A 60,948-nucleotide genomic window follows, 5' to 3' on the forward strand; every position below is an offset into this window, starting at 1 on the left:
GTCATTGACTTCAGAAAGAGGGATTGTGAACATGCTCCTATCTACATCAGTGGTGTTGAAGTTGAGAGTGTTGACAGTTTCACATTCCTAGGTGTGAACATCACCAACAGCCTGCCCTGGGCCAACCACATTGATATAATGGCCAAGAAAGCTCACCAGCACTGCTACTTCCGAAGGAGGCTGAAGAACTTTGGCCTGTTCGCCGTCGACCTTTATCAATGCCATAGGAAGTATCTCAGTGGAGGGAGGAGAAGATGGCGGCGCGACGCAGCTCGCAGCAGCCACTCCGGTGAATGATATCTGTTATCTGTCAAGTAGAGTGCCGTGCACAGTCCTGATTTGATGGAGACAGACGTGAGAGCACGGAGGAACATCTGGTGAAACTTCTGAAATGCCCGCTTCACTGCCGCTGCTACTGTGCGATCGAGAATCTCCGGAGGGGAAGGCCCCGAGTCCTCGGCTTCTCTTGTTGCTCGGCTGCCGGGGCGGAGTCGAAGCGCTCGGCAGAGGATGGCGCTCAGTGCTCAGTGTCAGAGGGCTGGTTGGAGGCTCGAAGTTTTCGGACGGACTCAGAGTCGGCTGCAGTCGGGTGCTTCCAATGCATCGGTGAGTTTGTGGCGCTTGGAGGTTCGTGGCAGGGAGAGTTTCTCCCTTCTACCGTCTGCGTGAGATGATAGGGCTATTGGGACTTGAGACTTTTTTTTACCGTGTTCATGGTCTGCTCTTTATCAAATTATGGTATTGCTTTGCACTGTTGTAACTATATGTTATAATTATGTAGTTTTGTCAGTTTTAGTCTTTGGTTTGTCTTGTGTTTCTTGTGATATCTCTCTGGAAGAACATTGTATCATTTTTAATGCATGCATTTCTAAATGACAATAAATGAGGACTGAGTGTCCTCATAATCTAATCTAATCATTCAGAGCCATTTGTGGACACAGCTCAGCACACCACAGGAACTATTCTCCTCCTCCTCCTCCATGGACTCTGTCTACACTTCTCGCTGCCTCAGTAAAGCAGCCAGGGTGATCAAAGACCCCACCCAACCCAGACATTCCCTCTTCTCTCTTCTTCCATCGGCCTGAAGATACAAAAGCCTGAAAGCACGTACTACCAGGCTCGAGGACAGCTTCTACCCTACTGTTATAAGACCATTAAATAAAAAGATAGATGGATACTTTATTGATCCCAAAGAAGTCCCAGGTTGATCCCAAATGGTTATCTAGTATGATAAGATGGACCTCATTATGATCTTGCACTTTATCGTTTACCTGCTCAGCACTTTCTCTGTAGCTTTATTCTGCATTAGTATTGTTTTACTTTTTCTAGCTTAATGCAATCTGATCTGTATGAGCAGTACATGAGACAAGCTTTTCGCTGTGTGTCAGTACAGGTAGTAGTGATGTTCCAATTCCAACATCACATCTGCTGCCCTCGTCTTCCTTGGTGTAAGAGCTGAGATGTTTGCCACGGCTGACTGTGGTGTATTTAGAGTCATGAATCTACACAGAAACTAGTCCAAAAAAGTTCAAATTAAATTTATTATCAAAGTATATGCATTCCATGTTAAGTTTCATGAACTTGCAGGCATTTACAGGGAAGAAAATAAATAGAATGAATTTACGAAGAACCTAAAAAGACAAAGACTGCCAATCAAAGTGTAAAAGAGGACAAACTGAGCAAATATAAAAAATAAATAAACATATAAACAACTAGATAAATAAATACATAAATAAATAGAGAGAGATAGCGAGACAAATAGATGGATAAATGAATAAATAAAAATAAAGACACATTGATAGATAGATAGTATTGAGAACATGAGTTGTAAAGTTCTTAAAAGTGAGCCCATAGGATGAACTGAATTGAATTGACTTTATTTCTTGCATCCTTCACAGACATGGGGAGTAAAAATCTTTACATTTCGTCTCCATCCGAACGTGCAAATTATAGAAATTTGCAATCAATAGTATGTACAACAGGACGTTCAATATAACATAGAAATACAATTGGATCAGTGTGAATTAATCAGTCTGATGGCCTGTTGGAAGAAGCTGTCCCGGAGCCTGTTGGTCCTGCCTTTCATGCTGCGGTACCATTTCCCGGATGGTACTAGCTGGAACAGTTTATAGTTGGGATGACTCGGGTCTCCAATGATCCTTCGGGCCCCTTTTACACACTTGTCTCTGTAAATGTCCTGAATAGTGGGAGGTTCACATCTACAGATGCGCTGGGCTGTCCGCACCACTCTCTGCAGAGTCCTGTGATTGAGGGAAGTACAGTTCCCATACCAGGCAGTGATGCAGTCAGTCAGGATGCGCTCAGTCGGTGGATGGATGGGCGAGGGGGAATGAAATGAGAAACTGGGAGGTGATAGGTGGAAGAGGTAAAGGGCTGAAGAAGAAGGAATCTGACGGAAGAGCAGAGTGGAACACGGGAGAAAGGGAAGGAGGAGGGACACCGAAGTGAATTGATAAGCAGCTGAGGAGAAGAGAAGGGTAAGAGGGGAGCCAGGATGGGCAATGTGAAAAGAGCGAAGGAGTAATTACCGAAAGTAAGAGAAATCAATGTTCATGCCATCAGGCTGAAGGCCACCCAGTTAGGACATGAGGTGTTACTCCTCCTTCTGCCTGAGTGTGGCCTCTTCATGGCAGACACAGACTGACATGTCAGAATGGGAATAGGGAGTGGAATTTGTTACATACATCATGGATGTCTTGTGACTGTCTTATGACCATGATGTAATTGAGTGTCTTATGAGCATGAGGTAATAGACTTGCGGAGGCCACATGACGTAATTTTCCCGCCATTGAGGTCACATGATGACCTGTTCTCAACAGGTATATAAAAGGGACTCCTGATGTGACGCAGTTAGTTTTCAGTTTAGTTTTGTGTTAGATATTCCATTTTGCTGCATATTCGGCTTATGATGCAGTTTTTTTTGTTTTAAAGTGGAGTTCTACTTTCTATTGTAAGTAGTATTGGAGAGTGAAGACCTTACCAAAGTACGGGAATTCACCGAGTCCAGTAAAACTGATATCGTTTGGTGATTTTGGAGCGGATCGACCTTTATTGAATCTTCGTTCAAGAAAAAGTGACCTGCAACTGAGATATCCCCTGCTAAAGTAGGAAGGATAGTGCAGTGTCTATTCTCCAGAGGAAAAGGTCAGTTCCTTTAAACTGTTTTATTTCCGTCGTTGTGAATCCTGTGAATCGTTGTGAAGGTAGGTTCTGGCTGGGATCAGTAGTAACGTGATGCCTTCGAGGAATTCTTTACTTCGGGAAAGTCTCTCCTAATTGACTGTATAAATCTCTTGGACTTTCAAATTTACCATTCTAAGAACTGTGTTCGAATTTACCACTTTAAGAACTGTTTTCGCATTTACCCTTTTAAGAACTGTTCCAGAGTTGCCATATAGCAGTTACCTTCCGGTTAAGTTAGTCATTTAAATACATTTAGAGCAGAATTTAATAAATGTTTGTTTGTTTTTATAAAACCCGACTCGATTCTATATTCGTTGTTGCCAGTCAAGTGACAAATTAAAATGGTTGGTTACCAAGGAATCCTGCCTATGGCAGCTGGGGTGAAGGTGCTCAATAAAGCCCCCAGTCTACATTGAGTCTCACTGATGTAGAGAAGGCTATACTGGGAGCACTGGATATAGTAGATGACCCCTACAGACTCACAGCTGAAGTGCTGCCTCACATGGAAGGATTGTTTGGGGCCCTGAATGGTGGTGAGGGAGGAGTATTAAGAGGTCTGAAAGGTTGTGGAATCTGTTCAGATCAGTGGTGAATGAAGTTACCCACGCTGGTTCAGGAGCCTAACAACACACACAACATGCTGGAGGAGCTCAGCAGGTCAGGCAGCAATGAACAGATGTCAACATTTCGGGCCATGACCCTTCTTCAGGACTAAGTCACTTTGCAGTAAAGTGGACTTTTTCGTTCTAATCGTGTTCTTTCTTGTAAAAATCATGCATATCTGATGCTCAGTGCCTGTGATGCTGCTGCAGTTAAGTTTTTCACTGCAGCTGTGCACGCATGGCAATAAACTTGACTTTGACCTTGCAGATGGTGGAAGGGTCTTCAGAGAGGCAGGAGGTGAGTCACTTACTACGGGGTACCCAGTCTCTCACCTGCCCTTACAGGCCTCTGCTCCTGCTAAGCTGGCTTCTTCCCCTCTTCCACCAGGTTTCTGAACTGCCCATGAACCCATGAACACCACCTCAATATCTCTGCTCGCTTTTCGCACGACGTATTTTTTTAATATCTATTTACTATGATGATTTACGGCGGGGGGGCGCCACCGCAGGGTAGTGGTTTGCGAGACGCCATTACAGCTCTGGGCATTTGAATTGAGTTCAATTCCGGTGCCATCTGCAAGAAATTTGCACCTTCTCCCTATGACCATGTGGGTTTCCTCCAGGTGCTCTGGTTTCCTCCCACAGTCCAGAGACATACCAGTTAGTAGGTTAATTAGTCATTGTAAAAATTGTCCTGAGGTTAGGCTCGTGTTAACTAGGCGGGCTGCTGGATGGCACAGTTTGCTGGGCCAGAGGGCGTGCTTCGCACTGCATCTCCAAATAAATAAATAAACAAACAAGCAATATATTTTATGTATTGCACTGCACTGCCGCCACAAAGCAACAAAGTTCACGACATATGTTAGTGATAATGAACCTGATTCTGATTCTGAGAAGTAGGGAAACCATATAATCAGGATTTATGTACACAGCCAAAGTAATCAAACGGTTCAAAAGACTGAAGAATAGATTGCTTTGTGCAGTGTTCGCATTCTGGGAACGCTTTGCATACCTGACTGTGGCAGACTCCTACAGCACAATGCATTTCCCTTGGGCAGTGTCTGCAACTACACGACGTTTGACTGATATAGATATTGTTTGGTAAAATCGAGTAACCTTTGGGCTGTATAAGTCATCCAGGAAATAATTTGCACTTATCTGCAAGAGAGTAGTGAACTCAGCCCAAAACGTCACAAGCACATCCTTCCCCACCGTCAGTGGGGTCTACAGGAGACGATGCCTTAAGAAACTCAACATCTGCCATCTGGGCCATGTCATCTTCTCACAGCTATTGTTGGACGAGAAGTACAAAGGCCTGAAGTCCCATTCCAGTAGGTTCAAGAACATCTGCTTCCCTTAAACCATTCGCTTCCTGAACAAATTAGCACAACCCTAGCTACTACAGTTTGGCAACACGATGACCGCTTTGCACTAAAAGGTTCTGATTGTATTTGTTTGTGTGAAAATTGTGTATAATTTATTTTATTGTATGTTTTTCTTGCAAATGCTGCTTATTCAATGTGCTGCCTGTGATTCTGCTGCAAGTTTTCATTGCATTAGGGAACTGAATTGAATTGACTTTATTTCTTATATCCTTCACACACGAGGAGTAAAAATCCTTACATTACATTTTCACCTGAATGTTCAATTTATAGTAATTTGTAATAAATCGTATGTACAACAGGACAGTCAATATAGCTTAGAAATACAGTTGTGTCAGTGTGAATTAATCAGTCTGATGGCCTGGTGGAAGAAGCTGTCCCGGAGACTGTTGGTCCTGGCTTTTCTGCTGCGGTATTGTTTCCCGGATGGTAGCAGATGGAACAGTTTGTGGTTGGGGTGACTCGGGTCCCCAGTGGTCCTTCGGGCCCTTTTTATGCACCTGTCTCTGGGAAGTTCACATCTACAGATGCGCTGGGCTGTCCGCACCACTCTCTGCAGAGTCCTGCGATTGAGGGAAGTACAGTTCCCATACCAGGCAGCGAGGATGCTCTCAATTGTGTCCATGTAGAAAGTCCTTATGAGTATGTGGATGTACGTGTGGATCACAGAGTTACTTAAACCGTAGAGATTAGGGTTGTGCAGGTTGATTCAGGGACCTGGTGATTGTAGGAATGCAGCTGTTCTTGTGGAGTGGGACTTCAGGCTTCTGTACCTCCTGCCCAATGGTAGACGAGAAGAAAGCATGGCCTGGATTTAAAGAACATAGAACACAGAACAGTACAGCATAGTGTAGGCCCTTTGGCCCACAGTGTTGTGCTGACCTTTTAACTTATTCTAAGGTCAATCCAACACTTACCCCCCCCCCCATCCCTCCAAAACCCTCCACTTTTCTTTCACCTACGTGCCTCTCTAAGTCTCTTAAATATCCCTAGTGTATCTGCCTCTGTCAGCATCCCTGGCATGACATTCCTTGTGCCCACCACTCTCTGTGGAAATAAACTACCCCTGACCCCATACCTACCCCCACACGCTCCTCCAATCAATTTAAAATTGTACTCCCCATATATTAGCCATTTCTGCCCTGTGAAGATGTCTCTGGCTGTCCACTCTATCTGTGCCTCTTATCCTCTTGTACTCCTCTATCTAGTCACCTCTCATCCTCCTTCACACCAGAGAGAAGTGCCCTATCCTCACAAGGCATGCTCTCGAATCCAGGCAGCATTCTGGTAAATCTCCTCTAGGGTATATACCCTCCAACCTGATGGCATAATATTGATTTCTCTCTCTGGTGAACAATTCCGCCCCCCCCCCCTCCACCTCTATTCCCCACGCTGACCCACTTCTTCTCACCTGCCCATGACTTTCCCTGGATCCTCTCTTCCTGCTCCTTCTCCCATTGTCCACTCTCCTCTCCTGTCAAATTCTTTCTTCTCCAGCCCTTGACCTTTCCCACCTGCCTAGCTTCACCTATCACCTTCCAGCTAACCTCTTTCCCCTCTCCCCACCTTGTTATTTGGGCATCTTCCCCCTTCCTCTCAGTCCTGAAGAATGGTCTTGCCCAAAACATCGACTGGTTGCTCTTTTCCGTAGATACTGCCTGACATGCTGAATTTCTCCAGCTTTCTGTGTGTATTGTTCAACATTTTTCCTATAACGAGGTGACCAGAACTGAACACAAAATTCCAAGTGTAGTCTAACTAGAGTTTTATGGAACAGCAGTATTACCTCATTGCATTGATCTTATTTCCCCGACTAATGAAGGTCGACACACCATATGCCTTCTTAATCACCCCATCAACTTGAAACTGTGGGAAATAATGAACAACATTGTCAATGTGCAAATTGACCTACGGTTTCCACTGGGGACAAATCTCCAAAACCTGCTCTGTGATTGAATCTTTGCTTTTTATTTAAGCACCTGACTTTCCACCTGCCACTTAATAACTTGCTGAGTTAGCTCATTAATTAGCTGATAAACTTAGTTCAGAGAGTCCAATGATTAAGACGTGAATGTCCTTTACTGACTTGATAGAGCTTAGACCAAAGCCAATTAACACCAATAACAGCAACACCAGAATAGCAATGTTTTAATCTATTAAATCTGATTCCCATATGTTGTAAACACTTTCTACTTACTGTTAAACACGAGATGCTGGAAATCCAGAGCAACACATTCAAGATGCTGCAGGAACTCAGCAGGTCAGGCGCCATCAATGGAGGGGAATAAACAGTTGACATTTTGGGCCGAGAAGAGTCTATATAGAAGGTGCCTGACTTGTTCTTTCCTTCTGTATTTGTTTTCTCAATCTCCTCATGCTCTGAAATCTTTTTTTCCATCTGATCTGGGATCAGGAGACACGGCCTCAGAACAGGATGTCCCTTTAGAACAGAGACGAGGAGGAATTCCTTTTGCCACAGGGAGGTGAATCTGTGGAATTTATTGCCGCAGGTGGATGTGGAGGCCAAGTGAGTGGGTACATTTAAAGCAGAGGTTGATAAATTCTTGATTAGTCTGGGCGTCAAAGGTTATGGGGAGAAGACAAGAGAATGGAGTTGAGAAGGAAAATAGATTAGCCATGATGGGATGGCAGAGCAGACTCAATGGGCCGAATGGCCTAATTCTGCTCCCATGTCTTATTTGGCTTATAGTTGTATTTCCCTCTCTGCATCTGACTCGATCAAAGGCAGTGACAGATCAGCACTGAGAGGGATTTTGAAAATCTCGTTGAGTGCTGCCACAAGTACATCTCTGAAGACTTTGAAGAGGTTAAGAGGCCAGAGTGGGGAATAGAACCAGACGGAAGAGAGAGGGGTAAAATCACAGGAGGGAGAAATCGATGTTCATGCCGTCAGGTTGCACAGAATATGAAGTGTTGCTCCTCCAGCCTGAGAGTGGCCTCACTGAGGCAGAAGAGGAGGCCGTGCACCGATGTGCCTGGAACAGGAATGGGGCTTGGAATTAAAATGGCTGGCCACTGGGAAATTCCGCTTTGTGTAGATGGAGCGGAGGTGCTCAACGAAGCTGTCCCCCAGTTTAAGTCGGGTCTCGCCATTGTAGAGGAGGCCACATCGGGAACACGGGTTACAATAGACTACCCCAACAGGTTTGCTGGTGAAATGATGCCTCACCTGGAAGGACTGTTTGGGGTCTTACATGGAGGTGAGGGAGGAGATGACCTTTCTGTCACTTGCAGGAATACGTGCCAGGAGGGAGAGTATGGGGAGGGACGAATGGACAAGAAAATCAAAGAGGGAGCAAGTCCTGCGGAAAACAGGACGTGGCGAGGTAAAGACACATTTGGTGGTAGGATCCCATTGAAGCTGGCAGAAGTTGGAGGAACTCTATCCTTGTTAAGGCAGTGGGAAGATGGGGTGAGCACGGATGACAAGGAAATGGAGGAGATGCGGGTGAGCGCAACAATAACGGAGGAGGGAAGGAACCCCATTCTTTGAAGGAGAGGAAAGCCACATCCTAGGAACAGATATGGCAGAGACAAAACAACTGAGAAAAGGAAACAGCATTTTTACAGGAGAAAGGGTAGGAAGAGGTATAGTCAAGATAGCCGTGGGAATCAGTAGGCTTATAAAAGATGCCTCCCGAGATGGACAGCTTGCCTCCAGAGATGGAGACAGGAGAGAGAGGTGTCAGTAATGGACGGAGTGAATTTAAGGGAAGGTGGGAAGTTGGAGACAAAGTTGCTGAAAAGAGGGTTGTCCCTGTGAGGAGAGGTACGTACTGGGATGTGATTACCTCCTCCATACTTCAGAGTCCCTGTACCCAAAGCAGTGATCTCAGGAATGATCTGAATGGGAACTGTCCCCTGAGGCTGGTAGTACAGAGGCAGGAAGTGAATAAGGTTCTGATACCCCTGACATTTCCCCAGATGTGTGTTCAGGTCACAGGAAGGAAACCATTATTTCCTGTTGACTGCAGTGATCACCATGGAAACCACTAACTAAACCAGAAACTTTTGAATTTGTGGTAGATGCAGAAATATCATAGGTTTCCTGTTCAATCGCATCACATCCTGAGTAAAACTGATATGTGTCCATGTGACCAAACACCTCACTTTTAGTAAAACCAGAATTTAAGGCCTCCTTCTCTAGCTGGACTTTGGAGATGGTTACAGCAGCTGTAGTCAATTCCTTCCAACAAAGTATAAAGGACAAATTCGTAGATGTAAGATATTCTTCAGATGCCGGATATCTTGAGCAACACACATAAAATGCTGGAGGAACCCAGCAAGTCAGGCAGCATCAAGGAGAAGAATAAACAGTTGATATTTCAGACTGAGATGGTGACTATTCACTCCCCTCCATAAATCAAAGTTCAGAGTTAACTTATTTCAAAGTATGCATACATCAGCAGATACTACCATGAGATTATTTTCTTGCAGGCATTCACAGTAGAACAAAGAAATACAATAGAATTAATTTACACACTAACAAAGACTGACAAACAACCAATGTGCAAAAGACAATTGTGCAAATACAAAAGAAATCTTTACCTCCATACCCCCACACCCCCCACCACTTTGCAAAAGTCTTAGGCACCCTTGCTAAATACATGAGCCTAAGACTTTTGCACAGTACTGTAGATAAATAAATAATATTGAGAACATGAGTGTGGAGCTCGTGAAAGTGAGTCCATAGGTTGTGGAATCAGTCCATAGTTGAGGTGAGTGAAGTTACCTACGCCGGTTCAGGAGCCTGACTGTCCCTGAACCTGGTGGTGTGGGACCTAAAGCTTCCGTACCTCCTGCCTAATGTTGGCTTTGAGAAGAAACGATGGACTTGATGGTGGGGGTCTTTGATGATGGATGCTGTTTCCTTGTGGCAGTGCTCCTTGTAGGTGGGCTCAATGATCTCCGTGCTGTAATTGTTATATGGTTATATGATACAGTGGACGAGGCTATATCCAGCACTTATTGAAGTCTTTTCCATTCTTGGGCATGGTGCCTGCCTTGCTGAGTTCCTCTGGCATGTTGTGTGTTTTGCATAAAGAACAAACTTGCAATATTCTTAGAAACTTGACAAATTCTCAAGACACTTCTAGGCATATCATGCCAAATTGCAATTGTGCAAGAGAGGAAGGATTGCATTTTTCAGTGTCACCTTTTACAACCTCCGGACATCCTATGGCTAACTACAGCTTAATGAAGTAGTTTTTAAAATATTGTCACTGTTGTCAAGAAGGAAATATTACTGAGAAATTTGTGCATCTCCAAGTTCCCAGAAAGATCAATGTGGTAAGACCAGCTAACTCACTTTAGTAGTGCTGAGGAAGGGCTAAACACTGGATAGCGGGAAAACCACATTGCCTTTCCCTGAGTTTTGCCAAGGTCTCTTTTGACAGTCATCTGACTGGAGGTCACAGGACAAGAGTGAAAAGTGAAATATTCAAGGGGGATTGGAGGAGAAACTAACTTCTTCACTCAGATGTTGGTGCAAATGAGGAACAAGCTGCCAGTGGAACCATAAGACTACAAGTGCAACAGTGAACACTGGCAACGACTGAACCCAGGACAGAGGATTGGCAGACTCCCATGTAGAGACGGCAACAAGGGATTATAGCAACACACTCAAAATATGCTGGTGAAGGCAGCAGGCCGGGCAGCATCTCTAGGAAGAGGTACAGTCGACATTTTGGGCCGAGACCCTTCGTCAGAACTAACTGAAAGAAGAGATAGTAAGAGATTTGAAAGTGGGAGGGGGAGGGGGAGATCGGAAATGATAGGAGAAGACAAGAGGGGGAGGGATGGAGCCAAGAGCTGGACAGGTGATTGGCAAAAGGGATACGAGGCTGGAGAAGGGAAAGGATCATGGGATGGGAGGCCTAGGGAGAAAGAAAGGGGGAGGGGAGCCCAGAGGGTGGGCAAGGAGTTATAGTGAGAGGGACAGAGGGAGAAAAAAGAGATGGAAAAAAGGAAGAGAAAAAAAAATAAAAATAAATAAATAAGGGATGGAGTATGAAGGGGAGGAGGGGCATTAATGGAAGTTAGAGGTCAATGTTCATGCCATCAGGTTGGAGGCTACCCAGACGGAATATAAGGTGTTGTTCCTGCAACCTGAGTGTGGCTTCATCTTGACAGTAGAGGAGGCCGTGGATAGACATGTCAGAATGGGAATGGGATGTGGAATTAAAATGTGTGGCCACTGGGAGATCCTGTGGCCACTGGAATATATATAGGAATACCAACAGAGCATGCACGCGAGAGAAATAGAACATAGAACGTAGAAGGTTTGCAGCAAGGGAGCAGGAGTCTTTCTCCACCCAAGGACCCCATGATGAGTGCTAAACAGGAGTCCATATTAAATAATCATAGAATGCAGAGAACCCGTGCCAATCACAATTAACGTGAGAAGGTTAAACAGAAAGTGCAAGGGCTTAACGAACGAGATAAGGTGACACCTAGTAAATATAACTGCTTGAGAAAACTAGTAGCCCAACAGTCTACAGCTCACCGTAGAGGCCCACAGGGTTCATGACAATGAGACTATGAGACATAGGAGCAATATTCGGCCACTCGTCCCATCTAGTCCGTTCTGCCATTCGATCGTGACTGATTTATTTTCCCATCAACCCGATTCTGCTGCCTCCTCCCCATAATCTTTGGCGCTCTTAATATCTTTCATTGATTCTATTATGGTTCTTGGATTTATTGAGTATGCCCACAAGAAAATGAATCTCAGGATTGACATTTGTGTACTTTGATCTTTTGAACATTTTGAGTGGTGAGTGGAACATTTCCCAGACATATGAGCAAAGTGTGAGAGTGACAGTGTAGGAGAGGGACTGTACATTTTATTCAGACCATGCCTGACTCTCCCTGAAAACATTTAAGTCCACTCCCCTCCGCTTCTTAGTAAATTTCAATACTGCTTGCTATTGGCCAGAGATGTGGCTGTGAGCTTCAATATTTTTGTAATTGGCAACAGACTAAGATGCGATACATAATGCCCAGCACCACACAGGACGTGCCCTCTTCTCACTACCACCATCGGGGAGGAAGTACAGGAGCCTGAAGACACATACTCAAAATTTTAGGAACAGCATCTTCACCTCCACCAGCAGTTTTCTGAACAGACAATGAACCCATGAGCACTACCTCAGAATCCGGCATATGTTGCAAGATATATTGTTTTGCGGAACCAGTACATTTGAATGCACAATAAAAGCACTAAAATTGCAGCACCGGGGCCCATATACAAACTTGACTCGTTAGCTAACTCCGCTAACAGCCACGTGAGTCAGCAGTGAGAAGGCCCTCTTTCATAAGCAACACACGTCCAGGGTCTGTATGATTTGGGGTTCAACCAAACTGGAACGTCGGGATGTTCCAATGAGAAGACATTGATTGTAGCGAATGCTGTGTAAATACTGCTCCATGCAAAGCTAGCGTCCTCCAGAAAATTAACAGATTGTACAGTGGCATGAAATTATAAAGAAACATATTTACCAAATTTACAGATACAGAAAAAAAGAAAAAAAGAAAAGAGCCCCTTACAGTTAAACCAGTCCAATGTGCACATAAACATTGGAGCTCATCTCTGGAGTGGATCACTTTACTCATGTGTGAAAATCACAGTCTGCATGAAGGCTTTTACAGAAAACTGCTAAAATTAAAATACCTCACAGCGTATCAGTAGAAATATTATCTAGGGCATCACATCAAACTCCTGAGGCTGTCATGCTTTCTTTGTGATTGCATCAATATGTTGGGCCCAGGATAGATCTTCAGAGATGTCGACACCCGGGATCTTGAAATTGCTCACCCTTCCCACCGCTGATCCCTTAATGACAACTGATATGTGTTACCATGACTTCCCTTCCTAAAGTCTTACTGACGTTGAGTGCAAGGTTTTGTTTGTTGCAACAGCACGCAACCAGCTGATCTATCTCACTCCCGTACACCTCCTCGCCACCATCTGATATTCCGCCAACAGTAGCCGTATCATCGGCAAACTTATAGGTGGCGTTTGAGCTGTGCCTCATGTTCGTGAGTGTAGAGAGGGTCGAGAAGTGGGCTAAGCATCTGTTCTTGAGTTTTGCCATTGTTGATTGTCAGCAAGGAAATGTAATTTCCAAGTTGCACTGACTGTGGTCTCCTGATAAGGAAGTTAAAAATCCTGTTGCAGGGGGAGGTACAGAGGTCCAGATTTTTGAACTTGTCGATTATAACTGAGGTATGATGGTGTTGAATGCTGAGCTGTAATCAATAAACAGCAGCCTAACATAGAGCCAGGTGAACCAAGGCCAGGAAATTGCACCCGCTCTAGACCTATTGTGACCATAGACAAACTGCAGCAGGTCCAGATCCTTGCTAGGGCAGGAGTTGATTCTGGCCATGACCAACCTCTCAAAGCACCTCATCACAGCTGAGGTGAGTGTCACTGCACAATAATTGCTGAGACACTTGCACTGTTCTTCCTGGGCAATAGTACAATTGTCGCCCTTTTGAAGCAGGTGGGAACCACCGACTGCAGCAGTGAGAGATTGACCATGTCCTTGAAAACTCCAGCCAGTTGCTTGGAGCTACCAGCTGCACCATCAGGGCCTGACACCTTGCAGGGGTCCACCATCTTGAAAGATGCACTAGCGTCAGCATCCGAGATGGAGATCACAGAGTCAGCAGGTGCTGCAGAGATTCGCACAGGTGGTAGTTTTCTTCTCCAAGCATGCATAAAAGGCATTGAGCCCATCTGGGGGGTGAAGCATCATGATGTAAGAAGTATTGGCCTATAGACCCTGCCAGGTCTGGTGTACATCTGGTCCCATCTCTAAGCTCAATCAGAGTTGTTTTCTCACTCTTAACATAGCCTTCCTTAGGTCAGACCTGGTCCTCTTATATAGTTCTGGATCATCGGAACTGAATTCCACAGATATAGCCCTCAGTAGACTATGAATTTCTTGGTTCATTAATGGCTTTTGGTTTGGGTACGTCCAGTATATTCTCGTCCACACACTCATCCGCACACGTCTTTATGAAGTCGGAGACAACTGTGGCGTACTCATTCAGATTCAAATGTGAATTCCTGAGGATCGTCCAGTCCACTGACCCAGAGCAGAACCTCACTATTTTGGTCTCATTTTGCACCATTTATCTACTTATTTTTCTTATTTTAATTTATAAGATATTTTATGTATTGCTCGATACTGCTGCCGCAAAGCAATAAATTTCATGATGTATGTCAGTGATCATAAACCTGTTTCTGATTCTGAAGGTATGCAGTGTTCTTTGTTGTAAAAACTACTGCCTTGTGTAGAAAGGCTGTGGCTTCTAACCCAACCCTAAAGACTAAGCACAAGTATCAAGCCAGTCGATCCAAGTGAAATATTGTGGGAGTGCTGCATTGTTGGAGAGGTGCCGTTGTATAGATGTTAAGCCAATGCCTGGTCTCTCAGATGGGTGTGTGAAATGTCAATAGACAATAGACAGTAGGTGCAGGAGTAGGTCATTCGGCCCTTCGAGCCAGCACCACCATACACTGTGATCATGGCTGATCATCCACAATCAGTATCCAGTTCCTGCCTTATCCCCATAACCTTTGATTCCGCCATCTTTAAGAGCTCTATCCATCTCTTTCTTGAAAGCATCCAGAGACTTGGCCTCCACAGCCTTCTGGGGCAGAGCATTCCACATATCCACCACTCTCTGGGTGAAAAAGTATTTCCTCAACTCCGTTCTAAATGGCCTACCCCTAATTCTTAAACTGTGGCCTCTGGTTCTGGGACTCACCCATCAGTGGGAACATGTTTCCTGCCTCCAGCGTGTCCAATCCCTTAATAATCTTGTGTCCTGTGGTGTAAACAGAACAGGGACACTCACTTAGACAATCCTTCTCTATCCTTTGACCAGCCTCACCAAAGCAGACCACGTGGTTACTATCATTGTGTTATTAAAAGCTCAATCAAAAGCCAGAGGAAGAATATTATAGAGTCATAGACTACTTCAGCCTGTTTACAAGGCATTGTTCAGACCACACTTGGCGTATTGTGAGCAGTTTTTTGCCCCTATCTAAGAAAGGATGTGCTGGCATTGGAGAGAGTCCAGAGGAGGTTCACGAGAATTATTCTGGGGAATGAAAGGGTTATCATGCCAGGAGCATTTGATGCTCTGGGCCTGTACTCGCTGGAGTTTACAAGAATGAGGGTGAGGGGGAGTTCATTGAATCGTGTTGAAATTGAAAGGGCTAGATAGAGTGGATAGAGAGAGGATGTTTCCTACAGTGGGGGAGTTTAGGATCAGATGGCACAACCTCAGAATACAAGGACGTCCATTTAGAACAGAGATTAGGAGGAGTTTCTCTATTCAGAGGGTGGTGAATCTGTGCAATTCATTGTCACAGATGACCTTGGAGGCCAAGTCATTAAGTATATTTAAAACAGAGATTGATAGGCTCTTGATTTATAAGGGTGTCGAAGGTTATAGAGGAAAGACAGGAGAACGGGGTTGAGAGGCATAATAATTCAGCCATGATGGAATGGTGCAGCAGACTTGATGGAATGAATGGCCTCATTCCGCTCCTATGCCTTATGGTCTTAAGGCCAACTCATCCATGCTGACAATGGTGCTAGCATAGCTAGAACCTTTTGCCCATATTTGTCCCAGATCCCTCTGAAGTCTTCCTATTCACGTCCTTATCCAAATGTCTTTTAAATGCTGTTATTGGACCTGCATCTGGAATTTGAGGCCTAGTGTTCAGGGTTCCTTATCATTAGTGAGTCCGGTATTAGAGGCCTAGTGTGCAGGTTCCAAGTCATCAGAGAGTCTGGTGTTTGAGGCCTTGTATTAAGGTTCCCGCTCATCAAAGCAGATATCCCACCTCTCCCGGAAGTTCCAGGAGTCTCCCGCATATTAATAGCGGCTCCCTGATGCCCGCAAATTATATACAATATCACGGAAATCAATTTTTTTGAGAGCGAGCGAGCGAGAGAAAGCAAGAGCACGCAAGCGAGAGAGCAAGAGAGAAAGCAAGCGAGAGAGCGAGCACGAGAGCAACCACGAGAGAGAGAGAGAGAGAGAGCGTACACGAGCGAGAGCGCGCTATAGCAGACTGTTCCAAAAAAAGAAAATATAAAACGTACATCTCCCCAGACTACACTAAAGTGTACCTCTGCCTAATAGGGGTCAAAAATAATGACAGTGTTGCTCGCTGCACTGTTTGCAACAGTGACTTTTCTATTGCCCATGGTGGGTTAAGACTGTAAAAGGCGTGTTGAGGTGAGTTTAACAGGTGTCATTTGTTCATTAGCATAGCTAACGTTATTTAAACTAGCTGGCTAGCTGCTAAGGAGCTACTCTATTGCAAACATCCCACCTCTCTTGGAAGTTCCGGGAGTCTCCCGCAAATTGATGATGCTCCCTCCCTGAAATGAGTTTTTTCAGGGTGGGATGTCTGTCAAAGGGTCCGGTATTTGAGGCCTAGTGTTCAGGGTTTGGTCATCAGAGAGTCCGGTGTTCAAGGCCTAGTGTTGTAGTCTTCATTTGTCCAATTGTTGTTGTCGATGAAGCCTGGAATCGACACTGAAGATTGAAGCCTGAAGGCCAACCATAATTCTGGAAGTCATGGCCAAAGACTGGAGTTCTAGGTCTACTGTGAGTCCACTGAGAGCTCGAAGCCCAGTGTATGTGAATCTGTGAGTCCTCTGGAGCCTGGAGGTAGCCTGTCCTAGTATTTTCGCATGCGTGGGTGGGAGGGATGGACAATTTTTTTTTGTTGTTGCTCTGTTGTGTTGTCTTCTCTGTTGTTTTGCCAAACATTGTGGGCATGCTTTGTTGATGCAGGAATGTGCGGGCTATTAGGTTGTGTTTAGGGTTGCCAACTTTCTCACTCCCAATTAAGGGTCAAAAGTAGCAGTCAAATACAGGACACATGTTGTAACATGAGCATTATTACTAAGTTAATACTAACTAGGATAATGGGGGGTTTATTTCCGTTCTTTTTACTTCCGGTGGGCTTTTGTATATAGTGTGCCTGCCATGCTGTACAGGTTGTGAAAAGCCTCTGTATATACATAACGGTTTTGAAGTTCGAGATAAAGTTGTTTCTTGGGCATGAAGTTGTCAGGTGTGACTTTTTCAAAGTAGAAGTTACCACATATTTTTGGCGATGAGGTGAACTGGTTTTGTGAACGTATCGGCCCATTTTTTGAACGGGAGCTTCGCGTTTCAGGTGGCTACATTTGGAACTATCGGTGAATTTCTGGAAGGAAGCGAGGACTGGCCGGAGAATGAGGAAAGGCTGGGACACTTTTTCTGTGCTAATGGAATTACTGAGGAGGCTAAGAAGTGCTCTATTCTCCTGAGTGTGTGTGGGGTGAAGACTTACAAGCTAATAAGGAATTTAGCCGCACCACGGAAACCGGGGGGACATTCCATATAACGAACTGGTCAAGCTCGTGGGGAACCACTACAATCCGAAACCTTCTGTGATGGTCCAATAGTGTAAGTTTCACAGCCGTTTCAGGAAGCCAAGTCAGTCTGTGGCCAATTTTGTGGCCGAACTTCGGCAGTTGTCGGAGCATTGTGATTTCGGAGCGGTGTTGGAAGACATGCTCCGTGATAGATTAGTATGCGGCATTAATAATGACGACATACAACACCATCTGTTAGGGGAAACCTCACCGTTGACTTTCAAGAAAGCCTTAGAGATTGCCTAGGGCATGGAGATGGCTGCTGATAATGTCAAGGATATCCAGAAAGGACATAGGGGGGTCACAGTCAGCGTCAGTGCACCAAGTCAGGAGGGAGACTGGTAAACAGGCAAAGCGGGTGGAATGTTTCCGGTGTGGAGGGATGCACTATGCAAATGATTGCAAATTCAAAGACACTGTCTGCCATGCTTGTAGCAAAAAGGGACATTTAGCTAAAAAGTGCAGAAGTTCAAAGGGTAAGATTAAGCCTGGGTAGGGGAAAGCTCTACAGACTCAGGCAGCCACACACCATCTAGAAGAATCAGATGAAGAGGCAGGTTGTGCCTACAACATGTTTGCAGTGGAAACAGATGAGGAACCACCTGAACCATATTATGCCACAGTCACTGTCAGGGGAAAGGACATTAAGTTTGAGATTGATTCAGGGGCTACTGCATTGGTCATTAGTGAGGAGACCTACAGGAGAACAAGGGGGTCCAACCTGCCTCCCATTAGACCGTCAAAACTCAAACTTAGGACCTATACGGGGCAGCCCATACCTCATTTAGGGGTGTTATATGTGGACACCTCAGTCAGGGGTCAGAAGGCTGAAGCCAGGCTAGTGATAGCTAAGGGCAGGGTGCCCAGTCTTTTGGGTCGCAATTGGCTTTGCAAAATCCGGCTAAACTGGCATGAAATTAAGTATGCACACACGATGGAGGACATTCTGCAGCAGTACAGTGATGTTTTCAGGGACGAGCTAGGAACACTGCAGGGCATGATAGTGAAACTCCATGTCGACCCTGAGGCTACACCACATTGTTTTAAGCCCATGAAAGGCAAAGTCGAGGAGGAGCTGGAAAGTTTGCAGAGGCTGGGCATTATTGAGCCCATCCAGTTTTTAAGGTGGGCGGCTTCCATTGTTCCAGTTTTCAACGTGCGCATACGTGACGTGCGCATGCATGTACGTGCCAATTTTTTTCTACAAATCAGTTTTGGCTTAATCTTCCCGATTCTGATACACTGGAACATACATTATTTCTACTTTATATAGGCTGTGTATTTATCATATCATTCCTGCTTTTACTATATGTTAGTGTTATTTTAGGTTTTATGTGTTATTGGTATGATCTGGTAGGTTTTTTTTGGGTTTGGGAACGCTCAAAAATTTTTCCCATATAAATTAATGGTAATTGCTTCTGCGCTTTACGCCATTTTGGCTTACGAACGGTTTCATAGGAACACTCTACCTTAGTGGGGAAAATACGGGACAAGGGCGGTCCCGTATGGGACAAACCAATTTAGCCAAATATACGGGATGTCCGGGCTAATATGGGACAGTTGGCAACCCTAGTTGTGTTGATTGTTAATGCAAATGACATGGTTCTGTATCTGTTTCGATGAACACATGATAAGTAACAATGAGTCTGAGTCTGTGTCAGCTGCTTCCTCTGGCCACTCATTTCATACACTCACCACCCTCTGCCTGAAGATGTTGTTCCTCAGATCCTTTTCAAATGTTCCCCTCTCTCCTCTTGAAACCATGCCCTCTAGTTTTCAGTTCCCCAAGAAAAGGGCAATGTGCTCTCACCCTCTCTATACCCCTCAGGATTTTCTACGTCTCCATTATGTCATTCCAAGGAATAAAGTCTTTGCCTGCCCAACTTCTCCCGATAACCCAGGCCCTCGAGACCTGTCAGCATCATTGTAAATCTTCCCTGCACTCTTTTCAGTTTAACCACATCCTTCAAGTAACAAGATGACCAAATCTTTCGCACTACTCCAAGTACGGTCTCACCAACGCGTTGTACAGCTGCAACACAATGTTCTAACTCCTACATGGAAGAAGACTCATAAAGTCATAGAAAAGTACAGCACAGAAACAGGCCCTTTGGCCCATCTAGTCCATGTTGAAACTATTTAAACAGCCTACTGCCATCGACCTGCACCTTAACCTTAGCCCTCCATGCCCCTACCATCCATACACCTAAGCAAATTTCTCCTAAACTTTGAAATCAAACTTGCTTGCACCACTTGTGCTGGCAGCTCATTCCACACTCTTACGACCCTTTGAGTGAAGAAATTTCCGCTCATGTTCCCTTTAACTTTTCACCTTTCACCCTTAACCCTCTAGCTGTAGTCCCACCCAACTTCAATGAAAAAGACCTGCTTGCATTTACCCTATCTATACCCCGCATAATTTTGTATACCTATATCAAATCTCCCCTCAGTCTTCTACCTTCTAAGGAATAAAGTCCTAAACTATTCAATCTTCCCTTTTAATGGCTAATTTAAGGGGCATAATTTTAAGGTGATTGGAGGAAATATAGGGGGGACGTTTTTTACACAGATAATGCTGGGTGCGTGGAACACCCTGCCAGGGGTGTTGGTAGAGGCAGATACATTATGGGTTTTAAGAAACTCTTAGATAGGCATGTGGATGATAGAGAATTGGAGGGCGACGTGGAAAGGGTTAGATTGACCTTGGAATAGGTTAAAGGGTCAACATGATATCATGGACCGAAGGGCCTGTAATGTGAAGTTCTGTTCTATGTTCTATACTCATTGGCCTGACTGATGATGGTCATAGAACATAGAATAGTACAGCACAATACAGACCCTTCGGCCCACAATGTTGTGCCGACCCTCAAACCCTGCCATTGTGCCAAATGCCTTCCTCACTACATTCAGTGGATTACTTAGCCGTCCTCTATATGTCTGTCTGTTTCACAACACTCCCCTGGGCACGACCTCTGACTATATAATCCTACCCTGGTCTGACTTCCCAAAGCACAACAATGCTTTTATCCTAATTGAAAGCCATTTGCCAATTCTTGGCCGAATTACGTCGGGTTAGAACGGTCTGAAGTCCAACAGTCTCATAGAAAACAGAGAGGTGGAATAAATGGGTCCTTGGAAAGAAGTAACTAGTGGGATAGTTGTTGGCCTGTTCTCTGTTGACATTAATGATGTGGGGGAAGGAACAGTGTGTAACGTTTCCAGGTTTGCTGATGAAACAAAAATAGGTTGAGGGTCATGTTGTGATAAGGACTCATGTGATTCTGCAATGGGCTGGTGCAGCAGTCTAAAAACTGGCAAGTGGAGTTTAGTGTGGGGGTGGGGTATGAGGTCATGGTTTCCAGTGGCGATTGTCTATTTTATCCGACGATGACACAACCTGTGCAGGAGAGTTCTTAAAGTGGAAAAGCCGTTGCACTGGGGAAGTTCCACTCTCTCAACCTCAGAAGTCCAGGTCCAGTGGTACGAACAAGAATCACAAACTGGGGTTTTCCTTGGCTACAGTGGATGGCTGTAACATCTGTGCTTTATCATGCCCTTGGCTCTCCATGGAGCGTTGCAGTACATACCACCTTCCTGGCCATTGGATCTCACTGTAGATCTCATCCCCCCCAGACCACCAGAGCTGGTTTCGCATGCCGGGACAGGCATATGAGGCCCACCAGCTACCCTCACCTGGTTTAGATAGTAAGAGATTTGAAAGTGTCCTCTACCTTCTTCAGCCTCGTATCCCTTTTGCCAATCACCTGTCCAGCTCTTGGCTCCATCCCTCCCCCTCCTGTCTTCTCCTATCATTTCGGATCTCCCCCTCCCCCTCCCACTTTCAAATCTCTTACTAGCTCTTCTTTCAGTTAGTCCTGACGAAGGGACTCAGCCCGGAACGTCGACTGTAACCGCTTCCTATGGATGCTGCCTGGCCCGCTGCGTTCACCAGCATTTTTTTATGCATGTTGCCTGAATTTCCAGCATCTGCAGATTTCCTCGTGTTTGCGTTTTGTAGACCCGTAACATTACTTTGTGGCTCTTGAATTCAATCCCCTGACTAATGAAGGCCAACACACCATATGTCTTCTTAATAACCCTACCAACCAGTGCGACAGCTTTGAGGGATTTATGGACGTGGACCCCAAGGTCCCTGTGTTCCTCCACTCTGCTATAGCTCCTGCCATGAACCCTGTAGTCTACCTTCAAGTTCAACCACTGAAGGTAAATCACTTCATACACTTCCTGGTTAACTCTCTACCACCTCCATTTCTGCTCCTATTTTAATGTGTTCCTGTATCTATGGGATCATGCTGTGCCCAGTTTGACTGCCACCTGGCAGCCATTGCTCTTCAGAGGATCGTTCCCGCCTGCTTTGTGATATCTTATTTACTTCGCAGAACAGGTCCGGCCCTTCCGACCTAACGAGCCACACCGCCCAGCAGCCCGGACCAATCACAGGATGATTTACAATGATCAGTTAACCTACCAGCCGTTACGTCTTTGGAGTGTGGGAGGAAACCGGAGCATCCGGAGGAGACCCACGCACTTTGTGGGGAGGACGTACAAGCTCCTCACTGGCAGCACCAGAGTTGACCTTTGATCCCGGGAAAGGCCCGAGCTGTAACAGCGCCACGCGAACTGCTACGCTACCGCGGCGTGTTGAAAGAGATGAGAGCGAGGCAACAGAAGTGCAACTCTTGGTCATCGGCGCCTGGCAGTAGGTTATTGAAAGTAAACATTTGTACATTTCTCATGTCCTGCGAGGGTAAGTACAATGTTTTCTATTAAAGTTAGTCACCCTGGCTGAAGCAGTTTCACCATTACTGTATCTGTGACTGAATTAGGAAACTGGCCTAACATGGAGAAACCGCGGACAGGCAGTATGGCGGGGGTGGGGGGGGGGATGCAGGGAAAGCTGAAATCTTAGTGTGTTCTCTGACTAAACATGGTCACCAGGGACTGGTGCTTGGAGTCCTGACTCATGACCGAATACATTCTGTCAGTAGCAGAAGCTGTATAGGCTGACACTTCTGTAAAGCAGACTCTGGGCTCTGATCCCCATGGTGGAAAGGTTTGGTAAACTTCTTCTTCAGTTCTAACCCGAAGCCGGGGAGCCAGGGTCCGACATCGTTTCTACACCTTGGTATGATTTCCGTGGACTCTGGCTGAACTTGTGCTTGGGATAGTTGGGAGAGTGCCAGTCTGGCGTGGATCCTGTCCTCTCCTGCCACTTAGTCTGGGCAAGAACAAAAGGCCACGAAGAGGAACTTAAACAAACACACACTTGTACACAGGAATGCACACAAAATGTCCTTAACATTTTAAAGGAATACGGGAGGGGGGGGTGCTCTCTCTATCTGCCCCCCCCCGACTACCTCTTCCTCTCCCCCCTCACGCTCCTACCCCATCCGCTCCCTTGTTTCTTCATTTAGCTCAGCCGCAGTTTTGGGCAAAGGCCAAATAATACTGGATAAATAAAAACAGAAGGTGATGAGAACACTGAGCAAGACAGGCAGTGGCTGCGGGAGGAGAAGCTGGGTTAAAGTTTCACATCGAAGACCGGGAAGGACCTCACTTTTAGCTGAGCAGAGTGCATAGAAAAGTACTGCACCTGTACGGTGTCGGTAAATACGGGGAGAGGCCCTGAAAGAGTGGACAGCCTGTGCCTGTTTAATACGAGGGGGCACAATTTTAAAGTGACTGGGGCGGGGGGATGTCAGAGGTAAGTATTTTACACAAAATGCTGGGTGCATGAAACATGCTGCCCAGGAGGGTGGGAGAGGCAGGTACGTTAGGGGATTTAAGAAACCCTTAGATAGGCTCATGGATGATAGAAAAATGGAAGGCTGTGTGAGAAGGAAGCGTTAGATTAGCCTTGGGGGTCATTTAAAAGAGTTGTCGGTTAAGGTTGTGTACTGTGCTGTACCGTTCTATAAAAACTCAATGCATAGGAGCAGGGTCAGGCCATTCGGCTCCTTTACTCCATGGGTGAGTGAGTGATTAACCCTCTCAATCCCATCCTCCTGCCCTCTTCCCGTAATCTTTGATACCCTTAGGTATGGGGCCGAAAACTGCCCAGAATACTCCAAGTGCGATCTGACCAATGCCTTATAAAGTTTCAGCGTTACATCCTTGCTTTATACTCTAGCCCTCTCAAAATGAACTTGCATTTTCCTTCCTTACACCAGCTAAACTTGCATGTTAACCTTTAGGGAACCCTGCACAAGGACTTTTTGCACCTCTGATTTCTGAATTTGCTCCCCATTTAGAAAATAGTCTACGCCTTTATTCCTTCTACCAAAATGCTCGACCATACACATCCCTACACTGTATTCCATCTGCCACTTCTTGGTCCATTCTCCTAACCTGTCTAGGTCTTTCTGCTTCCTCAACATTACCAGCCCCTTCACCCATCTTTGTATCATCCGCTGTCTAGGTCACAAAGCCCTCAATTCTGTTTTAGTATGTTTGTGGTCTTCTGCTGCTGTAGCCCTTCCACTTCAAGGTTCAATGTGTTGTGTGTTCTTCTGCACACCGCTATTGTAATATGCACTTATTTGAGTTACTGTCACCATCCTGTCAGTTTGAATCAATCAGAATAGACTCCTCTGACCTCTCTCATTAACAAGGACTTTTTTAACCCACAGAACCACTGCTCACTGGCTGTTTTTTTTGTTTTTTGCACCACTCCCTGTAAACTCTAGAGACTGTTGTGTGTGAAAATCCCAGGAGATCAGCAGTTTCTGAGATACTCAAACCACCCCATCTGGCACCAACAATCATTCCATGGTCAAAGTCACTTAGGTCACATTTCTTTTCCCATTTTGACGTTTGGTCTGAACAACAACTGAACCTCTTGACCATGCCTGCATGTTTTATATGTGGAATTGCCGCCACATGTTTGGCTGATTAGATGTTTGCATTAATGAGCAGGTATACGGGTGTACCTAATAAGGCGGCCACTGAGTGCATGTTCCAACCCAGTTGGGCACTTCTCAGAGCCACCAGCGATGGTGGATTTGATTCAAGAGCAGCAGGTTATGTGTAGGGTTTGTGGTGCTATAATTAGTTGCAAGTATTGCAGAGATGTAACCAGCCATCTCTTCACGCCGTGTGGAATGAAAGCAGTAAATATGGTCTAAATACCAACTTGGTGGAAAATGCCTTCAGGCTGACGTGAGTTGATTCACTGACTGTCCCATGTAAGGAAGTCAACCCTTGACCTGGGACTTCAATTAATCTTTATTGCAACACTGCCGGGCTATAAAACACACTGTTCTTATCACAGGTTTGTAGTTGCAACCCTGTTCCCGTAAACCCATGTTGTGTACACTTTCCCTGCAGTCTGCAAGAGGCTGGTTGGAGTTTCTTGCATTTCCCAAGTCGCCAATTATTTCCCAAGCCAGACACCTGCAACTTAACTGCGTTCAGAGAGGATATAGTGTCCTCAGGAGAAGATCAGTGCAGATTTACAAAACAATGCTTACATTCCGAGGGTTAAACACCAAGGAGAGATTACACCAATTAAACTCACATTATCAGGACTATAGAAGATTATGTGGTGATTTGATTTGAATGTTCAAGGTATCAGCAGGGATTGTGGTAAATAATGGGAAATTATTTCCATTGCTTGGTTAGTACAGAATTTTGATTTTTAAAAAATTAGAGATGACCTTTCAGAAGTTTGGAAGCACCCCTAGAGAGTACAGAACATGTGGAAGGGTAGTTGTTTATGACCTATGGTGTAGTGTCATTACTAATGAATGCAGAGTTTAGCACATGGAACATTGTACAATACAATACGGGAACAGGCCCGCCGGCCCACAATGTTGTGCCAAAATAATAAAGCTAAAGACATTTGTAATGCCCTGGTTAAGAGTTATACTGATACGCTATGAGGTATTTTATTTTTAAAAGCAGTGTGTCCTACTAGTAAGAGTGTTTTGACTCCAGCTGAAGATAAGGAGCCATGTTGTCCAATTTAGGACTGTTGTGTCAGCCAGTCTGGGTACCTGTTGTAACTTTCTGCCCGGTGGGTTGCAAGAGAAGATTCTCGATAGCTGGGCGGGATGAGATTTCTGAAGGGCAGTAGTCTGGTTTGGGGTGTTTCAGTGGGAGGTGCAGAGCAGGGCACAAGGGAAGATGCTGCAGAATGCCGTTCGAAGGAGAGACCCCGTTGTAAGAAGTGCTTTGTGCAGGCGAATGGTTCCAAGGAGGAAGGGCCAATACTCCTGAGAGAGCCAATTCGTTCGAGATGGTCTTCGAGGGAAGTTCGATCTGTGACTAGTGTCCTTCATGCAGAACGTGGGTTCAGCGCATCAGTAAAGTGATACACTCAACTACTTCAGAAATGAGCTCCAACGTTTATGTGCACATTGGACTGGTTTAACTGTAATGGGCCCTTTTATCTTTCTTTTCTTTTCCTGTTAACTGTTTGATAAAGTTGAAAATTGGTAAATATATTCTCTTATAGTTTTATGCTGGTGTATTATCTGTCATTTCCTGGTGACCGATAATTGTGTATGGGCAGTATTTACACAGCATTTGCTACAATCAGTTTGCTTAATCGAAACATCCTAACTTCCCCCCAATCACACTGATCTTCACTGCATAGGCGATGATAAAGTCACCTCGCAGGGGAAGAAGCAATGGAGAGAAGAAATAACAAAGAATTTTGATACAAAAGGAAAGAGCAAACATACAGCTAGACAATGGATGAAGGGTCTCGGCTCAAATATCGATAGTTTATTCCTCTCCGTAGATGCTGCCTGACCTGCTGAGCTCCTCCAGCGTTTTGTGCGTGTTATACTAGAAGATGGATGCTTCTTCCAAAATGTAGGATTGTGCCAGGGACCTTGAGATGTCCTCTCAGGGCCCATCCCAGCAGACCCATCTCAACAATGCACAAGGTCTCAACAAATACACAAAATGGTGGAGCAGGTCAGGCAGCATCTAGAGTGGAATTCATAGACAATGTTTCAGATTGAGACCCTTCATCAGGACTGGAAAGGAATGGGGCAGAAACCAGATTAAGAAGGTGGGGAGAAAGGAACGAGTGCAAACCGGCAGGTAGTAGGCGAGGGGCTGCGAGGGGGAAGGTGGGTTGGTGAGGGAGGGGGAACGAAGTGAGAAGCTAGGAGGTGATAGGTGGAAGAGGTAAAGGGCTGAAGAAGAAGGAATCTGATAGGAGAGGAGAGTGGACCATGGGAGAAAGTGAAGGAGGAGGGGCACCAGAGGGAGGTGATGAATAGAGAAGAGGTAAGAGAGCAGCCAGAAAGGGGAATGGAAAAAGAGGGGCGGGGCAGAAATTACCCAAAGTTGGAGGAATTGTTTTAAGATGGTGCTGGCTTCAGTGACTTCTGGCTGGTGGCTAACGAAACAACTAAATATTTTGTTAATCACTCTTTTTACGGCAAACGATCATTGCAAGTTATAGTCTGTAACTTACCTTTAGACTTGAACTGAGGCCAGGCCAGGCAGTGGGCCCATCACCGAGAGCGAAGAAGACCTGAGGTTCGATCGATTTAAGTGCTGAGACGAAGGTCAAATCGAGGCAGAGAGGTTCGAGCACCAGAGCGTACCAATTTGACTGAACTCAGTGTTTGAACGGATGTTTAAGCACCGTGCCAAATGGGAAAGGTCGGGTCGAGGCTGAATCAAGGTGGCAAGGTCCAGGGCCTAGAACATATCGGGGTGATTGAAAAGGTTAAAGTTGGCGGGTGAGCAGAGTGAAGGTGCTTGACAAAGTGGTCCCCCATTCTACATCGAGTCTCACCGGTGTAGAGGAGGCCGCCATGGGAGATACAGTAGACAACCTGCGATGGGCTTGCAGTGAAGTGTCACCTCATCTGGAAGGACTGTTTGGGATCTGAAATGGTGGTGCGGGAGGAGGTGTAGGGCAGGTGTAGTACATTTTAACGGCAGTTTCAAGGGATTTTCCAGAACTCATCAAATCCTCATTACAAAAGAAGGATTGTAAACAAGTCAGAAAATACCAGCTGTTAATCCCTCACAGTAATATACTCAAGGGACTAAATTAAATTTAGTAATATAATCCACTTGACCTAAAAACATAAGCCAACCATTTGTAAGTATGTGTAAAATCCAAACAGTTGTGAAATGAAATCTGTAAGGTATTTGAATTCAGTGTATTAGTACATTTATATGTGATGAGATATCACAGGGCTGAGGGAAATAAATGAGTATAGATAGTCCATTCCTCCAAATGGACCACCATCTTGTCATGGGGTTTTAAGGCTTGCTTGCCTCAATGACCCAGAGGGCTTTGTCGGCAGGAGTCAGGGCCCTGTGCTTTGGCCCTTGGTAGGGTCACCCATGGCCTCTACAGGTCAAAGGGTAGAGGCTAGAATAAGAGTGGTCCATCAGTCTACCAGGTTTGGGGGTTCAGCTCAGGGCTAACAGCCCTGACTGGTCAAACAAAGCTGTTACGGAAACAGCAATGAAGAATACAGACAGAGATGGAGGACGTTCATTGTTGCCCTAACCGCCAATGGTGTAATGGGCAGTAAATATGATAGTGGATAGGGTTGTTTCCAGGTTGGCAAATTGTTATTAACCTCAGGGAGTTGCTGATGATCCACTGCTGGTTATAAACTACATTTGATTCAGATTGTTCCCTTTGACCCGCGCTCATTTTTATCAATGTGATATAGAACCCATCCTATCTGGTAAGGTATGGCAAGTGCTCTGCACGTGACTGCAAGAAACTGCAGAGTTGTTAATACAGCTCAGCACATGATAGAAACTAGCCTCCTCTCCATGGACTCTGTCTACACCTCTCACGGCCTTGGCAAAGCAGTCAGGGGAGGCACGGTAGCATAGTGGTTAACACATTGCTTTACACTATAAGTGACTGGTTCAATTCCCGTCGCTGCCTGTAAGGAGTTTGTACGTTCTCCCCGTGACTGCATGGGTTTCCTCCGGGTGCTCCGGTTTCCTCCCACAGTCCCAGGACGTACCAGTTGGTAGGTTAATTGGTCAATGTAAACTGTCCTGTCATTAGGCTAGGGTTAAATCAGTGGGGCGTAATGCAGCACAGCTTAAAAGACTGGAAAGGTATCTCAAAAAAAAATCAAAGTCTCCACCCACCGCAGACATTCTCTTTCCTTCCCCCTCGCCTCTGGCAGAAGACGCAATAGCCTGACAGTAGATACCACCAGTCTGGAGGACAATTTCCGTCCCACCGTTATAATATCCCCAGTAGGATAAGACAGAATCGTGACCTCCTGATCTACCACGTACTGACATGGACCAAACACAGGCAAGTGCGATCAGCTTGATGGGAATCTTTGCTGGCATGAACAGTTGGGCCAAAGGGCCTGTTTCTAGACCGTAAAGACATAGGAGCAGAATTAGGCCATTCGGCCCATCGAGTCTGCTCCGCCATTCCATCATGGCTAATTTAATATCCCTCTCAATGCCATTCTCCTGACTTCTCCCCATAACCTTTGATACCCTTACTAATAAAGAACCTATCAACCTTTGCCTCAAATACATCCAATGACTTGGCCTTCACAGCCATCTGTGGCAATGAATTCCACAGATTCACCACCCTCTGGCTAAAGAAATTCTTCCTCAACTCGGCTCTGAAAGGATCTCCCTCTATTTTGAGGCTGTGCTGTTGGGTCCTAGACTCCCCTACTACAGGAAACATCCTCTCCACATCCACTCTATCTAGGCCTTTCAATATTCGGTAGGTTTCAATGAGATCCTGCCTGTACGTTCCTCCAAATGGCACTGACTACAGGCCCAGAGCCATCAAATGCTCCTCTTACGTTAACCCTTTTATTCCTGGGCTTCTGGGTTAATCTGGCACGACCTCAGTGCACCGATGCGGTGAAATGACCTGTATGGGTGTCATGGATAATAAACCAGTTTGCAAATTTTAAATGGATCTATGCAAGTTTGCTACTCATTCAGAGATAGGTTGGAAGGTGAAAAGGCAATTAGTGTGGTAGAATGGTGTGGTGGTTAGAACTGCAGCCCAGGTTTGATCTTGACCTCAGCACATTCACTGCGTGGATTTTCCTTGGGTGCTCTGGTCTCCTCACTCTCTCCTCTTCCCCCACCCCCACCCCACTGGGGCAGAGCCGACATGGGAGCGTAGTGGTTAGCACAACACTCTACAGCGTGTGCGACCCAGGTACAATTCCCACCACTCCCTGTGACCGCATGGGTTTCCTCCGGGTGCTCTGGTTTCCTCCCACAGTCTAAACATGGACGGAATGGTAGGTTAATTGGTCATTGTAGATTGTCCCGTGAGTAGGCTAGGGTTAAACTGGGGCTTGCTGGATGTCATGGCTTGAAGGGCCAGAAGGGCCTATTCCCTGCTGTATCTCAATCAATAAACAAACAAATAAACAAGTAAATTAGTGAAGCTTGAAAGCACATACCACTAGCTTCAAGGACAACTGTTGTCAGACTCGAATAGTCCTCTCGCGTACTCAGGGTGATCTCCCAGTCTACCTCGTTGTGTCCAATGCTCTCTTCATTTATTGACCAGCACTGCACGTTCTCTGTAGCACTCCACTGTACAGGGCATTTAGTTCCTCGTTTGCTGTATTGATGTACTTCTGCATGGTATAATCTGGATGGATGTCTCACAAGCAGCGGGTTTTACACTATGTTGGTTCACATGACAATAATGAACTAAGGCAAATATCACAAACAGATGCTGACTGCCTACTGTAAATGACCCCTGAGAAAGGTAGGTGGCAAGGGAGTCGGGTCACACGTGAAGAGCAAGTGAGCAAGAATGGATTGGATGGAAATGAGATTGATGGGATGGTCTAAGTGCTGGTATGGATTACATGACCTCCTCAGAGTGTAGAACATTAGAGCACAGGACAAGCCCTGTGGCTCATGAGGTGCACTAACCTCTTAACCAACTCTAAGATCAATCCAACACTTCCCTTCTACATAGCCCACTAGGCAAGGTCATTTGATTCCAAACAATTGGTTTATCGATCATTAGAGAATGTCTCTCTGGTGCTTCCTGCTCCCTTCCCCTCTCTCCTCCCCTTTTCCCAACCATGATTCCCCTCTCCCTGTCCCTTTCCCACTCTCAGTCCACAGTAGAGACCCATATCAGAATTAGGTTCATCATCACTCACGTATGTCATGACATTTGGGTTTCTTTTGTGGCAGTAGTGCCTTGCAATACATAAAATTACTACTGTACTGTGCAAAAGTCTTAGGCACGCTAGCTATATACATATAGGTTGCATATACTGTATCTGCCTCTCCCACCATCCGTAGCAGGGCATTCCATACACTCCTGTGTAAAAAAACATCTCTGCTATTCCTCCCTCCCCAATACTTCCCTCCAATCACCTTAAAATTATATCCACTCGATTTATACTTCTTGTACATCCCTGTCGAGTCACCCCCTCATCCTCCTTCGCTCCAAAGAGAAAAGCCCTAGCTCGTTCAACCTCTTCTCATAAGACATCATCTCTCATCCAGGCAGCATCCTGGTAAAGTCTCCTCTGCACCCTCTCGAAAGCTTCCACATCCTTCCTATAATGAGGTGACCAGAACTCAACACAATCCTCCAACTCCGGGCTCTGCGGGAAAAAGAGACTGAGGTTAAGATGTGAGGAAGGCGTGAAGAACCTGCAAGGGCATGTAGGCAAGTTAAGTGAGCCAGGAGGTAGATTTTCATAGATTATTTGGTTGGCATGGTAGGTTAGCAGCTAACCTAACAATATTACAGCATTAGCGACCCAGGTTCGATTTTGCTGCTGTATGTAAGAAATTTGTACATTACCCATGTGAGCACGTGGGTTTCCTCCAGGTGCCCTGGTTTCCTCCCACGTGGTAAAGATGTGCGGGTCAGTCACATGGATGTAACTAGGGGGGCAGGTTTAATATCACCAGTGTATGTTGTGAAATATGTTAGCTTTGCAGCAGCAGTACAATGTAATACATAATAACAGAGGAAAAAAACTGTGAATTACAGTCAAGAGAAAATCTGCAGATGCTGGAAATCCAAGCAACACACAGAATGCTGGAGGAACTCAACAGACCAGGCAGCGTCTATGGAAAAGAGTAGAGTTGATGTTTCGGGCCGAGACCCTTCATCAGGACTGAGGCAGGTCTCAGTCATCAGTCCTGACAAAGGGTTTTGGCTGTACCCTTTCCATAGAAGCTGCCTGGCCTGCTGAGTTCCTTCAGCATTCTGTGATTCTGCGTGTGTTGCATGAATTACAGTAAGTATATATATGTATTAAGTAGTTAAATTAAATAAGTAGTGCTAAAAATGAGAGTTGAGAGTTAAAGGGCAAAAGCTTAGGGGTAACATGAGGGGGAACTTCTTTACTCAGAGAGTGGTAGCTGTGTGGAACGAGCTTCCAGCAGAAGTTGTTGGCAGGTTCGATGTTGTTGTTTAAAGTTAAATTGGATAGATATATGTACAGGAAAGGAATGGAGGGTTATGGCTGAGTGCAGGTTGGTGGGCCTAGGTGAGAGTAAGAGGTTGGCATGGACTAGAAGGGCTGAGATGGCCTGTTTCCGTGCTGTAATTGTTATATGGTTATATGGTTATAAAATATAAATTTAAAAAACCCTTTTTGAAGTACACTTTCAGTTCTTTGGTCTCACTGATGCTGAGTGGAAGGTTGTTGCTGCAGCACCACTGAACCAGCTGAGCTATCTCGCTACTGTACGCCCCCTCATCACCATCTGGAACTCTGCCAACAATAGTTGTGGCATCAGCAAACACAGATGGCATTTGAGCTGTGCCCAGCCACACAGTTATAGGTGTAAAGAGAGTAGAGCAGGGAGAGGTGGGCTAAGGACACATCCGTCGCTGAGGTGCACCGGTGTTTATGATGCTCTCCAGTAACTAGCAATGAATAGTTATGTGTTTTTCACTCATTTTTTCTCATGAATGGAACATTGCTGCCAAATGCGCATGTTGAATTAATACAGATAGAACTTCTTTTAAACTGACTTTATAGATTTTGACAGGTAATATTTTAAAGCTTTTAATAGTATACTGTGGCTAAGTTGTTAACCGCATCAATAAATGCATGTCTTGAACATTCAAATTAATAAAGATCACTATAATGTTTAGTATTATGAATGATGTAAATTTGTAGTGTTTGTATTATATCAAGCCCAAGAGTACAGTCCTCCAAGAGAACCACAACCTTGTCGTAGGGTTTGGAGGCTTGTGTGCCTCATGACCCAGCGAGCAAAGTTGGCTGGAGTCAGGGCTTTATGCTTTGGCTCTTGGTAGGGTCACCCATGCCAAACAGGTCAAAGGGTAGAGGCCAGACCAAGAGTGGTCCACCGGTCCTCCAGGTTCGGGGGTTCAGCTCAAGGCTAACAGCCCTGACTGGTTTAAACAACAATTATTATGGAAAGAGCAATGAAGAACCCTTCTACACCTGAGTGTGGCAGCATGGCTCAGTTTCTGCCTGGGATTTACATGACTGACAGCAGTGAAAACCGAGCTACTGACATGAAGGAATCCCTGAACACCGGCAGAGATGGGGGACATTCATTGTTGCCCTAAATGCTAGGCCGTAAGTAAGAGTACCGTACAGAGCAGCGGTCAGATAATAAGGCTGTAGGATATAGGAGCAGAATTAGGCCATTTGGCCCATCGAGTGAGTTCTGCCATTCAAACATGGCTGATTTTCTCAATACCGTTCTTTTGCCTTCGCCCTGTAATCCTTAACCTCCTTACCAATCAAGAAGCTATCCGTCTCCACCTTAAAGATGAAATAAAGAAAATGAATCTCAGGGTTGTATATGGTGATATATGTGTACTTTGATAATGAATTCACTTTAAACTTTGAAATATACCCAAAAACTTGGGCTCCATGGCCTCCTGTGGCAATGTCAGGTAGTATTGTAGGGGAAACGTGCACAATTCACACGACATAGAGTTGGGGTTCACTTTAAGAGGCTGGTCTGACGTGATGATGTAATTATGTAAAATACTTTTACCATGCTTTGTGTTCAGTGTTGGGAGTACAATAAATGAGTTGTTACGGTTTTTCTTAAACATAAAATGCCTCCCCTGTTTTTATTTGTGAAAACCTATCGATGTTCTAGGCCAGGGGTCGGCAACCTTTTTGCCTGTGTGGGCCAGATCGCGTTTTAATGAGCGGACGGTGGGCCAGATAAATGCCATAAAAAACTTGAAATATCCATTTAAATAAATCTAGTTATGTTTTGCCTCAAATTAATGAATAACGCATGCTAGAAAATCATTTGTCCTTAAGGTTACCTACCCCTGCTCTAGGCCAATGTGACCACTGCAGTCGCTTTGAAATTGCCGGAGTTTTGGGAGCAAAATACCACTGCTTGGTTCCTACAGACCGAGGCACAATTTGTGCTGTGCAAAATCACTGCCGACAACATCAAATATTTCTATGTTGTAGCGTCGCTCGGAAACTCCACGGCTGTGAGAGTGGTGAGTCTACCAGGACACCCACCTGAACACAATAAATACCGATTGTTGAAAACTCACCTTTTGGACTTCTGGACTATCGGAATCTGAATGCGCCAAGCGGTCGCTCTCCTTGCCCGGTTCCAACGATGCGAAGTCTTCAGAGCTCATGGGCTACATGCTGTCTCTCCTGGGAAATCAACTTTATTGTTTTATTTTTGAAGAACTCTTCACGCAGCAAATGTCTGATCAAGTCGCATAGCCCTCGCTAATGCACCCGTGAAAGACTACAGGGAGTTTGCTAGGATGGCTGATAGTCTACACTCAGCCAGGCAGCGATGAATCATTCCTCATCTTTTCTCTCCCTCAATAAGCCCAGTCAGCAAGGCCCCCAACATGAGGATGCCTGCGGCTATGATACAGACGGATGCTGGGCCTATTTTTACCACACTTGCTTTGGTACGAACATTGGAAAGTGCCAACTGCCTTGCAGTTTCGAAAGTGCCAGCACATCGGAGGTCGGTGAACGCTGTGGGTTCCAGCTGCCAGGGCGACGCATCCCGTGTGACACAGGTGCTCAAATGAGCGTGCTGCCAGCATCGCCAATTGACGAGAAGGCAAAGAGCAACGAACCCTCGCTGGAGGCTGCCAACAGCAGCAGGATCCACACTTACGGGACACGATGGGCGACCCTCTGTTTCAGTGGGCAACGTTGCACATGGGACTTTGTCCTGGCTAATGTGGCTAGACCGCTGCTCAGTGCATTTTTTTGTGTGCCCAAGGACTACCGGCTTGTGGATGCCAAGGACTTTGGGTCATTACCCTGCTCCTGCAGTAGGTTCCCCACAGCCACTCTATCAAGTGCATGCACCATCACATGTGAGTTTACTCGTCTGCTGGGCGAATTCCCAAACCTCACCAAGCCCACATTCTCCACCACAGTCACAAAACTTGGGGTCGAGCGGCACATTTCTACAACTGGCCCGCCAGTCCATGCCCGAGCACATAGACTGGACCCAGAAAAGATGGCAACCGCGAGGGCTGAGTGTGCCAACATGGGAAGTCTTGGCATTGTATGCTGTTCAAAAAGCCCCTGGGCTTTGCCCCTCCATATGGTCCCTAAGTCTGAAGGTGGTCGCCGCCAATGTGGTGATTACCGATGCCTTAATGAGGCCACCACCTTTGATCGTTACCCAGTCCCACACATCCATCCTTGGCACGTTTAGCTGGAAAGTTAATTATTTCCAAAGATCTAGTTAGGTGCCTGTGTGTTCAGGGGACATTCCCAAAACGACTGCGATAGATAGCCCTGTTTGGCCTTTTTGATTTTCTGCGCATGCCATTTGGGCTGAAAAATGCAGCATAGACTTTCCAGCAGCTGATGGACTCTGAATTAAAAGACTTAGAATTTCGTTTTGTTTCCCTGGATGGCATACTTGTTGCCAGTACGTCCAAATCTGAACACGTGTCCCATCTCCGCACACTTTTCGAGCCCTTAAGCCAACACGGGTTGATTATTAACCCTGCTAAATGCCAATTTGAGTTGATTTTCTCAGCCATTGCATCTCTGCAGGAGGTGCGAAACCCCTCCAATCAAAAGTAGCTGCTATTATGGATTTCCCACCATTCTGCTCTACTATAAAGCTTGCTGGAGTTTTTAGGTATGTTGAATTTCTATCTCAGCTTCATTTCATGAGCTGCTTCCCTTGTATAGGGCACTTAAAGGCAATACCCCTAATCACATGCTCGACGACTAGCAGATACAACCAAGGCATTTGATGATACCAAATAAGCTCTTTCCAACACAACCCTACGGGCGCATCCGCTCCCCAACGCACCTGTAGCCATTACTACAGACGCTTCAGACTACGCTCTGGGTGCTGTGCACGAACTGTTGGTCGGAGACCTATGGCAGCCACTCGACTTCTTCAGCTGGCAGATTTGTCTCCCCGTTCGACCATGAGCTCCTCAGTCGATATCTGGCTGTCCACCATTTTTGTTTTCTTCTAGAGGGTCGCCATTTCACGACGTTCGTTGACCACAAACCACTCATGCATGTGATGGCCAAAATATCAGACCAGCAGGGAAAAATAATCACGTGGCTGATTGCCTCTTACGGCCAGACGTGGAGACCATACACATAGGGTAGACAACCAAGCTACTGATCCAGTGGTTCAGGCTTAACGAACAGCAGATACGGGCCTGCGGTTGGTTGACATTAAGTCTGGGGAAGCTGGGGTTTCTCTCCTGTGCGATGTCCCGGTCAGCCACACCCCACAGTGCCCGCAAGCCGGAGGTGGATTGTTTTTGATTACGTATATGGCCTCTGGCACCCTGGCACACAGAAAGCCATTGCACTAAGGTTTGAGTGGCAGGGCGTTAGAAAGGACGTGCGTGATTGGAGTGCAGCCTGTGTGGGAGTGCCAGCAGGCAGAAATTAACCATTATGCTCAGGCGCCGTTGGCTTCTTATGAGGTCCCTGAGTGACAGTCTGACCACATCAATGTGGACCTTGTGGGTCCCTTTCCCCCCTCCCGCGGTTTCACACACCTCCTCATGGTAGACCGTACCATCAGGTGGCCAGAGGTTGTCCCTCTAGCATCGACGATGGCTGCAGACACAGCTCGGGCGTTCATCAGCGCCTGGGTTTCCCCATTTTGGCGCCCCATCTGATATTTCCTCTGACCATGGTCTCCATTTTGTATCATACCGCTGGGCTGCGAGGGCCCAGAGCTTTGGCTTTAGGCTGCACCACACCGCAGCGTATCACCCACAGTCCAATGGCCTATGCGAATGGTTTCACCGTACCTTAAAGACTACTCTGAGGGTTTGTCTGACTGATGAGTGTTGGCATGACCATCTCCTGTGGGTCCTGTTGGAGCTCAGAATAGCTCCAAAGGAGAACCTGCAGTCATCCTCAGCTGAATTGGTGTACGGGCAGTCATTATGAGTGCTAGGAGATTTTATTCCTGATGCCAAGACCACCTAGTTGGGATCTCAGCAGTGTTCCACCTTCCTCAGTAAATTCAATTCCTTTGCAACCTATTCCTACCTCATCATGACGTACAGCACTCTTTTATCATAGATAAGAGGGGTAAACCTGAATGTACTGCAGTAGATCGCCTTAAAATCAGCCCACCAAAATTTGGAGGATCCCGCTACCATGCCCCTGCTATCGTGACATGCCCATGAGCGTGTCAACACACCTGTGGATGAGCTAGAGGCACCCGCTTCTCCTCTACCAATAGGACCTGAGCTGGGTGGCCCGTCTGAGCTTTGGACAGGCTCACAATGCTGGTTTTACTAAATTCTGCGGGGGCTTCTGTACGGTAACATAATTGGTGGAAGTGTACATAATTCACAACCACTGACATTGAGATGGGGTTCGCTTTAAGAGGCTGGTCTGACATAACGATATAGTAATGTAAAGTACTTTTACCGTGCTTTGTGTTCAGTGCTGGGAGTACAATAAATGAGTTATTACAGTTTTCTTAAACGTAAAACGCCTCTGCTGCTTCTATTTGTGAAAACCCACAGTATTTGTGGAGAAAGGAGAACTCCTTTAGGAGTATAACAAACTCTTGCACTTTATTTGTCTACCTACACTGCACTGTCTCTGTAAACGCAAAAGATTTTCAAAGGTTCATTTATTATCGAAGTATACGACTGAAATTCTTCTTCTCTTCCTGGTAGCCATAAAAACCAAGAAAGAAAAGTAAGGCAGCGTGATCATCAACCCCCAAATCTCTCATCCAGCACAAAAGAAACAAACAAAACGGAACAGGCACATCGACCCCACAAACGGTGGGCTACATCTCAAATACCGATGAGTCCAAAGGTGGTCTCACCAGTGACGTACACAATGCAACATAATATGCCCATTCCTATACTCAGTGCCCTGACTGATGAAGGCCTGTGTGCTAAATGCCTTTCTCACCACCCCGTCTACTTGTGATGTTGTCTCAACAAACTACGCACTTCCACTGCTCGTTCCATTACATTCTCTGATGCCTTACCATTCGTACTGTAAGTCCCTCGTTGATTTGACTTTCCAAAATGCATCATCACCTCATACTTTTCTGGATTGAAACCCATTTGCCACGCCTTGGCTCACTTCCTTAACTGATCAAGATATCCTTATCTATTCTAGCCTTCTTTACTATCTTCCTTTTCTTTTCAAATCGTTTTTATTATTATTTCCAAAATTAACACTACATCGAAGTAAGCAACGTCTCAAGAAAAAAAAACATTATTTTAAAGATTGTAAAATTTTGGTGATTAAAAAAACCCCTACTAAGCAAGAAAAAGTGGGGGGGAAAAAGAAACCCCATTAGGTGTTCAACCCCGGAGCCATGCGTCATAAAAAAAAGCTTCTAAAGATAAACATCAAACCACAAGCAAGAAAAAAAAGTACCAAAAATTTACAATTAGATCGTGGAGGAAATCTATCAATTAACTCAAATGATAATAACGAGCAAATGAACCCCATATTTTCTCAAAATCAAACATAGGTTCAAAGGTTCGACTTCTAATTTTCTCCAAACTAAGACATAGCATCACTTGAGAGAACCATTGTGACAAAGTGGGAGCCGATGTATCTTTCCACTTCAACAAAATGGTCTTCCTACCTTCTTTACTATCAACAGCACCTCCCAATTTTGTGTCATCTGAAAGTTTACTGATTGAGCTTTGTGAATTCACATTCAAAACATTTAAATAAATTGTGAATAACAAGGGTCCCCAACATTGACTACTAGTCTCCATTCAGAGAAAAAGCCTTTAACCATCACCCTCCAAGTCAATTTTGAATTCACCTAACTAGCTCTGAATTCCATGGGACCTACCCATTCAGATCAAACAACCATATGGGACCTTATTGGAGTTCTCACTAAAATCCAGATAGACAACATCTGTTGCCCTTGCCCTTACCTACTTTTTTTTTGATACCTCTTTAAAAAACTACAAAAAGTTTGTCAAGAATGCCCTTTCACACACAGAGCCATGCTGACTCATCCCGATCGGACTCTGTCTATCCAACTGGTGGTAGATCCTGTCCTTCAGAATTCCCACCAGAATTCTGATGGAAGAATTCCCTGCTTCTGATGTTAGGCTGACTGGCCTATAGTTCCCTGGTTTGTCCTATCTATCCTTTTTAAAAAACAGAATAACTTTAGCCACCTTCCAGTTCTCAGGAACATCACCAGTGGCTAACCATGAAAAAAGTATCTCCATAAGGACCTCTACAGTTCACCTCTAGCCCTCCTTCCATAAGGGACTGAGGATTTCTCCGCCTTTTTGTGTTGTAAGGTTGAGAAGATCTCTTCCTAGGTAATATGAATGTTCTCCAAAACATCAAACGTCTTTGTTTCCCTTATCCCTTCACCGTGACTTTCTCATAAAGCTCTTTATGCTGGCTATCTCCCCTCTCCATTCTCAGTCCTGATGTAGGATCTTGATCTGAAACGCCAACCATCCCTTTGCATCTGCAAATTCTGCACTGACTTCTTCCAGCGGTTTTCCGGCATCTGCAGACACTTTCGTGTCTACATAGAAATTACGATAATTGCCTCGGCCTGAAACGTCGACTGTTTATTCATTTCTATATATGCTGTCTGATCTGCTGAGTTCCTCCAGCATTTTGTGCGTGTAGCTCTCGATTTGTAGCATCTGCAGAACCTCTTGTGTTGTCAATAGATCCAAATGTGACAACGAGTGCTTAGGGTCTGGAATGCAAATTAAGGGATATTAGTGGAGGCAGGTTCGTTTATTGCATCCATAAGACCATAGACCATAAGACAAAGGAGCAGGAGTAGGCCATTCGGCCCATCAAGTCTGCTCCGCCATTTTATCATGAGCTGATCCATTCTCCCATTTAGTCCCACTCCCCTGCCTTTTCACCATAACCTTTGATGCCCTGGCTACTCAGATACCTATCACTCTCTGCCTTAAATACACCCAATGACTTGGCCTCCACTGCTGCCTGTGGCAACAAATTCCATAGATTCACCACCCTCTGGCTAAAAAAATTTCTTTGCATTTCTGTTCTGAATGGGTGCCCTTCAATCCTTAAATCATGCCCTCTTGTACTAGACTCCCCCATCGTGGGAAACAACTTTGCCACATCCACTCTGTCCATGCCTTTCAACATTCAAAATGTTTCTATGAGGTCTCCCCTCATTCTTCTAAACTCCAAGGAATACAGTCCAAGAGCAGACAAATGTTCCTCAAATGTTAACCCTCTCATTCCCAGAATCATTCTAGTGAATCTTCTCTGTACCCTCTCCAACGTCAGCACATCCTTTCTTAAATAAAGAGACGAAACTGCCCACAGTTCTCCAAGTGAGGTCTCACCAGCGCCTTATAGAGCCTCAACATCACATCCCTGCTCCTATACTCTATTCCTCTAGAAATGAATGCCAACATTGCATTCACCTTCTTCACTACTGACTCAACCTGGAGGTTAACCTTAAGGGTATCCTGTACAAAGACTCCCAAGTCCCGTTGCATCTCAGAACTTAGAATTCTTTCCCCATTTAAATAATAGTCTGCCCGTTTATTACCTGCCAAAGTGCATAAACATACACTTTCCAACATTGTACTTCATTTGCCACTTCTTTGCCCATTCTTCCAATCTATCCAAGCCTCTCTGCAGACTCTCCGTTTCCTCAGCACTACCGGCCTCTCCACCTATCTTCGTATCGTCAACAAACTTAGCCACAAAGCCATCTATTCCATAATCCAAATCGTTGATGTACAATGTAAAAAGAAGTGGCCCCAACACGGACCCCTGTGGAACACCACTGGTAACCGGCAGCCAACCAGAATAGGATCCCTTTACTCCCACTCTCTGTTTCCTGTCAATCAGCCAATGCTCTATACACGTATGTAACTTTCCTGTAATTCCATGGGCTCTTATCTTGTTAAGTAGCGTCATGTGTGGCACCTTGTCAAAGGCCTTCTGAAAATCCAAATATACAACATCCACTGCATCTCCCTTGTCTAGTCTACTGGTAATTTCCTCAAAAAATTGTAATAGGTTTGTCAGACAGGATTTTCCTTTAAGGAATCCATGCTGAGTTCTGCCTATCTTGTCATATGCCTCCAGGTACTCTGTAACCTCATCCTTGACAATGGACTCCAACAACTTCCCAACCACCGATGTCAAGCTAACAGGTCTATAATTTCCTTTTTGCTTCCTTGTCCCCTTCTTAAATAGCGGAGTGACATTTGCAATCTTCCAGTCCTCCGGAACCATGCCAGAATCTATCGACTTTTGAAAGATCATCGCTAATGCCTCCGCAATCTCCACAGCTACTTCCTTCAGAACACGCGGGTGCATTCCATCTGGTCTGGGAGATTTATCTACCCTTAGACTATACATCCAGAGATAAATTGTATCATTCTCTGAGAAGAAAAGGAATTTAAAAAATCCTAGAGTACGATGAAGTTGGGAATTCACTCCAGAGGAGCTAGTATAGTCCGGAGGGGCTGCATCGTTCCCTTTCACCGGCCGAAATAGCTCAGTTGGGAGAGCGTTAGACTGAAGATCTAAAGGTCCCTGGTTCAATCCCGGGTTTCGGCAGCGCGGGTGTGCATTTTATTGGAGGGCACATTATTAATCCTTTCTTGCCCTCTCGAATAGCTTGTTTCGCCTACTCTCGACTCCTCCTCCAAACTACATTTATTATCAAAGTATGTATGCAGTATACGACTCCAGATTGATCGCCAGCTGACCATTTCCCTCCACTGAAACTGCCCGATCCGCTACCAGTTCGTTTTCTCTCCACGTACTCCAGCCTCTCCTGTATAATGTGTTGCCTTCTCCTTTACATTTTATGTTTATTTGCGTCCGGTTTATGAACTCAGTAAAATATTCTGCACTTGAGATATTTCGATTGGGAAAGGAGAGGAAAGCGGGACGATTATCTTCAAGGGGTAGCAGGGGCAACGTGGATAGAATGGCCTCTACCTGTAGTTTGGGGCTGTGTTGCAGTACAGGTGGCATTTTATCAGGATAGGCAATTACATGAGGAAAAACCGAAAAAAACTAAGATTGCCAACGCATTCGAACAGGCTAGATACTCTACGACAAATTTCAAACACATATTTGTCATCAGCCGAAATAGCTCAGTTGGGAGAGCGTTAGACTGAAGATCTAAAGGTCCCTGGTTCAATCCCGGGTTTCGGCACTATGGGTGGATGCTCCTTTTATTTCACTACGTTATTTTTTTTGGTGAGAACAATTCATACTTCTGTTCCAGTTACATTTTCCATCCGTTTCCTGTTCCGATTTAAATTTCAGATAATAACATTGATGGGTTAAAACAGGTGGTGGGTGGGAGGGCGATACGTCTCCACCAAAGGAGGTGGAACGTGTTCTTCCCTCCGATTGTCTGCAGGTCACCCACGGGCAAGATGTAGCACCTGCCTAGCCCCCCTCACCCCTCTGATCTGGGCCACGTGAAGCCGTGGGATCAGCCGGGGTATGGTCATACGAGCAGCCGGTGCATATCACAAGCCCTGGTCATGAGAACACTGATGCCAGGCAGACAATCTCTGTCAACTAAAACACTCGGAAACTTCTATAGATGTACCTTGGAGACTGCATCACTGTCTGGTATGGGGGGTGGGTGCGACAGCACAGGACCGAAAGAAGGTACAGAAAGTTGTAAAATTAGTCAGCTCCTTTCTTGGGTACTAGCCTCCGGAGTACCTAAAACATCTTCAAGGAGCGTGCCTTAGAAAGGCGACTTTCATGACCCTCATCACCCAGGACATGCCGTCTTGGATGCTGTCCAAGTTACATGCCATCTTGGTTAATATCTCCCATCCACTACATAATGTACTGGGTGGGCACAGGAGTACATTCAGCCAGAGACTCATTCCACCCAGATGCGACACAGAGCGTCATAGGAAGTCATTCCTGCCTGTGGCCATTAAACTTCCCTTGGAGGGTCAGACACCCTGAGCCAATAGGCTGGTCCTGGACTTATTTCCTGGCATAATTTACTTTTTACTATTTAACTATTTATGGTTTATTACTATTTATTATTTATGGTGCAACTGTAACGAAAACCAATTTCCCCCGGGATCAATAAAGTATGACTATGACTATGTCTTCTCATCAGGGAGGAGGTACAGAAGCCTGAAGGCACACACTCAGCGATTCAGGAACAGCTTCTTCCCCTCTGCCATAAGATTCCTAAATGGACACTTTGAATCCGTGAACACTCTGTAAAAAGGATATTATTTCTGTTTTTGCACTATTTTAATCTATTCAACATAGATATACTTACTGTAATTGATTTTCTTTTTTTCTTTTTTTCTTTCTGTGTTATGTATTGCATTGAACTGCTGATGCTAATTTAACAAATTTCACGACACAAGCCAGTGATTCTGCTGCACATGATTTATTAGCGAATGTAATGAACAGCAACAAAATATCTGCCGAAACCCGGGATTGAACCAGGGACCTTTAGATCTTCAGTCTAACGCTCTCCCAACTGAGCTATTTCGGCACCCCACTAGAAGTGCGCTTTCGGTTTGTGGAACAAACTTCTGAGTCAACATTGTGTTAATTTAATTATTTTATATGGAAATATATTTCTTCGAAGTATCTTCAACATGTTCGGTGACAAACCTAGCTCCTAGCTTAGAAACCAGTAAATCAAAAATATGCATTGACCTCTCCCACGCCTTTGGGCGATACGTATCGTTGTCATTCCAGTGACAAACAACGATATTAAATCCTATTTTAAAATGTACCTGGGGATATTTTTTTAAGTCTCCAAAATATTTTTAAAATATTCATTTCAAAACCATTCTTTGCTCAAAAATCTAAAGCACTTATCCAATAATCCAATATCTAGGGGTGTGGCTTTACCAGGATACTGACTGGTTTAGAGGGCATTTGTTATCATGAGAGGCTGGGTAAATTTGGGTTGTTTTCTCCGGAGCAGCGGAGGCTGAGGGGAGATCTGATAGAAGTTTATAAGATTATGAGAGACAGAGATATTGTAGACAGGGAGTATCTGTTCCCCAGGGTTGAAATGTCGGAATACCAGAGGGCATGCATTGAAGGTGAGAGGGGGTAGGTTCAAGGGGGATGTGAGGGGTAAGAGTCATTGATGCCTGGAATGTGCTGCCTGGTATAGTGGTAGACGCAAATACATTAGAAGCTTTTAAAAGACGTTTAGATAGGCACATGAACAGAATATGGGGAAGATGGAGCGATATGGACTTTGTGTAGTATGGGTTTTGAAAATTTACTTCTTAGCGGGTCGGCACAACATAATGGGCCGAATAGACTGTGCTGTACTGTTCTATGTTCTGGTTCCGGGAAAGAAGACTACCCTTTAGAGACCGGCATTGTTAAGAGGCGGTTTTTGTTTGATATTAAGCTACTACTTCCGAATCAGCATTAGCTTTAGTTTGTAAATTCTAGTTAACAATCCTGTTGGCCTAGCGTTTATTATTTTTTCTTTATTTCGGCATAGTTCTAATTGAAAATCAGTGGACTGTTGATGCACTTCAGTGTCACTCTCTGGTACTTGGGCCGTAACCGCACAGCCTTGTCAGTTTTGCGATGCAGTATAGATAACTCTGAATACATAAGTGAGCGTAAGGAAGTCAGGCAGTGAAACACATGAAATGCAAAGATTAGTTTGGGGAAAAAAGATACATTTTCTATTAATATAAAGTAGGGCTACTAGTTTAATGAGATCTTTTCTGTGTAGGGCATGATAAAGTACTGAGAAATAAAGTCACCTCACGGGGAAAGAAGCAACGCAGAGAGGAAACAACAGAGTTTTGATACAGCGAATTCACAACTAGAAGATGCATGAAGGGTCTCGGCGTGGTTTAGCACAACATTGTGGGCCGAAGGGCCTGTTCCTGCTCTGTACTGTTCAATGTTAATCTTAGACCCCGATTTCAAACAAATAGTTTTACTATTAATTTGCAAAACATATTAATGTAATACATATATTGTCAATCGTAAAGACCAGAATGAAAATGATTATATTTCAAAGGAATATATTTACATATTTTGGATTTGAAAAAAAGCATGAAGATAAATAAGAACACACAATATGCTGGAGCGATTCAGCAGGTCAATCAGCATCTATGGAGAGGAATAAACAGCCTCTTGCATTTATGACATAAAAGTGAAAGAAGTTGCATATGTATATATTTTTTAAAATACACATATGTGCATTTTGGTTTTGAATGATCCTGGGGAAGCGAAAGCAGGGCTTCCTATTTTACTTTGACTACAGCAAAATGCTTAAAACTAAAGTCAAGTATTTGGCGCAAATTTTAAGCAAAACAAACGAACAGGCACAATTAATCTACTAAATAACTCCAAATACAGGGCTGCGTAAAATTAAATTTGCGTCCCTGGGTGGGCTCGAACCACCAACCTTTCGGTTAACAGCCGAACGCGCTAACCGATTGCGCCACAGAGACCTGTAAACTAATTCTTCCGCCTATCTATTTGTTGCAGACGATGCCAAGCACAATGTGCCAGTAAAATACAGTATATATTTTTCAACTTGGCAACCCACTAATAAGCACCTGTTTTTTAAAACTTCTTTTTTCTGGCTGGAAATACATCCATCTCTTTAAATAATAAATGTAGGAAACTCAGTAACACCAAACGCAATTTATATTATAAAGTGAATTCCACTGAATTTTTAAAAAAATACTTTATTTTCAAAATTTTCAAAAAAAACAATGAAATCCACAAAAAAAATACCAGCACGTATAAAAAAGAAATAAGCAAAAAAAAAAGACATAACATTAGAGGGATGCCTATTGTACAAAGTGCTCAAAAATACTAAACATTAAATCTCAAATGAGGGCTGTGAGAAATCAGCTGGGGGGAAATTGCTCATCTGCCCCCGGCCTCGTCCAGGTAGGCAAGAAATGGATCCCAGATAGCCAAAAATTTTTTAATTGTATTGGTTCTCAAGAACCTAAGTTTCTCCATTTGTGTGACTGAGATCATATCAGCTATCCATCTCCGAAAGGAAGGGGGAGAAGGCGATTTCCATTCCCTCAAGATAAGTCTTTTGGCAACAATCATCCCCAGCATCAGAGACTGTTGTATGACTGCAGAGAAACAAATAGTAGATTGCGAGCAGCAAAATATAGCGAGACCAGCTTCCAAGGGGGAAGGATCTTTTATAGGCCTTTTAGTACCAGTCGAATATTTTGGACCAAAATCCAGTCAGTAATGGGCAAAACCAAAAGGTGTGTGAAAACGTGGCTTCCGTCCCTTGGCGAGACAGAAGGGTAAATCCTGCGCGATCTAAGTTTAGAGTAATGGAGATGGTGGACAACTTTAAACTGGATCAGTTGGTGCCTGCTGTTAACAGAGCAAGCCTGTATCATAGACAAACACTTATCCCAGACAGCTTCAAATAATTCAATGCCCAACTCCTCTCTCCAGGCGACTCCAATCTTCACAGTAGATGCTACAGTGCAATTATCAAACAAATGTACAAACTTAGAAAAGAGACACCTGGAGTCAGGAGGGGTGAATTCCACAGAATTAACCTGCATCTAGGACACCTTCAAGGACCGATGCCCCCAAAAGGTGCCATCCATCGCAAAAGGATCCCCACCACCTAGGACATGCCCTCTTCTCCTTGTTACCATCAGGGAAGGCACACATCAAATGATTCAGGAACAACTTCTTCGCTTCTATCGTCCGATTTCCAAATGGACATTGAAGCCATGAACGCTACCTATTTTTTTTTATTTCTATTTTTGCACTACTTATTTAATTCAACTATTTTACTTGCTATAATTAGAGGTTTTTTTCTGTGTTGTTATGCATTGCATTGTATTGCTGCCATAAAGACAAATTTCACGACACACACAAAGTGCTGGAGGAACTCAGCAGGCCAGGCAGCGTTTATAGAAGAGAGTACAGTCGACGTTTTGGGCTGAAACCCTTCCGCAGGACCTGGTTGGAGGGTTTCTCCAGCATTTTTGTGTGTGTTGCTCGGATTTACAGCATCTGTTGATTTTCTCTTGTTTGTTTCACGATATATGCGGGTTATATTAAACCTGATTCTGATTCTGAGAATAAATTGCGCGATTCCTGCCTCTGCAGCGCTTTACCTTTCCCACCCACCAGGTTTCACCTATCACCTTAGCCATCCTATTTCCACTCTCCCTATTCTGGCGTTTTTCCCCTTCCTTTCCAGTCCTGATGAAGGGTCTCGGCCCGAAACGTCGACTGTTTATTCATTTCCGTAGATGCTGCCTGACCTGGAGCAGATGATTTCTCCCACACTACTCCACAAACTTGTCCGCCAGTCCTTTGTACTCGGACTCCTGCCCATCTCTGATACACCCAAGCTCCGCAGAGTCATCAGAGATGTCTGCAGGTGATGAGACTCAGAGTTGTACTGAAAGTCTGGGGTGTACAGTGTGAACAGAAACAGAGACAGGACAGTCCCTTGTGGGGCTCCAGTAACACCACCACCATCTCAGACAGAGAACTACCCAGCTGTACAAACTGGGGTCTATCTGTCAGGTAGTCAGTAATCCAGGAGATAGTGGATTTGTCTACGCCCATTGTTTGCAGCTTCATGCTCAGAAGAAGAGGCTGGATTGTATTGAATGCACTAGAGAAATAAAAAATTATGATGCTCACAATACCACCAGTATCATCCCGGTGGGAGTGAGCTCTCTGCAATACGTAGATGATGGCATCATCCACTCCCACATGAGGTTGGTAGGCAAACTGTAGAGGGTCCAATGAAGATTCCACCTGTGGTCCAAGGTAAGTCAGGACCAGCCTCTCCAGCACGTTCATCACATGAGATGTGAGGGCAATTGGTCTGTAGTCATTAAATTTAGATGGAGTCACCTTCTTGGGTACAGGAACCAAGCAGGAAGTCTTCCAGAGCACCGGTATCCTTTCCTGACTCAGACTCAGATTGTAAAGGTGCTGCAAAACACCAGAGAGCTGACTTACACAGGCCTTCAGCACCCTGGGGCTCATACCATCCAGTCCAGCAGCCTTGCCATGATGTGGTCTCTCTAGCTGTCTCTGAACTTGACCTGCAGTCACAGTCAGGCAGGGGAGGGCGGTCATCCCCTTGGAGGCAGGACACTCCAAAGTTGGGTGGTTTGGTACACAAGGCAGACCACAGTACGTGTGCTTGCAACACTGTTTGTCTGACAGAGTGATCAGTAGCACTGGGGCTCCACAGGGGACTGTCTTGTCTTCATTCCTCTTCACCAGTTACACCGTGGACTTCAACTACTGCACAGAGTCTTGTCATCTTCAGAAGTTTTCGGATGACTCTGCCATAGTTGGATGCATCAGCAAGGGAGATGAGGCTGAGTGCAGGGCTACGGTAGGAAACTTTGTCACATGGTGTGAGCAGAATTATCTGCAGCTTAATGTGAAAAAGGCTAAAGAGCTGGTGGTAGACCTGAGGAGAGCTAAGGTACCAGTGACCCCTGTTTCCATCCAGGGGGTCAGTGTGGACATGGTGGAGGATTACAAATACCTGAGGATACGAATTGACAATAAACTGGACTGGTCAAAGAACACTGAGGCTGTCTACAAGAAGGGTCAGAGCCGTCTCTATTTCCTGAGGAGACTGAGGTCCTTTAACATCTGCCGGACAATGCTGAGGATGTTCTACGAGTCTGTGGTGGCCAGTGCTATCATGTTTGCTGTTGTGTGCTGGGGCAGCAGGCTGAGGGTAGCAGACACCAACAGAATCAACAAACTCATTCGGAAGGCCAGTGATGTTGTGGGAATGGAACTGGACTCTCTGACGGTGGTGTCTGAAAAGAGGATGCTGTCCAAGTTACATGCCATCTTGGACAATGTCTCCCGTCCACTACATAATGTACTGGTTGGGTACAGGAGTACATTCAGCCAGAGACTCATTCCACCAAGATGCAACACAGAGCGTCATAGGAAGTCATTCATGCCTGTGGCCATCAAACTTTACAACTCCTCCCTTGGAGGGTCAGACACCCTGAGCCAATAGGCTGGTCCTGGACTTACTTCCTAGCATAATTTACATATTATTATTTAACTATTTATGGTTTTATTACTATTTAATTATTTATGGTGCAACTGTAACGAAAATCAATTTCCCCCGGGATCAATAAAGTATGACTATGACTATGACTATGAAGACCTCACAAGAGGGGAGGGAGGGGTGGAGGGAGAAGGCTGGAGGCAGTGAGGGTGTGTGATTTGGGCAAGTGCGGGAGGGGACAGCAGGAGGTCCCATGCTGAACCTGTTGAAAAACAAGTTCAATTCATTGGCCCTATCCAGGCAGCTCTCGATCTTCCTACCCCTAACCTTGAAGCCAGTGATCTGCTTCATGCCCGACCACATGCCCCTTATGCTATCTTGCTGGAGCTTGTACTCCAGCTTCCCCTTGTAGGATTCTTTGCACTCCCTCAGCTTTACCCTCAGTTCATTCTGTAGCCGCCTCAGTACTTGTCCATCTCCAGACCTGAAGGCTTTCTTCCTCGTATTCAAAAGTCCTTTCAGGTCACTGGTGATCCAGGGCTTGTTGTTGGTGAAGCAGTGTAGTGTCCTGGTTGGCAAGATGGTGTCTCACAGAGTTTGATGTAGTCTGTGATACAATCAGTCATTTTGTTAATGTTCCTCCCTGTGTGGCTCACATAACACATCCCAATCTGTTTTACAGAAGCATTCCTGCAGTGCCTGAGTCCACCTCTTTACAATCCTTGTCCTTGTTGGCAGGACCAGGTTGTGATCAGACCTGGCTTGTGGGGGAAGGCCACAGGCACTGTATGTGTCCTTTACATTCACATACAGAAAGTCTAGTGATCTATTGTCCCACGTAGGGCAGCAGACATATTGATTAAAAAGTTGGTGTGGCACACTCCCCAGCACGTTCTTAGCTTGTGTTGGTTGTTAACACAAATGACACATTCTGCTGTATGTTTTGATGTACAAATCGGAGCATAATTAGGCCATTTGGCCCATCGAGCTTGTCTGGCATTTGATCGTGGCTGAACCATTTTCCCTCTCAACCCTACTCTCCTGCTTTCTCCCCTTAACCGTTCACACCCTGACTTATCAAGAAACTACCAAGCTCCGCTTTAAATACACTGAATGACTTGGCCTCTACAGCCGTCTGTGGCAAGGAATTCCAAAGATTCACCACCCTCGGGCTAAAGAAATTCCTCTTCATCTTCATTCTAAATGGGTGCCCTTGATTCAGAGGCTGAACTCTCTAAGTCCTAGACTCCCATACTACAGAAAACATCCTTTCCACACGCACTTTATCTAGCCCTCTAGTCCTAGACTCCCATGCTATAGAAAACATCTTCACATGCAATCTATCTAGGCCTTTCAACAGTAGTTAGGTTTTAATGAGAATACCCCCCTCCCCATTCTTCTAAATTCCAGTGATAATAAATAAACGTGATACATAAGTAAAGTGAATGTAACTTTATTTGACTTTTTTAGCAAACGAAAAGGTCAAAAGCCTTATATCTTAAGTGAAGACATTGGAACTATATTCTTATATGGTTTCTCTTTCACTACTCTGTCTCCCTTCAGTCCAGCTCTCAATTTCTCCCTCTGTCTTTCCCCATCTCTACACGATATTAGTTACTAATGTAGTTGACATTAAGGCATTTTAATGGATAAGTAATTAGGTTGGCAAGCACTTAATATCTATCCCTAATTCCCACGAGAAGATGGCAGCGAAGGAGCTATCTTTCACCACTCCGGTTGACGTTGCGAAGGTATTCCCACAATGCTCTTGTACAGGATTTACACCCTGCTGCAGTTGAATAAATGGAAGTGCTGTATACTTCCAAACCATGGAATGGGGAATTGTAGGTAACGATGTTTCAATGCGCCTGTTGTACTTGTCCTTCTGGGTACTTACTACTGTTGTGCTGTAAGCGTTTCACATGCAGTGAAGGTCCTCCATCTTCTGGTGGTGCTCAGAGCTTCCTTCGTCATGTCAGTAACTTCCTATCTGTTTCCAAAGCAGGCAGTCATGCAAGCTCCAGGTGGAGAGTCAGGAATACCTTTGCACTCAGATGTAGAAGGATTGTTCATTGCTGTTTCTGTAACAATTTTGTTTTACTGGTCAGGGTTGCTAGCCCTGAGCTGAACCCCCCGACCCTGGAGGAGTGGTGGACCACTTTTACCCTACCCTTTGACCTGTTAGGCAAAGGTGACCCTACCAAGAGCCAAAGCATAAAGCCCTGACTCCAGCCAACGAAGCTCTCTGGGTCATTGAGGCACGCAATCTGCGACAAGGTTGTGTTCCTCTTGGGGGATCCGTCTGGGTAGAGATCATGGATCTGGCAGTCCTGATGCAGGTTTCCACCAGAAGTGTCAACAGCTCCTCTCCCTCCACAGGTGCTGCCCGACCCATTGAGTTCCTCTGGCAGTTTGTTCTTCTGTGTGGATCTGGGATGTGTTATCCCAATCGGCTGGGCATGTGATCTTTTTGTACAGCAACTATGGTGAAGAGAGTGTAACCATAGGTTGGTGGATGTGGTTTAGAGGAATTTATTCAGGATGGTATCTTACTAATCCTTCAGTTTTTCTGTGTGTTCCCTTCCCATAGTTTTTACTGACTCTCTCTGGTTCTTCCCTATTCTATAAGGTTATCAGAGATGCTACAGAGAGACAGCCCCAGTCCAAAGTCGAGTCTCAGTCCAGCCATCAGTTGAGGCAGGGCTTACATTCCATAATGGATTACAAGCTGAAGCAGCATCGCTGACAACATCATATTCCTTCCTGATGAGCTTAACAAGATTCAAGATTAAGCTTTATTTATCACGTGTACATCAAAACATGCAGAGAGATGCATAATCTGTGTTGACGACCAACACACCCAAGGATGTGCTGGGGGCACCCTGCAGGTGCCACCACACGTCCCCGCACCAACATAGCATGCCCATAGTGTCCAGGGCACATTCTACACACGTTGTGAACAGAAAGGAAAGTGTACACCACCACTTCTCACAATCGGCATTGTTATAGTTTTACCTTGTGCGAATGTAATGCACTGTGTAATGATTTGATCTGTATGAACAATATGCAAAACAAGCTTTTCACTGTATCTTAGCACATGTGACAAGAATAACCCAATAGATTAGATTATGAGAACACTCAGTCCTCCTTTATTGTCATTTAGAAATGCATACATGCATTAAGAAATGATACAATGTTTCTCCGGAGTGATATCACAGAAAACAAGACAGACCAAAGACTAACACTGACAGAACCACATAATTATAACGTATAGTTACAGCAGTGCAAAGCAATACCATAATTTGATAAAGAACAGACCACAGGCACAGTAAAAAAAAAGTCTCAAAGTCCTGAGTCCCCAATAGCAGGCGGCAAAAGGGAGAAACTCCCTGCCATAAATCTCCAGGCACCGTCAACTTGCCGATACCTTGGAAGCAGCCGACCACAGCCGACCCTGAGTCCATCCGTCAGAAAACTCCGAGCTTCCGAGCAGCCCCTCTGATACAGCCTCCCGAGCGCCATCCTCTGCTGAGCGCCTTCGACCTCCCCCCGGCCGCTGAAACACGCAAAGCCGAGGATTTCAGGGCCTTCAGCTCTGGAGATTCCGGTAACCATTCTGGTTACCAATACTTTTCTTAAACACAGTAGATTCTGCAGATGCTGGAAATCCAGAGCCGCACACAAAACGCTGAAGGAACTCAGCAGGTCAGGCAGCATGTATGGAGGGGAATAAACAATCGACGTTCCGAGCCGTGACACTTCATCGGGGGAGCCGGATTTTAAGCTGGCAGGTGATAGGTGAAACTAAGTGATGGGGGTGAGCTGATGAATCAAGAAGCTGGGAGGCGATAGGTGCAAGATGTAAAGGACTGAAGAAGAAGGAATCTGATAGGAGAGGGGAGTGGATCATGGGAGAAGGAGAAGGAGGAGGGAAACCAGTGGGAAGTTGCGGGTAGGCGAGGAGAAGATAAAGAATAAGAAAGGAGCCGGAATGTGGAATGGAAGACGAGAGAAGGGGATAGGGGCTAGAGCTTTTTTTCCTATTGATGACTATGTTCTCCATTCTGTACATATCTCCTGGCCCTTTCCCCTTTTCCTTCCATGCCTGCCTACAGTTCATTTGACAGTTTCCCTTTTCTCTATCAAATGAGTTACCTCAACCCAGAACACAATTCAGAATCATGTTAAGTGACTGCTCAGATGGCGCTTTGCCTTGAAGCTTATGAGAAACATTAACATTCGCTCTTTTAAAAGGGTTGAAATTTAATTTTGATACTATAATTAACCTTAATCCATGTCAGAAAGGTGCATCGGCTATGATTTATAATATTATTATGAAACTTAGGAAAGCTCCATTTGATAAGATTAGGGTAGATTGGGAACAGGAATTGGGGTCTATCGTTTCTGTGGATGACTGGGGCAGATTTTACAATTAGTCAATACTTCCTCTATCTGTGTTAAACATTCCCTAATTCAATTTAAAGTTGTTCATAGAGCACATATGTCCAAAGATAAATTAGCTCGCTTTTATTCTCATATTAATCCTTTTTGTGATAGATGTCCGGGGCAGATAGCCTCTTTAACTCATATGTTTTGGTCTTGTCCTACTCTGGAAACTTTTTGGAGAGACATTTTTAATATTATCTCCAAGGTATTGAATATAGATATCTCTCCTCACCCTATTACTGCTATCTTCGGACTACCTAAAATTTCCAGTAATCTTTCTCCTTCAGTCCGTAGAATGATTGCATTTCTTACTTTAATGGCGAAAAGATGTATCTTACAACATTGGAAAGAGCCTAATGCTCCAACTACCTTTTTTTGGTTTTCTCAGATGATATTATGCTTGAATTTGGGTAAAATTAGAAGCAATCTTTATGATTCCTCATTTAAATTTGAACAGACCTGGAGATCTTTTATTCAATATTTTCATTTAATGTAATATATACCCTTCTTGTTTTTTTTTTACTGTTTTTAATGGAGGTCGGGATTGAGGACGTGATTTTAAGTTTTTTAACTCTGTTTGGTTTCAAGTTAGCCCATTGCTTTGCTTTGCTTTTAGTTAGTTGCACGGTGGGTTTTTTTGGGTTTTTATTTTTCCTTTTCTCTATTGATATATATATAAAAATTAGTATACTATTATGTTACCTTGGTACGTTATGTTTAAATTATATTGTTTGTATCTTTTTTTTGTATTAATATCTCCTGTAAGTTTATTATATTCTAACAGTGTATTAGTGCCTATATGGCTTACCTTTTTGTATACTTATTCAATAAAAAGATTTAAAAAGAAAGAAATTTAATTTTGAATCCAGTCTTTATAACTTAAAAGTGTATTTGGACAAATCCAGATTTCTGATCTGCCGCAGATACTACAGTTGGCAACTTAATGCTTTTTCTATTACTGCAAATAGCATTGGAAAGGAGATGAAAGATTCTGCTGTACAGTATCAGTGCTAAACTTAACCAGTTAATTGCCCACACTTTTCCCCCTGATCTCAAGACAAACTTTGGAGTCTTTTCCATTCTCCCTACTGGTAAGCGGTTTCTCCATTAAATCTGATCCATGTTCCCATAAGGTTGAACTCCCTACTTACCATTCATTTATGCACAGCAAACTCCTCCTGACAGAAATGTGGTCGTAACAAGATAATAAAAGAAAGTAGGAGCAGGAGTAGGCCACTCAGCCCATCAAACCAGCCCTACTGTTCAATAAGACACAGGAGCAGATTCTGCGGTTCGGCAGTTCTGGCCACTGAGCTTCCTCTGCCATTGCATCATAGAACATAGAACGTAGAAATCTACAGCACATTACAGGTCCTTCAGCCCACAATGTTGTGCCAACCATGTAACCTACTCTAGAAACTGCCTAGAATTACCCTACTGCATAGCCCTCTATTTAAGTTCCATGTATCTATCTAAGAGGCTCATAAAAGACCCTATTGTATCTGCCTCCACCACTGTTGCTGGCAGGGCATTCCAGACACTCACCACTCTCTGTGTGAAAAGGTTACCTCTGATATCCCCTCTGTACCTTCTTCCAAGCACCTTAAAACTATGCCCCTCATGTTAGCCATTTCAGCCCTGGGAAAAAGCCTCTGACTATCCACACGATCAATTCATCTCATCATCTTCTACACCTCTATCAGGTCACCTCTCATCCTCCGTCGTTCCAAGAATAAAAGGCCAAGTTCACACTGCCAAGAATTTTACCATTAATACTATATTCTGTCTTCAAATTTGACCTCCAAAATGAACCACTTCACATTTATCTGAGTTGACCGCCATCTGCCACTTCTCAGCCCAGTTCTGCATCCTATGAATGTCCTGCTGTTGCCTCTGACAACCCTCTAGACTACCCACAACACCCTCAACTTTTGTGTCATCAGCAAACTTACAAAACCACCCTTCTACTTCTTCATTCGGGTCATTTATAAAAATCACAAAGGGGAGGGGTCACAGAACAGATCCCTGCAGAACACCACAGGTCACTGACCTCATTGCAGAATATAAACCATCTACAACCACCCTTTGCCTTCTGTGGGCAAGCTAATTCTGGATCCAGAAAGCAAGGTCACCTTGGATCCCATGCCTCCTTACTTTCTGAATGAGCCTTACGTGGGGAACCTTATCGAATGCCTTACTGCATGGCTGATTTTTTTTTATCCCTTGTTGACAACGCAACTGCCTTTGGATCTTTTGAACCAAAAATGGTGGTGAATCAGCATATAAGATGGAGATTGAAAATCTGGCTGAGTGATGCTACAACAACCTCTCACTCAATGTCATGGCTATTTTTAGTTAACCCAAAATACTCTGCAGATGCTGGGGTCAAAGCAATACTCACAACATGCTGGAGGAACTCAGCAGGTTGGGCAGCATCCGTGGAAATGATCAGTCAACATTTTGGGCTGGAACCTTCGTTCCTTCGTCCTGACTGATCATTTCTATGGATGCTACCTGACCTGCCGAGTTCCTCCGGCGTGTTGTGAGTGTGGCTATTTTTAGCTGTCTTCTGTTGGTTTTTAAAAGCTTCCTAATCCTCTAACTTCTCACTAACTTTTTCTCAATCATATGCTTTGGCTTTTATGTTGGCTTTGACCTCCCTTGTCAGCCATGGTTGTATCATCCTGTCTTTAGATACTTCTTCTTTGGGATGTATCTATCCTGTGCCTTCTGAATTGCTCCCAGAAAACTCCAGCCACTGCTGCTGTGCCATCATCCTTGCTAGTGATTCCTTCCAATCAATTTTGGCCAACTCTTCTCTCATGCCTCTGTAATTCCCTTTACTCTGTGGTAATACTGATACACTTGACTTTAGCTTCTCCCTCTCAAATCGCAGGGTGAATTCTATCATATTATGATTACTGTCTCCCAAGGGCTCCTTTATCTTAAGCTCCCTAATAGCCAATGAGCCAATAGGCTGGTCCTGGACTTATTTCCTGGCGTAATTTACATATTACTATTTAACTATTTATGGTTTTATTACTATTTAATTATTTATGGTGCAATTGTAATGAAAACCAATTTCCCCAGGGATCAATAAAGTATGACTATGACTATAACTAATCAAATCTAATTCAATACACTGCACCCAATGCAGAATAGCTGATTCCCTAGTGGGCTCAATCACAAGATGCATCTCATAGGTCTTCCCCCCTCCCCCAGCATTCTTCTGAACTCTGGTGATTATCAAATGCTCCTCTCACATTAACCCTTTCATTCCTGAGATCATGGCTGATCTGGGATGGCGTCCGCTCGTCTTGTGTTTCCTAACTCTCAATTCCTCGAACTTACAAATATTTACTTTAAATAATATTGAGAACACAAGTTGTAGAGTCCTTGAATGTGAGTCCATAGCTTGTGGAATCAGTTCAGGTTTGGAGTGAGTGAAGTTATCCCCTCTGGTTCAGGAGCCTGATGGTTGAGGGGTAATAACTGTACTTGCATCTGGTGGTGCAGGACTTAAAGCTCCTGTACCTCCTTCCCAATGCAGCAGTGAGAAGAATGCATAGCCTGGATGGCAGGGGTCCTTGATAATGGATGCTGCCTTCTTGTGCCAGCATTCCTTGTAGATGCGTTCAGTAGAGGGGAGGGTTTAGTGGAGGGTTTCACCTGTAATGGACTGGGTTGTATCCACTGCTTCGTACATTAAGAAACCTGCAGTCTTCTACAAAGTAGTGGATCTTCTGCAGCATTTGAGAGGGCAGAGTTCAATAATTAGAAACAGTCAAAGTGAAAGTCTATAGGTTATTAGATACAGTGCAAATCGATAGATATGTATAATTGGGGGATGGGTCAAAGATCAGTTCTGTTTTTATTGAATAACAGTATAGGGTCAAAGGACAAAGGGTTTATTTCTGTATCTGTATTGTACTTTCTTTCAGGAAGAAAACCTGTCATACAATCAAATTATCAGCAAAAAATGCAAAAGATTTTGAGGATCAGCTGGAAGGACAGACACACTAACATCAGAAGCCAACGTGAACATCATCTCCACCACGATAAAGCAACACCGACTCCGATGGATAGGTAAGGTCATCCAGTGGTCTAACTCACTTCTCCTCAAACAGATCCCAATAAAGGGAGGTCAGTGAGCAAAGGAAATGTTTCAAAGACAACATCAAAATCAGCCTGAAGAAATTCAACATTACATCTAAAAACTGGGGAGGCGTTGCACTCAGTAGACACACCTGGAGGAAATCTGTTCAAGATGGAGCTGCGTTACATGAGATCGACACAGGGAACAAACGGCAGCTTCGGAAGGAGAGTCTGAAAAACCAAAGGACTCAGTCACTTACCACAGCCACCACTCAGTCATGCACACACTGAACTAGGATATGTGGATTCCAGATCGGCCTCTACAGGCGCCAGAGGACCGACCAATACACAACCCCTTAGGAGAAGCTGTCAACTCAGTCTGCTCCATCACGGCCACTTACCTCCCCAGAATCCAGGACATCTTCAAGCAGCGATCCTCAGCATTGACAACACCTTCAAAAGGCGACGCCTCGAAAAGGCGGCATCCATCATTAAGGTCTCCCACCACCCAGGTCATGCCCATTTCTCATTGCTACTATCAAGGAGGAAGTACAGGAGCCTGAACACGCACACTCAACGACTCAGGAACAGCTCTTTCTGAATGCATATTGAACGGACGAAAACTCACTCACTACTTTTTTCCACCGCTTATTTAATAAAATATACACACACAAAGGACTGTGAGAACAGGCGAAGGGTCATAGGGGTCTCCCTACCATCCATCGAGGACACTTATCGGGAGTGCTGCATACACAGGTACTTAGTTTTGTTTAGGATCCCACCCATCCATCCAGCACCCTCTTTGACTTTCTACCATCAGGAAGGAAACTCCGATGCATAAAGACAAGAATGGTCAGGATGGGAAACAGTTTTTTCTCTCAGGCCATCAGGCTTCTGAACTCCTTGCTGCATCACATTCGAAGTGTCACCAGATAATTTGTACTGTACCCTACGATATTTAATTTATGCACTTTATTTTGTTTATCTATGCATAATTTATTTGTCAACTTAATTCTTACTTTCCCAAGTTATTGTGTGTTATGTGTACTACTGTGCTTTACACCCTGGTCTGGAGAAATGTTGTCTTGTTTGGCGGTATACAAGTATATCCTCCCGGGAGGGGGGGGAGAAGATGGCGGCGCGACGGCAGCACGCGCGGCCACTTCGGTGATGAATATCTGTGATCTGTCAAGTAGGGGACCGTGCACAATCCTGATTTGATGGAGACGGACGTGAGAGTACGGAGGAACATCTGTAGAAACTTCTGAAATTCCTGCTTCGCTGCCGCTGCTACTGTGTGGTAACCGGAATCTCCGGAGCAGAAGGTCCCGAAATCCTCAGCTTTGCGTGTTTCAGCGGCCGGGGAGAGGTCGAAGGCGCTCGGCAGAGGTTGGCGCTCGGGAGGCTGTATCGGAGGGGCAGGTCGGAAGCTCCAGGTTTTTCGGACGGATGGACGCAGTGTTGGCTGCTTCCAAGGCATCGGCAAGTTGTCGGTGCCTGGAGGTTTATGGCAGGGAGTTTCTCCCCTTTGCCGCCTGCTAGCGGGGACTCGGGAGTCGATCGACTCGGGGACTTTGAGACTATTTTTTTACAGTGCCCATGGTTTGTTCTTCTTCAAATTATGGTATTACTTTGCACTGCCGTAACTATATGTTATAATAATGTGGTTCTGTCAGTGTTAGTCTTTGGTCTGTCCTGTTTTCTGTGATATCACTCCGGAGAAACACTGTATCATTTCTTAATGCATATATGCATTTCTAAATGGCAATAAAAGAGGACTGAGTGTTCTCATAATCTAATATAGTTAAATGACAATAAACTTGACTTGACTTGATATATATATTTTTTTACTGTAATTCACAGATTTTGTTATTATTATTGCAATGAACTGCTGCCACATAACAGCACATTTCATGGCATATGCTGGTGATATTAAACCTGATTCTGATTCTGAACATTATATTTGACTAACAACACACATCAAAGTTGCTGGTGAACGCAGCAGGCCAGGCAGCATCTCTAGGAAGAGGTACAGTCGACGTTTCGGGCTGAGACCCTTCGTCAGGTTTATATTTGACTGGAGTGATTGTTTTTTTATCAGCAAAACCAAAGAGCTGATTATTGACCACAGGAGGAAGAAGTCAGAGGTCCATGAGCCAGTCCTCATAAAGGGGAACGGAGGTGGAGAAGGTCAGTAACTTTAAATTCCTTGGCGTTATCAGATCACTTCACTTTGACTTGAAGTCTTGCCTCAACACCATAACGATGGCATGGGCTTTAACTGAGCTCTCAGTAACGTTGCAAATCAAGTAATTGTAGCAGGCAATTGAGAGGTGGATATTACATGGTGACCTTTCCAGGGATTCCCTCATCCCTGGAAACAACATTATAAATAACAACATGGAATCTGAGAACCAGCTCCACTCACTAACTCCCATGTGGTTAATCCTGATGGGTACTTTTGTGGATGTACTAATGGGAGTGTCGAAAGGCTGGTACTTTTCAATGCTGCCTGGGCAACTCTCCAAAACCAAAAGGCAGCCACTGATTCCAGTGAAATGCTGCAAATCTACCACGAGATAAGCAGTACGTGAAAAAAAAAGACGCAAATGTCTTTTCAAAAAATAAGACACTGTATTGCATTACAGAAAACCTGTGCACGTCTGCTACGGATTCTCATACTCTCTATCAGTTCCAGATTCATTTATTTATCACATCTACATCAAAACACACAGTGCAATGCATCATTTCTGTTAACAACCAAGGACGTATTGCAACAGCTCAGGAATGTCGCCACTCATTCCGGCACCAACAATTGCTTCATCTATTCCCTTTTCCTAACTTTGACTTTTTCTGGATCATTCCTTATTTTAAGCCGCAGAATTATTTCCATTCTGTAAACTAAGGGTGCAGGGGAGAATAGACCATGAGACGTAAGAGCAGAATTAGGCCATTTGGCCCATTGAGCCCTGTTTACTCACAAGGGATGTCGCTGATATTGGACGATTTGACGTGTAAGGAGAGACTGGATAGGCTGGGACTGTTTTCCCCGGAGTGTAGGAGGCTGAGGGGCGACCTTTGTAGGATCTCGAGGGCCGCAGATAAGGTGAGTAGGCACCATTATCTTAGGGTAAGGAAGTCTAAAACTAAGGTGGTACAGGTTTTGGTGAGAGGGGAAGGGTCAAAGGGGGCCTGAGGGGTGACTTTTTCACACAGAATGTGGTGGGCATATGGAATGAGGTGCTAGAACTGGGTTTCCCAACCAGGGGTCCATGGACCCTTTGCTTTTTGGTATTG

The 60,948-nt window shown here is 44.8% G+C and overlaps 1 long non-coding RNA gene and 4 other non-coding genes across 5 annotated transcripts; 2 read left to right on the forward strand and 3 right to left on the reverse strand.

The window, feature by feature from the left end:
- Positions 1–5,458: 5,458 nt before the first annotated feature.
- On the reverse strand, positions 5,459–22,292 carry LOC134357125 (uncharacterized). Its single transcript, XR_010020520.1, has 3 exons — positions 22,157–22,292; positions 6,975–7,054; positions 5,459–5,996 (listed from the first exon to the last, which is right to left on the reverse strand). It is a non-coding gene; the product is annotated as an uncharacterized LOC134357125 (long non-coding RNA).
- A 19,310-nt stretch (positions 22,293–41,602) lies between these two features.
- Positions 41,603–41,675, forward strand: trnaf-gaa (transfer RNA phenylalanine (anticodon GAA)). Its single transcript has one exon. It is a non-coding gene; the product is annotated as a tRNA-Phe (tRNA).
- Positions 41,676–42,209: 534 nt separating this feature from the next.
- On the forward strand, positions 42,210–42,282 carry trnaf-gaa (transfer RNA phenylalanine (anticodon GAA)). The gene has a single exon. It is a non-coding gene; the product is annotated as a tRNA-Phe (tRNA).
- A 1,256-nt stretch (positions 42,283–43,538) lies between these two features.
- Positions 43,539–43,611, reverse strand: trnaf-gaa (transfer RNA phenylalanine (anticodon GAA)). Its single transcript has one exon. It is a non-coding gene; the product is annotated as a tRNA-Phe (tRNA).
- A 1,874-nt stretch (positions 43,612–45,485) lies between these two features.
- trnan-guu (transfer RNA asparagine (anticodon GUU)) lies at positions 45,486–45,559 on the reverse strand. The gene has a single exon. It is a non-coding gene; the product is annotated as a tRNA-Asn (tRNA).
- Positions 45,560–60,948: the final 15,389 nt, after the last annotated feature.

The sequence above is a fragment of the Mobula hypostoma genome, chromosome 15 (genome assembly GCF_963921235.1).
Source record: "Mobula hypostoma chromosome 15, sMobHyp1.1, whole genome shotgun sequence".
Lineage (NCBI taxonomy): Eukaryota > Metazoa > Chordata > Chondrichthyes > Myliobatiformes > Myliobatidae > Mobula > Mobula hypostoma.